The sequence below is a fragment of the Acinonyx jubatus genome, chromosome B1, assembly GCF_027475565.1.
Source record: "Acinonyx jubatus isolate Ajub_Pintada_27869175 chromosome B1, VMU_Ajub_asm_v1.0, whole genome shotgun sequence".
NCBI lineage: Eukaryota > Metazoa > Chordata > Mammalia > Carnivora > Felidae > Acinonyx > Acinonyx jubatus.
In genome coordinates, this window is record NC_069382.1 from 61719772 (window position 1) to 61791860 (window position 72089).

Consider the following 72089-nt stretch of genomic DNA (forward strand, 5'->3'; position numbering starts at 1 on the left):
GTGCATTTTGGAGATCTGCATTCCCCACAGATCTATAATCTCCATGTTATCCCCACGATGACTATATCTGCAAGTATCTCCTAAGTCCTAGGCTAAAGCTGTTGAATGACTAAGCTTGGCCAAGTTTCTGGGCCTCCCTTAAGAACTTAGTGACTTTGGCCAAACCTGCTTATACTCTCTGTGCATCTGTAAGCAGACAGTGAGATTAAGGAAGATCAAGTTTATACAGGACCTGAGTACTAGGGATCCTGGCCCCATAGCTCTCATCCCTCCATTCCCCACCTATTCACAAACCACCCCTCACTAAGATGCTGGAAAGGATTCCACACTGGGCTTCAGATCAGCACCTCTGGAGGCTTTGTCACACAGATATTGGGAACCTCTAGGACTGGCTGGGATCATGGTGTCTGTATTTTTAGCAGTATTTATATGACCTAGGACAAGGGTCATTGAATAAAATAAACCATAATACAAGAATGGTTCTTAACCTGAATCCTGAGGCACCTGGGTGGCTCAGTCAGTTAAGCATTGAGTCTTGGTTTTGGCTCAGGTCATTATCTCCCAGTTCATGAGTTCAAGCCTGGCCTCGGGCTCTGCACTGTCTGTTCAAAGCCTGCTTAGGATTTTCTCTCTCTCCCTCTCTCTGTCTCTGCCCCTCCCCCACCCCCCCACTTGTCTCTCTCTCTCAAAATAAATAAATAAACTTTAAAAAAGAATAACCTGAATCCAAGTTTGCTTTTCCTTAAGGTTTGATCTTAGGCACTATACAGAAGAGGCATCAGGACGCCACCAGTCTTATCATGCTCCAGCCTCCTGTACCTACGTTATACCATCTCTGGGCTTACCTGGAGCAGGTGACTATGGGAGGTCTGTGAGGCCGGTTTCTAAAAGAGTTCTCAGAAGACAGTTTTGCAGGAGATTGCTGGGTCAGTGATGTGACCATTGCATATATGTATATATCCTACTAGCAAGGTGGAGTCATGGAGACCCCACCCACCAAAGAGTGGTGGGTCCTCCCTCCAAGAGGGAGGGCAAGGTCTGGCCCAGGTGCCACCCTGGATAGAGGTAGGGAGATTATTACCTGTGATTAAATCAAGCCAGCAAGGACAATGTTAATTACATAGTCTAATTTGAATGTTTATTTATTTTTGAGAGAGACAAAGACAGAGTGTCAGCGGGGAGGGGCAGAGAGAGAGGGAGACACAGGATCCGAAGCAGGCTCCAGGCTCTGAGCTGTCAGCACAGAGCCTGACATAGGGTTTGAACTCACAAACCATGAGATCATGACCTGAGCTGAAGTTGGCACTCAACCAACTAAGCCAGCCAGGCGTCCCTAATTCTTCAACAAGTAACATTAAGAAATATTAAGAAAGAAAAAAAAAAAAAGAAATATTAAGAAAGAACCTGCTATGCTCCAGGAAGAGCATGTAGGCCAATGTAGATAGAGAGGAGAGATTGTTGAACAGGAAAGTCTGGTAAAGTTACTCTCTCCCACCACCAAAGCTTCTAAGGACTCCCATTTATTTCACAGACTAAAATACCTCAAATGGCCTATGTGACCCTACCAAGGCTGGTTTTTCTCCCTTTTCCCCACAACTCACCTCTCTGACCTCACTTAGACTCTCCTTGCACTCATTCTACTCCACTAACAGGCTTCAGTGTTGGCCCAGGTCCCTTCTGCCAATCCCTTCTCCGTAACATTTGCTCCAGCTGGTCTCTCTGCAATGCTCCACCACTGCTCTTCCCTCATGCAGAGTTCTGCTCTGATTCCATGTTCTCTAAAATGATTACACAGGGGTGCCTGGGTGGCTCAGTCTGTTAGGCGACCAACTTCAGCTCAGGTCATGATCTTGTGGTTTGTGAGTTCGAGTGAAGCATCAGGCCGTGCTGACAGCTCATAGCCTGAGGGCTGTTTCGGATTCTGTGTCTCCCTCTCTCTCCTCCCCTGCTCCTGCTCTTTCTCTTTCCTTCAAAAATAAACATTAAAGAAAAAATTTTAAATACCTACGCCGACCACCCAACTTCAGGTAGCTAACCCTCCCCCACCCACAGTACTCCCATGCTCTGTACCTACCTATCGAGCTTTATTAGCTTCTACCTTGCTTTATCAATGCTTTATATTTATTATTTGATTATCTGTTTCTTCTACTCTAGGAAGTACACTGCTCAAGGATAGGAATCTTAGTTTTTCTCACCTCGTACAATTTCAAATTGAAGATATCCATGATGGTTAATTTTATGTGTCACTTTGCTGGGCCTCAGTGCCGAATATGTGGTCAAACATTATTCTGGATGTTTCTCTGAGGGTGTTTTTGGATGAGATTGACATTTAAATTGGTGGACTTTTTAATGTGAGAGAGTCTCATTCAGTCTATTGAAGGGTGAATAGAGCAAAAGTCTGACCTACCGTGAGCCAAGAAAGAATTCTATCATGGGATGACCTTTGTACTTGAACTGCAGCATAGAATCTTCCCTGATCTCCAGGTTGCTGGTTTTAAAATCTGCCATGCCGGTGGTCATAGATTTGCCAGTCTCCATAATCATTTAAGCCAAGTCCTTAAGATAAATCTTTCTCTAAAAATACACATCTGTTTGGTTATTTCCCTGGAGAATCCTGACCAAGTATCTCACCACTCAGCAAAATAAATGGACAAAGCTCAAAACAGTAGGAATAGGGGTGCCCAGGTGGCTCAGTCAGTCGAGTATCCAACTCTTGATTTCGGCTCAGGTCATGATCTCACGGTTCGTTGAGTTTGAGTCCCACATCAGGCACTGAGCTGGAGGTGCGGAGCCTGCCTGAGATCCTCTCTCTCCTTTGCTCTATGCCCCCCTTAAAATAAATAAATGAACTCAAAAAAAAAAAAAAAAAACTAGGAATAAAAAAGGTCTTTAAAAATCATAAAACAATGGTAGCCAAAGTATCAAGAATCAGATGGTATGAGACTTCTCAAAAACAATAGTATGTTTTGAAAATTAGGTTATATGACTTCAAATGTAGCCATGTATATTTGGCTTAACTGTCACCTCAACATACATAGAATAAAATCGTTTTGAAATGTGCCAAATCACCCAAATTTTAAAACATAGAGAGGATGACACCCCAAATTTAAAGATAAAACAAGCAGGGAGACATGGGATTAAACCAAGGAATTCTAGAACAGAGGGCAATTCCCAGGATAGTGGGGAAAGAGACAGCTATACACATAGGCTACTTTGTTCAGATTGCAACATGAGATGCAGAATCATGTTCACTGGGACATAGATTACCTATGATCTATATAAATATGTGTAGGGAAAGGGTTTTTAAAGAGCAAAATCTCAGTATCTATAGTAATCAGTCATTTGTGTCAACTGGTAACAAACACAGTAAAGACAAGAAGGGAGCCTGGGTGTCCTAGTCAGTTAGGCATCTGACTTTTGATATTGGCTCAGGTCATCATCTCATGGTCTTGGGATTAGGGCTTCTGGGATCAGGGCTCTAAGCTCCGTGCTGGGCATGAAGTCTGCTTGGGATTCTCGCTCTCCTTCTCTCTCTCTGCCCCTCCTCTGCTGGCACTTACTCTCTTACACAAAAATAAATAAGTAAATTTAAAAGAAGAAAGAAAAAGAAAGAAAGAAAGAAAGAAAGAAAGAAAGAAAGAAAGAAAAGAAACAGAGAGAGGAGAATATGATTATTAAGAATTATGGAAGTAGGGACGCTTGGGTGGCTCAGTTGGTTAAGCATCCAACTTAGGCTCAGGTCATGATCTCAGTTTGTGAGCTCAAGCCCTACCTGGGGCTCTGTGCTGACAGCTGAGAGCCTGGAGCCTGCTCCGGATTCCGTGTCTCCTTCTCTCTGCCCCTCCCTCCACTTGTGCTCTGTCTCTAACGAAAATAATAAATGTAAAAAAAAAAAAAAAAAAAGAAACTTATTTAACTGTAAAGGAATGAGTATAATTAAAAGACATGTTGGGGCACCTGAGTGGCTCCGTCTGTTAGGCATCTGACTTCTGCTCAGGTCATGGTCTCACAGTTTGTGGGTTCAAGCCCCACATCAGGCTCTGTGCTGACAGCTCGGAGCCTGGAGCCTGCTTCAGATTCTGTGTCTCCCTCTCTCTCTGCCCCTCCCCTGCTCGCACTCTGTCTCTCTCTCTCTCAAAAATAAACAAACATTAAAAAGTAAAAAATAAAGACATTATAGGTAATTTCAACAGAAATATTTTATTAAATTTGTTAAGTAGCATAATCCTCAAATACTTTATCTTAGAAACTAAAAGCATCTATAAACATCTATAAAATTGGTGTTACTCTCATGTTTTATAGTTGCTTAAAATGAAGGAGAAAAATCTCTTCTGGTTTTCAGCAGTAAACCACAAGAATCCAGAATTGCTGAGACTAAATTTACTACTTATCCCTAGATACTGAAACAGCATTGTTTCTTTCCCAGGTACTTCATCTTTCATCATCTGTTACTGAAGAGATTTTAAGAGGTTCAGAATCTATTCCAACATAGAAATAGGGACAAACAGCTTCTGTAAAAGAATCATTAAAAGTATAGAGAAGAGATCTATCATTCATATTGTAAAAGGAAACCTCACCCAACTCATAGTCCAAAAAAATGCCAACCTTAGTGGGTCTTACTGTGGGCAGAAGCTGGCTTCTCTTAGGACCCAACATAACATAAATGCTTTCAATATATCTCCCAATTGCCCAGAACCCACCCTCAGCTACTGGCTGATTCCTCCAATTCCTAGGAAAACAGTCTTGACACACTCCCAAGGTCCACTTAGGCTTGTTTCCCACTATGACCTCCCAGTAATGCCGGCCAGAACTAAATCTCTTAGAACCCAGGACAGCAGGGCAGAGGTAAAATCTCCTTGGGTTATAACAAAGGTATTTTCTTCTCTTTCCATAATGCACAGTTTTTCTATCCTCAGAGACAATAAGCCGAGGGTGTGCTGTTTCAAGATCTAGAATCACATCTACTTGAAATGGCTTGATAATTTTGCCCAAGCCAGAGTATTGTGGACGAAGGCTAAGTCCGTATTTCTTTAATCGGAATAAAAAGAGCTCAGGACGTTTTAGGTTTTGATACCTGTGGTCGATACCTTTAACATGTGTCAGTAATTCCAGTTCCGATTGCCCACACTTGCACTCTACCTCCTTCAGCAGATGTTTTAAAGTGGAAACATGATCTGAAAATGTTATACGGTTGGCATTTAGTTTCGTTAAAATGTCCATCTCTTCATCTTTCATCTGCCTAAGAAGAGCCTCTTGCTGATTTTGCAGAAACAGTCGAAGTTGCTCAAATTCAGAAATGATTTCTTCTCTCCTATACTCTACCTTCTTTTTCAGTTCCACAATTTTGCTGGCTTGCAGAGAAATCACTTTTTCAACTCGTTCCACATTGTTCTGCAAGGGCTCAATGCTATATTCTAGAATTTTCCGGTGATAAGAGGCAGCTTTCTTAATGGGGCAAATGTAGTGTTTCTGGTGTTGAACAGAGAGGCTGCACTGTGTACATAAAACCTCTAGGTCCTTCCCGCAAAAAAGGGTCAGAAACTGATTGTGTTTCTCACACACGGAATATTCTTCCTGCCTTTTTCTCTTGCTCCTTCTGACCTGCAGTAGTTTAGCAATTTCAGTCAAATTACTGAGCTGGCGGTTGCTCCGTAAATTTTTGTTACGAAAGCAAAAACGGCAGACAGGACAGGGGAAGGTATCTTCTAGATCCTTCCACATCATGTTGATGCAGGAGCGACAGAAGTTGTGCCCACAGTTTATAGTCACTGGGTCTTTCAAGTAGTCCAGACAGATGGGGCAGTTAGACTCTTCCTGGAGGTGTACCAGGGCTGTTACAAACTCCATTGAGCAGAGAATGAAGGTGGTGGGTAAGATGTTCCCCTTGGCAAGTCCTGCCGTAAGCTCAAGACCCAGCGAGTAGATCTCCCCCAGACCTCGAAGCTTTAGGTTCCACTGGCCCAGCTTCTGATGGCAGCCACTGAAGTCTTGCGTAGTGTCCTGTCCTGTAGCTTGAGGGCAAGAAAGATTCAGTTTGCAGCTCTCTCACGGATTAACTCACCTAAATTTAAGATTAATGACTTTCTTCTTCAACAAAGTAGCCACGGGTCCAAGCAAGCAACCATTCATTCCTATGAGTGAGAAAAGTTTTCAATTATAAAATCTCCTAGACGTGCTATTACAATATAATAATTAATTTAGGCAAGAATCATCAATAACTGCAAAAACTATTAAGCGAAATTTCCTGGGTAATGATATATTCACAAAAATCTCAAAATATCACTGTTAACAATTATATGAAAAATAAGTGCCTTTATAATGCAGAATCCTAAAGAATACCTCCTGACCAATGAAGGGATAAACTGATGGCCTGCAATGAGAAAAACATCACTTACAGAGTATTTATGTTCCCCCTGCAAAAAAACAAAAAGCAATTCCTAAATTTAATCACAAAAATACAATCACTAAAATCCAAACCACAGAACGTTCCACAAGTCCATGGTCTTAAACTATACACAATGGCACTGAAGTTTCTTCTACGTTAAGAAACTAAAGTCACAAGTTAAATTTGTGATCTTAGCTTTCTAGAGTCTAGCTAGACATATACATTGCTCTAAAGTGGACAGAGCATGGCAAAAATATGAATATGGACTATTCATTAGACAACAGTAGCAAAAATCAAACTTCCTGAATTCAACAATTGCCTCATAGCTACATAAGAAGATATCCTACTCTTAGCAAATATGTACTTTAGTACTGAAGGAGTTGTGATCTTTGAATGTTACTCTTAAATATGACTTAAAAAAAGTGGTGGGCCTGGGTGGCTCAATCAGTTGAGCATCCAACTCTTCATTTCGGGTCAGGTTATGATCCCAGGGTTGTGGGATCGAGCCCCGTGTCGGGCTCCACTCTGAGTGTGGAGCCTGCTTAAGATTCTCTCTCCTTCAGCCTTTCCCCCCTTGCACTTTCTAAAAAAGAAAAAAAAAATGTGGGTGTCACGGTTTTGGTATCATGTGGGTGATGGGTGTGTCTATAATAAGGCAGCATGAAAGACACTCATTAGTGATGGAATGGGTTCTATAACTTGATTGTGGTGGCCACTATGTGAGTCTACATGTGATAAGTGGCATAAAACTAGACAGTCATTTGACCAAGATCAAATTCCTGGTTTTGATATAGTATGTGGAAACATGGGAATGTGGATGATAGATACATGAAACCTCTCTGTACTGTTTCTCAAAATTCCTGTGAATCTATTATTATTCTAAAGTGTTAAAGTTTTAGAAAAATCACCTTCAGGCTCATCTGGATGTTTAAATCAAAGGGAAGTTGTGTAGTTCATTTTGTAAAGCACTGGGACATATAATAAATCATTTATATCCCTTGCTTTTTATAGTCATTGATTTTCCTGTGTATTATTTGTGCATCATCTGCCACCTTTTAAGATATATGGACCTAGTACAGAAGCTTAACCTAGCCCAAGCTGTGTTCAGCTCAAGAGGATTATGGTACTACCCTTCTATCTGGTCAGCCTGCTTCCATTCTTGCATTCTGCATCCATTCGCAATTCAAGTAATAAGAACTTTCTTTGAATATACAACTCCTAACATCTCTTTCTAGTGCTTAAAATCTTCCAGCTTCTGAATGCACTTTAAATCCTCAACATGGTGGGGGCGCCTGGGTAGTTCAGCTGGTTAAGCATCTGACTTTGGCTCAGGTCATGATTTCACGGTTTGTGAGTTTGAGCCCTGAATCAAGATCTCTACGTTCAGCATAGAGCCTGCTTCAGATCCTCTGTCTCCCTCTCTTTCTGCCCCTTCCTTGCTTGCTCTCTCTCAAAAAAAAAATAAACTTAAAAAAAACTCTAAAAAAAATCCTCAACATGGTATGCAGAGCGCTGTAGGAGACCAAGAACATGGCTTTTTTTTTTTTTATGTTTATTTATTTTTGAGAGACAGAGAAAGAAAGAGCATGAGCATGGGAGGGGCAGAGAGAGGAGGAGACAATTTGAAGCAGGCTTCAGGCTCTGTCAGCACAGAGCCTGATGTGGGGCTCGAACCCACGAACCGCGAGATCATGACCTGAGCCGAAATCATACGGTTAACCGACTGAGCCATCCAGGCGCCCCAAGAACATGCTTGCTATAAAAGTGGATCCCCCAGAGGCACCTGGGTGGCTCAGTCGGTTGGGCGGCCAACTTCGGCTCAGGTCATGATCTCGCGGTCCGTGAGTTCGAGCTCCGCTTCGGGCTCTGTGCTGACAGCTCAGAGCCTGGAGCCTGTTTCGGATTCTGTGTCTCCCTCTCGCTGACCCTCCCCTGTTCATGCTCTGTCTCTCTCTGTCTCAAAAATAAATAAAAAATGTTAAAAAAAAATTTATAAAAGTGGATCCCCCAAACTCAGGGTTCTTTGGCTGTGTCACAAACCCACAGTGTACACAGCATCCAGCTGGCGAGACTTGGGAGAGATGGGAAACTGACACCAACCTGATGCTCATGCTATTGGCTGTGCCAGTAGTAACTGAGTCCTGTCTCTGACCCAGGAGTTGTGTCATCTGGCAGCAACCATGAAACATCAACAGGCTAACTTATTAGTTTCAAGTAGGGTAAAATGCTGAGCCTTGACACTTGAGAGTTAAAATCTTCAATTACAGCTGTGAAACTTAAATTTATGAGAATTGAACAGGCTTATCCAAAGTCATAATATTAAATGCTATCAACTACTAGCATACTAAGCCATTAAGCACACTACACTTTTCTGGGTGACATAAGAAATATATATTTGGCCTTTGTCCCAGGTTCCTGACATAGGGCTCTTAACACCCTTGGACTCACCCCATAGTGATAAGGATGCACTCTGTATGCTAATGAGCTGAGTGATGGTTAAGGACCCCTAGATAGCTGCAGAAGGGGGCAGGCCACCAAAAAGATCCAGGGATGATTAGTGGGTCAGAACCATCAGCCCTATCCTGTATCCTCCTGAGGAGAGGCACAGATGAGATCGAGGTAATCACCCAAGGCCAGTGATTTAATCAACCTTGTAAATGTAATGAGACCTAGATAAAAACCGGGTTGGAGAACTTTCGGGTTGGTGAATACATCTAAGCGCATGGGGGTGGCAGGCACTGCCTGACCAGAACACATGCTCAGTAAGTGCTATTGCGTAGAAAAGAGTGACCATAATGGGCCTAAGACTGCTTGCTGTCCTTAGAAAGGCCCTTGGCTTCTGTCTGAGAACTTGGATTTTGGAAGGGTTCCCATCCTTCTCTGATAACAATGGCTCACCAAGCCTAAAGTATCGGTGCAACTCATGTGGTTTATGCTAGCTACCAGCATTCCTTCTGATAATCTGGAAATTTGATACATCCTAAGAAGAGGCTGACCTCATGACCTGTTCCCAAAGAAAAAATAAGCATCTAAGAGCTTCCCTGATAGACAATTCACACGTTATCATAACTTGTTGCTAAAGGAATTAAATGAGTCCTATGTGACTTAACTGGGTAGGAACTGTTGGCTGTTTGCCATGGTCTCCTCCAGACTTCAACTCATGCACCTTTTCCTTTCGCTGATTTTGCTTTGTATCCATTCACTATAATCAGTCATAGCTGTGAGTACATTTTACTCTGAGCCTGAAGTCCTTGTAGCAATGTCTGAATGTAGGGTAGTCTTGGGAACCCATAGACATAAGTATTATTAGAAAATCTTATAAAGTTTCAAAGTGAAGAAAGCTCTTAGAAATCTGACCCAACTGCCTAGATATTTATTATATCATGTAATCTATTAAAGTATATACTGTAACACTGTCTTAGTCTAAAAACCACTATATATCTTATTGTTATTGTTAATATATCTTATTATTGTTTCCCCTTTAATGAGTAAAAAAGATGCTAACTGCTCATGGTGGTTTGGCAGAGAAAGTTTGAATAGATTCTAATTGTTTTAAATGTTTATTTATTTATTTTGAGAGAGAGAGCAAGTGCATGAGTGAGTGGGGGAGAGGTAGACAGAGAGGGAGAGAGAGAATCCCAAGCAGGCTCCATGCTGTCAGAAAAGAACCCGATGCAGGGCTTGATCTCATGACCAAGAAATCTTGACTTGAGCTGAAATCAAGAGTGAGATGCTTAACCAGGTGATCCATCCAGGCGCCCCAGATTTTAATTTTGAAGCAGCAAGGTATTATTACATTAAAAAAAATTTTTTTTATTATATTGCGATTGGAGGATAGCATGATATGCCATTCAAAAATATGCCTCTTTGGCATAAGGATGCCAAATCACAAGGATGATTTTGAGCTGATTATTTGGAGAAATAGCAGACACAGAAGCTCTGAAAACAGACCAGAAGCTACCCTTTTGAAAGGGCAATTTACAATAGAATGGGGGCCTGTGCCAAGAAGAGAACTATTACTAGACAACTTTTTCACCTGGGCGGGGCAAACTTCATTTACCAGATACTTTCTCTTTTCAGTGTCCTATGAATTGCCTTCCTCCCCTTTGAAGCCTTAGACCTATATCTCTTTCCTTAGTTCAGGATGAGCTGCCCACTTACACTCACGCTACCTTTTTTGAGTCTCATATCTTTGTGAATCTCCCTTATGTACAGATGGAGTACATAATTAAATTATTTTCTCCTGTTAATTTGCCTTTTATTACAGATGGGGTTTCAGCTAAGAACCTAGAGGGGTAGAGGGATAATTACTTTTCCTCTCCCACACAATAAAAAGAAACATAAAGTAGTGATAATGTGTCTTCAAGTTTTTCTGATATTCCAGTCTAACTTTTCATGAATAACACTGTCACGATGAGAATCCCTAATCTTTGTTTAAAATTCTGTATTTTGGGGCACCTGGCTGGCTCAGTCAGTTAAGTGTCAGACTTCGGCCCAAGTTTGGCCCAGGTAATGACCTCATGGTTCGTGAGTTTGAGCCCCACATTGGGTTCTCTACTGTCAGTACAGAGCCTGCTTCGGATCCTTTGCCTCTACGAGCTCTCTGCCCCTTCCTCGCTTTCTCTCTCTCTCCCTCTCAAAAATAATAAATATTAAAAAATAAATAAAATAAATAAGAGTATTTCAGGGGTGCCTGGGTGGCTCAGTTAATTAAGTGTTCAAACTCTTGATTTTGGCTCAGGTCATAATCGCAGGGTCGTGGGATCCCAGAGCCCTGTGTCAGGCTCTGCACTGAGCATCATTAAGACAGCCTGGGATTCTCTATCTCCCTCTCTCTCTCTGCCCCTACCCCACTTACACTCATGCGTCCTCTCTCTCAAAATAAACAAACATTAAAAATAAATAAGTAAATAAATAAAAAGAGTATTTCAGGGGCACCCGGGTGGCTCACTCAGTTGAGAGGCCAACTCTTGATCTTGGCTCAGGTCATGATCTCACAGTTCATGGGACTGAGCCGCGAGTAAGGCTTTACACTGATATGCGAGCCTACTTGGGATTCTCTCTCCCTCTTTCTCTGCCCCTTCCCCACTCATGCTTTCGCTCTCTCAAAAATAAACATGAAAAAAAGGTTTTTTTTCCCCCTGTGAGCACAAGCGGGGAGAAGCAGACAGAGGGAGACACAGAATCTGAAGCAGGCTCCAGGCTCTGAACTGTCAGCACAGAGCCTGACTCGGGGCTGGAACCCACGTACCGTGAGGTCATGACCTGAGCCGAAGTCGAACCCCTAACCCACGGAGCCACCCAGGTGCCCCTGAAAAAAAAAATTTAAGAGTATTTCATTTAACATTTATTTTTGAAGGGGAGAGAGACAGAAGGTGAGTGGAGGAGGGGCAGAGAGAGAGGAAAATACTGAATCGGAAGCAGCCTCCAGGCTCTGAGCTGTCAGTCAGCCCAGAGCCCGGCACAGGGCTCAAACTCATGATCCGTGAGATCATGACCTGAGCTTAAGTCGGTAAGCGGATTTCATTTAAAATAAAAAGGAGGTGGGTGGTGTTCCTGCACAGATCTAGATTCCCAGTGGGTCCTCCCCTTTGCACATACTTATGTACTCTAACTCCCCTTCCAGACTGAAGCCATGAGATGAAATAAACACCTTTGGGGCCATTTTCCTAGTGCAAGCTACAAACAGCCTGCTATTGTGACTGCTGCCTTCTACGCTATCCCTTCAATCAGTTCCATAACTCTACAGCAAGCCTCTTTCATTACTTGTATGAATAATAAGACTTAGAGGGCACCAACATCTGGGGCATACTCTCATTTCCTGGCTCCACACATCTTTCGGTCATAGCACAGATCATACTTGTGGTTTTACACTCTTTTTTTGTTAATGACATGGGAGCCTATGGTTCATGGTCTGAATTCTTCTCTATTTTTTCTCAAAGCTGTATTACCTTCCCTAATTCTTGTGGCTGCTGAAAAATATTGGCTAGTATGAACTCAATAAAAAAAAAAATGTTAGGCTAATAAACTAAATTTGTAGTAGATCCTCAGCTCTCAAGATTCGATCCCTGCGACTTGAAATGATGTTTAACATACCAGAGCCTCACCTTACAGTTAAAAAAAAGGAAAATTCCGTACCTCCAAGGCCTACAAATGAGGAGCAAAGGATGACACTGACTACATCAGGGAGGTGCTGGTACTGTGGGTTGGAGGTTCTTACCTTCACACCCCAACAATCCTTCTTTGGAGATCACTGGCCACTTTGCAACTTGAAAACTGTCGTCCCGATAAAAATCTCATGTAACGCAGTCATACCACCTCCATTACGACTACATGGATTTAAGCTGAGGCAGGCCCAGGATCCTGTATTTCTTTAAAAAAAAAAAAAAATTGGGGGGGGGGGGACAGGGGGCACTTGTAAGGAGATTCCTGTAGTTCTCAAAGAGTCTTGCAAGAATCTGAGAGACCCAGTCGTGCACAAGCACCCCCACATATGGAGCCTAGAAGAGGCCCAGGAAGCCCTTGCTCAGCTAAGCCTCAGGATGAAAGGCCCTTCCTGCTTACCTGCAGCAAGCGGTTCAGCGGCTCAAGCAAGGCGCTGCGCACTCGCACTCGGTTCAAAGACAAGCTGGCCACAGATTAACGACCCCAACATCCCCCCCGCAGAGCGCGGTTTCCTGGGTCAGAGACTCACATTTGTTCCGTGCTGTGATTGGCCTGTTCTCCCGGAAGTGGTGGCAGCTATGGGCCTGCGCATGTGCATGCTCAATGGCCCTGCTGGAGGGGGAGAATGGGAAGAGATCCTGAGGGTAGCTGGGGGTTGTAAGGCTAAGTGATTAAAGGCATTAGTCCCAATTTAACTCGAGTTGCTAATATTTATATTCCTGTGACAAACTTGAGAGCCAAAATAAGGCCAAACCATACAGCAGGCGGTTTTTAAAATCTTCGATACCCCACCCTCCTCCCAGACTGTGAAGGAGTGAGGAGTTCTGCTGTAACCACTTCATCTAGTGTGGGATTACTGAGATTACTTGTCGTAGGTGAGGGTGTAGTTAGTGTTGAAAAAACAATCCTCTTTGGATCAATTTGCATCTCAGTGAGTGCTTGGGTGGGTCTGTCCCACCCTGTAGGAGGATTATGCCCCACCAACTCAGGCTCACCCAGGTCCCTCCTTGAAGTTCGTCTTAAGGTGAATTAGTTGGACAACTTGATAAAGTCTTCAAGGCTGAAGGATCAGTAACTAAGTACTTCTGAACTCATAAATTAGCACCCAAGTGGGACCGAAAGAGGTATTTGCAGAAGAAATAATAAAGTTAAGGTATTACTTTCAATTGAAATCAGGCGGCTGGATTCTCAGACGAATAGCCTACTGTCATGTGGTCATCATCCAGATGTCCCACATATACTTCTCATATATATTTTTGGTCTTTGTGCATGGTTTCTGTCTCACAGCCCCTAAAACACTTGTACCTTTGCGGGTGATAAGAGTAATGGAAGTATCTTCTGTTGTAATGCTTAGTCTCTTGTCTTCAGTTCCTTCAGTGTGTAAAGGTGAAATGGGTGTTTTGTTATTCATAACAAGCTCAACCATAACTGATTTTATGGCAGCGAGGTGACTTTTAGAAATTCCCTAAAGATCTTGGGGTGGGAGGGCTGGTTGCCAGAGGAACTGACCAAGAATGGAGGGTTGGAATATACAGTCCCACCCCTGATTTCTGGCGATGGGGGGAGAGGCTGGAGGGTGAATCAGTCACCAATGACCAATAATCGCGAAGCAGTGAAGCTTCCACAAAAACCCAAAAAAGGAGGGGAGTTTGGAAAGCTTGCAGGTTGGTAAGCCAGAGGTTCACCAGCCACCATGCTGGGCCCCAAACTCTGAAAGGACAGAAGCTCTTTTGGAATCTTGCCCTATTCATCCCTTCATTGGCTGTTGATTTGTATCTTTCAGTAGCCTTTAGATATAAACCAGTGAGTAAATACATATAAACCAGTGAGTATTTTTAGCTAACAAGTTGAAGAAAACATATTGGGGGCATAGCAATGGAGGGGAAAGCACACCCTAAAGCTCTCCAAAGAACATTTATTACATTTTTAATATTTCCCATTTAGACATTTACCCAAGTGTGCAACACATTTTAAAACAGAATGAACTATATGTGAGGACATGGACTACCTCCTAGATAAAATATTCAAAGAAAAATTTACAGAATACACAGGATGCTCCCATTTCTTAAATACATATACCCAAACTCATGCAATATATATTCTCATATGAGTAGGTTATTTGGAAGGTTTGCACAAGAAGCTGTTCCAGGTAATGTCCAGATTCTAGGGAATGGACTAGAACACATGAAGTCACTGTGTAGCCATTTTCACACATGAATTATTTTCATGACATTCAGTAGACAATTTTAATTTTAAAGAAGTTTCACAGCAATATTTTTGGGTGCAGGTATTTGTGTTCCTGATTAAAGGAAAATCTTTTCACTCTGTTATGTGCTTTCTTCATGAGGTCAATAATGCTTGTTTTGTTCTTAGTTTTTTCCTCACTTTTTGTGATGTTAGTAGGCATACTGGTCATTGCCTAAACTTTTTAATAAATTTGCGATTGTAAAATAATAATGGTTTCTGCTTTTTTATTTATTTTTATCTTATCTTATTTTATTTTATTTTACTTTACTTTATTTTATTTTATTTTATTTTATTTTATTTTATTTTATTTTATTTTATTTTATTTTATTTTATTTTATTTTATTATTTTTAGGTTGGCTCCATGCCCAATATGGGGCTTGAATTGATCACAACCCTGAGATCAAGAGTCAGATGTTCTACCAACTGAGCCAGCCAGGTGCTCCTGCCTTATTTTATTTTACTAAATGTTTATTTATGTATTTTGAGAGAGAGAGAGAGAGAGCACATGAGCAGGGGATGGGCAGAGAGAGGGAGACAGAAAATCCCAAGCAGACTCCACGCTGTCAGCACACAGCCCAGCCCGGGGCTCAAACTCACACACTCTGAGATCATGACCTGAGCCAAAATCAAGAGTTGGAGACTTAATCGACTGAGTTACCCAGGTGCCCTGCCCCTACCTTATTTTAAAAACTAGTGGAATATATCTTTGGTAGTAACTTTCCTTATTATTTGACCAACATGAAGTGCTGTTCATGTCACGAAGGAAGAATAAATGTTTCACTGGACATCCTTTAAAATTTTTTTTTAATGTTTATTTATTTTTGACAGAGAGAGAGAGTGAGAGACAGATCATGGGGGGGGGGGGGTGCGTTGGGCAGAGAGAGTCAGAGACACAGAATCCAAAACAGGCTCCAGGCTCTGAGCTGTCAGCACAGAGCCTGACATGGGGCTCGAACTCACAGACAGTGAGATCCTGATCTGAGCTGAAGTCAGACGCTCAACTGACTGAGCCACCCAGGTGCCCATGAGCATCCTTTTAAAAAGGGAATATCTTGAAGACATCCAGGTGGCCAACCGACACATGAAAAAATGCTCAACATCACTCATCATCAGGGAAATACAAATCAAAACCACAATGAGATACCACCTTACACCTCTCAGAATGGCTCACATTAACAACTCAGACAACAACAGATGTGGATGTGGACAACAGCAGGGATGTGGAGAAAGAGGCTCTCTTACACTGCTGATGGGAATGCAAGCTGGTGTAGCCACTCTGGAAAACAGTATGCAGGTTCCTCAAAAAATTAAAAACAGAACTACCTTAGCAATTGCACTATTAGGTATTTATCCAAGGGATACAGGCATGCTGTTTTGAAGGGGCACATGCACCCAATGTTTATAGTAGCACTATCCACAATAGCCAAAGTATGGAAAGGGCACAAATGTCCATCAATGGATGAATGGATAAAGAGGTAGTATATACATACCATGGAGTATTACTCGGCAATCAAAAAGAATGAAATCTTGCCATTTGCAACTACGTGGATGGAACCAGAGGGTATTATGCTAAGCGAAATTAGAGAAAGACAAATATATGACTTCACTCATATGAGGACTTTAAGACACAGAATAGATAAACACAAGGGAAGGGAAGCAAAAGTAATATAAAAACAGGGAGGGGGACAAAAACATAAGAGAGTCTCACATATGGAGAACAAACAGAGGGTTACTAGAGGGACTGTGGGAAGGGGGATGGGCTAAATGGGTAAGGGACATTAAGGAATCTACCCTTGAAATCATTGTTGCACTATATGCTAACTAACTTGGATGTACATTTAAAAAATAAAATAAAAATAAATAAATAAAAGTAAAAAGGGAATATCTTGTCCCTAGGAACAATATAGTACTTGCAATTTGGGTTCTTTTCTGACCAACAGGACTCCATAGTGACCTTCAATTCATGTGGGCCAGTGAATACAGGAAGATTAGTTATCTGGAGATCTGTGGCTTTTCTTGGGAAGATTCCTCTGGAAATAAAGGAAAAGAGCAGAACCAAACTTCAGGGACTATAGCTTACTATGTACTGATTTCAAAAGGAGAAGTTGAGGATTCACCAGCTTCTCGTTTTTCCTTAGCTCCTGGAGAACCAGCCCCACCCCACCAGCCCCTGACGTTTTTGAAAATGTTTTCCAGTTTGTTGTGAAATAATTGACATACATCACTGTGTAAGTTTAAAGTATACAGCATGAGGTTTGATTCACATATATTGTGAAATCAGTCCTTTTTTAAGATGGAAACCTCAGAAAGAAACCCACTCTGCACAATGACCTATAAAGCCAACCCGCGCAGCTCCAAGCAGAGGCCAGCTGCCCCATCTGCCTGGATTATCTGAGAGACCCAATGACCCTTGACCACAGGCACGACTTCTGTGGCTCCTGCATCCACTGGTGCTGGGAAGACCTATAAGACATGTCCCCTGTTTCATCTGTCTCCACCACTGCCCTGACAGGGACTTAAAGAGGAACACCCACTTTTGTCCCATGTATGACATTGTTAAGCAGCTTCCCATCACAAGGAACAAAAGGGAAGAGAGACTAAGCGGAAAGAGTTAGGGGTCCCTGGAAAAAGAAAGAGGAGACTTGGCTTTGAGACCTAAGAAAGGACATTTTAGGTCCCCGGCCATTGTATGATCTTTGCCTGACTTGCTCTAGCACACTTCTTGCAGAACTTCCTAGGAGGTGTCGGAATTACAAAGAAATGCAAAAACCTCAGTAGTTAAGGATTTTAAGGGAACAAAGAAAATGCAAAAACAGTCTCTACCTAGCTGGGAAATAACCTAACCGTAACAGAGATGATAAATCAATGGTAAAAACTCCCAGTGCAGTTTCAAAAGCAAAGACTTATCTAACACATGTTCTTGGGTCGTTTTTTGCAGGACTTAACCCCCTTTGAACACTCAAATACCAGACTAACTGGAGCAGAGAATTGATGACGCTGACCCTCGCTGGCCCTTGTAACTTCAATCAGCTAGGACCTGGACTCTGTCAATTTAGGATGTCTTTTGCCCCAATCCTTTCTTTCTTTTTTTTTTTTTTTAAGCTTATTTTTATTTATTTTGAGAGAGAGATAGAGAGCAACAGGGGGAAGACTTTTGCCCAACTTCTATACGGAACTCTCCTTTGCCCAGCCCCTTCATGAATATGCATGCACCCCTAACTTAAAACTTCCCTAATTTTGTTGTTTGGGGAAACACGGCTTTGGGAAACATCCCTGGTGTTCCCTTGTTGCAAGTAAAACCCTTTCTTTTCCTTATCCTTTGGCTTGTTTGTGTCTTTTGGCTCAATACCCACCAAGAGGCAAACCCAGTTTCCACTAACAAAACCCTTGTGTGAGAAGTGCAGATTCTGGCTCTGTTCTGTGAGAAGGATCTGGAGCTATTGTGTCCCCAGTGCAGGGTCTCCTCTGACCTCCAGGACCACACCCTGACACCCACTGAGCAAGCTGCAGCTGGTTACAAGGCAGCAGTTCAAAGGCTACAGTGAGCCCTTGAAGAAGCAGGTTGAAAATGTTGAAAGGCAGTTAGAAATCCAAGTCTCAAAAGTACTTGCCTTAAGGTGGAAGGTGAAAAAGTAGAGGGGGGAATTACACTCTGAATATGAAGAACTACAGCATTTTACTGGAAGAGGAATAGGATGCCCTTTTTTAAAAATTATTTTTGATGGAACAGAAGGATCTTGAAGAATAACTAATTGAAAACAAAGGCCATTATTCAGATCATAGTTCCAATCCTAAAAGAAAAACAAAACAAAACAAAACAACAACTGCCAGAGTCCAGCTCCAGCAGGTCCAGGGGTTCCCAAAGGATGAATGGCGTCGGCGAAAATAACAAATAACAAAATAACAAAAATAACAAAATAACAGCTTGTTAGACTGGCCGCTTTATTGTGGCAAACGTGGCATTATATTTGTTAGCAATTTCCTTGTAGCGTGCGTCATCTATGTTTCTCGGCTTTACCTAATTCTAAAAATGTTCCTTTGTGCAATCACCCATTAAGGAACATCATGGTTATTTTCTTGTAACGTTCTCTCCTGCGCTTTGCTTATTGATTAATTTCTTCATATTACTTTCATTATGTGTCTACATTTATTTATAGTTTATAAAGCATTTGCTTCACTATTTTCATGAAAGGTCATCTAACTCTTAACACCTCAAGTGGAACATTTACAGAGACATGACTTCTTAATTGTTCCTTTGAGCCATTTGCGGTACAAGGACCAAAAGTATTCCCTTTGGTCCGGGGTGCTGGGAGGGAGCCAAGAGGGCCCTGGGAACCCAGCCTTATGCGCTCCCAGAGAGACAATGTATACCTAGGAACTAATGAACCATTCTGTACCCTAACCCACCAGGTCCAGTTACCATCTTGAAAGCCTCCTGGGAGCCAAGTGGGCCTAGGGGTTGGAGTAACTTTTATCCATAGATACATTCCTTTGTTGCCAGAATGGGGATTTTGAACCCATTAGACCCCCTCCTTGGCTGGGAAATATATGGGGCTATCCTTCCTTTAGGTAGGGGACGGGCAGGCAGGGGTGGCACCAGTTGGATATAAGGTTTCTTTTTTGTCCTGGGGGTCATCCCCAGAAAATATCCCCGAGTTTGCCCCCATGGGTTTATTTTGAATCATCAATGCCAATTGGACCACGGGGATGGCCATGATAAGTAAGAGAAGGGATACCAGTAGCTTCCCATTCGGAGGGTTGCTCTGCGTTGCCTTTCCGCCAACCACTCAGGCTGTGCCATCAGGAAGTCTGGATGGATCGGCTCCTGGCAAACAACAATGCTATGTGAAACAGCAAAGAAGTGTGTCCAGGCAGACTTATATTTACTGATAGGTATTGGACATATACATACATAACAGACATAAAAACCTAAAAACTCCAGAAGTTTTTTTATATTAATTAAAGAGAGTTATTATCTCTTTCACATTTTTGTCCTGCAAAAAAATTATCAACACATTAAGGTGGTTTTAACACTAGATCCTAAAACTGCCCATCCAGACTTATGTCAGAAGACAAAACAAGTACGAAATATGGAAAGACACAAACTTTCCATATAATCCCAACACATCTACTTTTTACCCTATTGTCCTGAATTTTGGAGGGTTTGATGCTGACGGGCAGATAGAAAGAGGCCCTATGGATTTTCCGTAGGTTTGTTCAGACTCTTCTTCGGAAATGCTTTTGCAGAAGTGCCTGGGTGCTTAAGTGAGTTAAGCATCTGACTTTGATTCAGCTCATGATCTCACGGTTTGTGAGTTGGAGCCCTGCATCAGTCTCTGTTCTGACAGCTCAGAGCCTGGAGCCCACTTCAGATTCTGTGTCTCCCTCTCTCTCTGCCCCTCCCCCACTCATGCTCTGTCTCTCTCTCTCTCTCTCAAAAATAAATAAATGAACATTTAAAAAAAATGCTTTTACATCCTTATCACCAAAGAGATACTGCTGGCAAACTCAGGATTTAAGTGGGTGATGGGGTCCAAAACACATGGACTGGCTTTTTCTGGATCATGAGTTGGAGAGGTCTCATTTTTTAATATGAGTAATATAGGTCTTATATTTATACCTTCACCGATACTTTCACACAAAAACTTTGGCCTGACATCTCTATTGGACCTACTTCAAACTCTCTTACTATCTGTCAAATCACAGATGAGTTGTGAACTCATTGGAACCCTGTATGTTGTTATATTTTCTTTCTGTACTATGGAATATCCTTAAGATAATGTATAATCTCTGTTATGTTTTGGGTAACATGATTTCAAGAGTTAGTGTTTTATGTTTTCAACATCAAGAGAGTCACTTTTTATTCTTCTATATCAATAACTAATGAGAATATAGAATTTGTGTTGTTTCATGGAAATGACAAGGGAATCAACTAGAAATTGCAATTTTGCAGTTCTAAAAGCAAAGACTTCAAACTGAGCATGTTTTATTTACCATTCACGTTTTATCAATGCCAGTAAATGTACTTTATGACTTCACCTCATGTTATATATACACGTGTCCTGTAAATTCAACAGTTTGTTAAGTGTCTTAGAAGTCCATGTTGACAATGGTTGGAAGACACACATTTAGGCAGAAGTCTTCAGCCTTCTGCTTTGTTGGAGAAGTGGAAATCAGGAGGAACTTGGAAGTGTTTAGACCATTATTTAAAAACTCATTTCGTATAGAAGAATTCCAGAAAGAGATGAAGAGGGTGTATTTCACGAAATGGAAATTGAATCAGTCGTATGGGATCCTCCAAAAAGGGCTGACAAAATTCTCTTTTCACACAATAAACCAAGACAGAACTGAGTAGCTAAGTTTAATAACTAAGACATTTGCAGAGTTGGGTGACTAATCTTCCTAACTAATTCATAGGTGTCAAATTTACACTCTAGCAAAATTTATAAAATTTGAGTAAAAGAAAAATTATAATGCTGTTTTTCTCCTGAAATTTACTCATTTAAATTGCATACATTTTTATATCATATTATATTTATTATATTATATTATATTATATTATATTATATTATATTATATTATATTTATTATGAGAGTGAGAGCAAGGAAGCAAGGAAGAGGGGCAGAGGGAGAGAGAGAGAGAGAGAGAGAGAGAATCTTAAGCAGTTCCCATACCCAGCATGGAGCCCAATGCAAGGTTTGATCCCACAATCCTGGGATCATGACCTGAGCCAAAATCAAGAGTTGGATGCTCAACCTACTGAGCCACCCAGATACCCCAAAATGGCATATATTTTAGTGTTCAGTCTACTTGTCTCATATTTCATACTACATGAACCAGTGATTAACTCATAATAATTATATCTTAAATTATGGAATAGATGTGTGTGCTGTTTTACTACTCTTAACTCTGTTATTTTAGGAAAGCAAAGGATAAAGGTTTTGAGAACTCATTTTATAAAAATATAATTAATTTCTCTAGTAGTCAGCATTTTAATCATATTTTCCCCCAGTTTTTAAGATATAATTGATTTATAGTCTATATAAGTTTAAGGTATTCAACATAATTTACATATATTATGTAAATATATTACATATATTATGAACTGATTACCATGGTAAGTTTAGTTAATATCTATCATCTCATAGACACCAAAAAAAAAAACCCAACATTTTTTTTCTTGTGATGAGAGCTCTTAGCATCAACTCTCTCTTAACTCTCAAATATATCATACAGCCGTGTCAGCTATAGTCATCAGGATGCACATTTCATCTCCAGCACTTATGTATCTTATAAGTTTGTACCTTTGACCACCTTCCTCCACCTTCCTCCCTCCCTGCCACCCCCTCTCTGGTAACTACAAGTCTGATCTTGTTTTCTATGTGTTTGGATTTTTTTTTTTTTTTGGTTAAGATTTCACTTGTAAATGAGATCCTATAGTATTTGCCTTTCTCCATCTGATTTATTTCAGACACAGCGTAATGCTCTCAAGTTTCATCCATGTTGTCACAAATGTGTCACATGTGATACAAATGTCACTAAATCTTTTTTTAGTGACTGGATAATATTCCGTTGTGTGTGTGTGTGTGTGTGTGTGTGTGTGTGTGTGTGTATCCAGGAAGGGACTGCCTCTCCTTTGGTTACTTAATCCCTAGAGAGAACAAACAATTTGCCTGAGACTCTGGCTTTGATATGTAAACCAACCACTTCTGAGACCAGTCCAGCATCAAGCCTGCTTTTATTAGGGCTCTTGAAGCTCTGAACACTGCCCCTGAAATCACCCCAGGTACTGGACAAAGAGAAACCACCCCTATCCGAAGGCACCAATCCTAAACCTGTTCATCTGCCTCACCCATTCATTCCCTTGAAAACTCCAATAAAGGCTCAAGCCTAGGCTTTTTCTATTGCCTCCTGACTAACCCTGGTAATTCCTGCATGACTCTGCATGATGTGGTATGCCCTCTCCTCTTGACAAATGTAAATAATAAACTATCTTTTCAATGGTAGCTGTTTCCTGATGGAAACAACAGTTGGCCTCATGTGTTGGCCATACGTGAGTAAAGTCAAAGCTTTCCATTTTTCTCAATGTAACAGCCCTGGCCAGAGTCAGATGTACCCAGAATATACTGGGGTAGGGTGGGGGCAGTCATTTCACTGATGAATGCGAATATCTCTTTAACTCTGACTGGGAATAATATATTCAATAGAAAAGAAGAAGTAATCTCTAAGGGAAAGAATGGACACATTCTACCAAATTAATTTTTTTTCATAAAAAATATATGTATGAAGACTAAACAGGGAAGCTATAAATCAAAGATGATATCAGCAGTGTATATGATTAAAGATTCATTTCTAGAACTTTTTTTTAATGTTTTATTTATTTTTGAGACAGAGAGAGACAGAGCATGAGCGGGGGAAGGGCAGAGAGAGAGGGAGACACAGAATCCGAAGCAGGCTCCAGGCTCTGAGCTGTCAGCACAGAGCCCGACGCGGGGCTTGAACCCATGAACCGTGAGATCATGACTTGAGCCGAAGTCGGACGCTCAACCGACTGAGCCACCCAGGCGCCCCAATTTCTAGAACATTTCAAAATTTTTTATTGGTCTATGAGAAAAAGAAAACCTATTATAGATTGAACATGTGTTTCTCCCCAAAATTCAAATGTTGAGTCCTTACTTGGAATATGATGGTACTTGGAGGTGGGGCTTTTGGAAGTTAATTAGGTTTAGATAAGGTCATGATGGTGAAGCCCTCACAATGGGATTAGTCCTCCAATAAGAGGAGGGAAACCTGTTGCACTTGGAAAGGCCATTTGCACAGAGAGTGAGAAGGTGGCCATCACCAAGCCAGGAAGAGGGCCCTCCCTAAAACCAGAGCATGTTAGCACCCTGATCTCAGATTTCTAGCTTCCAGAACTATGAGAAGTAAATGCGTAAGCCATCTGGCATATGGTATTTTGTTATAGCAGCTGGAGCTAAGACAAAACCTGATATAAAAATGGGCATATTATAGAAGGTATATCAGAGTAGAGAAATCATTAATACTTCACACACAAAAAAAGACAATGAAGTTTATTAGTAATCAGGAGATTATAATTTAAAACTGCAGTGTGACAGAGGACGTGCGGGGCACCCACTTTGGCCGCCTCTCTGGCTCCCTCGGTGTCTGACCGTGTGTTTAGTCCTGCACCCTGGGGAAGCGGGACAATTGGGTGGCCTGTATGAACCCGATAGCAGTGGCCAGATCAGGGATCCAATCCAGTCTTCAGGGCCAACAATCCAAGATTATCTGAATCGATCAAGGCCTACCTGGGAAGAAGTAAAAGAACAGCTGGAGGGATACCTGGGTGGCTCAGTCAGTTAAGCATCTGACTTCGGCTCGGGTCATGATCTCACAGTTCGTGAGTTCAGGTTCCGCATCCAGTTCTCTGCTGACAGCTTAGAGCCTGGAGCCTGCTTCAGACTCTGTGTCTTCCTCTCTCTCTGCCTCTCCCCGATTTGTGTGTGTGCGCGTGTGCTCTGTCTGTCTCTCTCTTTCTCAAAAATAAATATTAAAAAAATGAAAAGAAAAGAACAGCTAGAGAGGAAAAAGAAAGGCCCTAAGGCATTGGCTGAATTTGAAGAAAAAATGAATGAGAACTTGAAGAAAGAACTAGAAAAACACAGGGAAAAATTATTAAGTGGCAGTGAGAGCTCATCCAAAAACAGAAAAAGAAAAAAGAAAAGAAGAAATCTGGCAGGTACTCGTCGTCTTCTTCACCAAGCTCTGATTCTTCCAGCAGTTCTTCAGATGCTGAAGATGAGGATGAAAAACAAGGAGAAAGAAAAAAGAAGAACCATTCCCGTAAATCTTCTGAAAGCTCCGTGTCAGAAATGGAATCGGACAGTAAGGATAGTTTAAACAAAGCAAAAGAAGTCAAAGGATCCAACTGAGAAAGGAAAGGACATTAAAGGAGTCAGCAGTAAACGAAAGATGTATCCTGGAGATACACCTTTATCATCTGAGTCCTTATCAGAATCAGATCATACTGAAGAAGTACTAGCATGGGAGGGTGGGGGAGAAGGTAATATGGGTGCTGGACATCGAGGAGGGCACTTGTTGGGACGAACACTGGGTGTTGTATGTAAGTGATGAACCATGGGAATCTACACCAAAAACCAAGAGCACACTGTACACACTATATGTTAGCCAATTTGACAATAAATTATATTTAAAAATAAATAAATAAAATAAAATATGCCAGCAATAAATAAATAAATAAATAAATAAATAAATAAATAAAATATCCCGGCAAAAAAATAAATAAATAAATAAGAAGAAGTATGAGCAAAAAAGAAGAAACGCAGTGAAGAATGAGAAAAAGAAAAAACAAAAAAGAAAAAGAACCATAAGACACACAGTGAGAAGGGGCGTCTGGGTGGCTCAGTCGGTTTAGCATCCAGCTTCAGCTCAGGTCATGATCTCGCGGTCCATGAGTTCGAGCCCCGCGTCGGGCTCCGTGCTGACAGCTCAGAGCCTGGAGCCTTCTTCGGATTCTGTAACTCCTTCTCTCTCTGCCCCTCTGCCTCTCGCTCTCTGTCTCTCTCTCTCAAAAATAAATAAACATTAAAGAAACACAGTGAGAAGAAAAAGAAGGCTCCTAGTTCAAGTCCTGACTCACCATAACATTAAGAAAAATCAGGATTCCCTTACAAAGTGCAGTGTCTAAGAAAATTTCAACTGTGAAAATTATGACATAATTACTAAAATGCATGAGTTTTCTTGTTTTTACAATTATTCCTGGACTGTTGCTACCTAAAATCCATACTGTGTTTAATGGCATGCTTCAGATGCCGTTGTGTGAAAGGGCCGTAACTGTTGCCTCTGTTTGAACATCTGTTTTTTTTTTCTTTTCCAGTGCTTAACGACTCTGGGAGATAATACATTGCAGTTGCACTACTGGCTAAGATATTTGGGGATAAAGTTAATATTTTTGACTAGAAGTATCTAAGATAAATCAACAGAAATCGAATCTGGATGTATCATTAAGATATAATCAGAAATGATCAGATGACTCTAGTTAACATTTTGAAATAGGGATTACATTGATGTTTCAAAATCCTTACTCTGTAGATAAGCATATTTTAGTTTTCCTCCTCTTAAATACTTTTTTACCTGGGAAGGAGCTTTTAGGGTGGGGAGGGGTGGTTCGCAATCTCTCTCTTTAGCTAGCAGAATAGCGTGCCTTTTCTCTTCATACATCCTATGTTTGTGGACACAGTAGCCATGCTTCATGGGGAGGTCAGAACTGTGGGTACAGCAGTCTTGCCCTTAGACATCCTTGGACTCTTGTCATTTGCTGCTTTCAATGAACCAGAGTGACAGTCCTTTGCAGCACGAGGAAGCCCCAAAAGCTCTGGGATTTATCTCCGCTTCAATGATACTGTATTTTTTTTTTTTTAACGTTTATTTATTTTTGAGACAGAGAGAGACAGAGCACGAACAGGGGAGGGTCAGAGAGAGGGAGACACAGAATCTGAAACAGGCTCCAGGCTCTGAACTGTCAGCACAGAGCCCGACGCGGGGCTCAAACTCACGGACCACGAGATCGTGACCTGAGCCAAAGTCGGCCGCTTAACCGACCGAGCCACCCAGGCGCCCCGATACTGTATTTTTTTTTAGCATTAGAATGTGTTACAGCATTTGAATTAATTTTGACTACGCTCTGGCTTTGGAGAGGAATCATTGCAAACAGACACTGGTACTTTTTGCACTTGACAGCGAAAGGTTCTAAAATGCATGTTTTATGCTGTTAGTTTTAACCAGTCAGGAAAATTTTACGCACCCAGTGATCGTTATTTTATTTCTGTATGCCTTTTGTTTAGGCTGCCGGGTTTAGCTTTTATTAACTCCGTATTCTTGCTACCTAAAATCCATACTGTGTTTAATGGCATGCTTCCCGAGATACTTAGCATGTAAAAAAAGCAGGCTTTTGACTTTTTTTTTTTCTTTAGACAGCTTCGTATTGAAGCTGAGACTTACCATAAACAAGATGAGTGGCAGGCCTGGGATGCTGTGTCTTGTTACATGAAGCTATTGCCAGAATCTTAGTGAATATAACATTTGAGAAATTTGTCTTTGTATATTCATAACAAATAATGACAATTTAAATGAGAATTACATTATTGCTCTTCCTGTGTCATATTTTCTTTATTTTTAAAAACAAATTTTTAACGTTTATTTATTTTTGAGACAGAGAGAGACAGATCATGAATGGGGTAGGGTCAGAGAGAGGGAGACACAGAATCTGAAACAGGCTCCAGGCTCTGAGCTGTCGGCACAGAGCCCGACACGGGGCTGGAACTCACGGACCGTGAGATCATGACCTGAGCTGAAGTCAGCCACTTAACCGACTGAGCCACCCAGGCACCCCTCTCCCTGTGTCATCTTTTACTAAGATTTTGTGCTTCATTTCCACTCCTGAATTGTTTACTAGTAACGTTAAAAGGAATTGATAAATCATTTTCGCTTTATATTTTTTATATAATCAGGTAACATGAAATATAATTTGATGTTCAATTTTACCTGTTATACAGAGGACATGCTAATTATAGTGGTATATGCACAAAACATTTTGGCATGACAAGGGGCCGAATAAATAGCTATTTTACATAAAAAATAATAAATAAAAATAAGATAAAATTACAGTGTGATAGCATTCACACCATTCAGCTAAGCAGTATTCAAAAGAGTGGTGATACCTGTATTAATCATCAAGGCGGCCAAACAAAATACCACAGACCTTTACTTTCTCCCAGTTCTGGAGGCCAGGAGTCCAAATCAAGGTGTCGTGGGTTCGTTTGCTTCAGAGGCCTCTCTCTTTGGCTTGCCAATGGCCTGCTTATGCCTGTGTCTTCACATGGCTTCTTCTATTTACCCATGCATCCACAATGCCTCTTCCTGTTCTTATAAGAACACAATCATATTGGACTTTGCCTAAGTTACCCATTGTAAGCTCATTTCTCAGTTCTGTATATTGAAGATAATAATAGTCGCTGCTTCAGAAGTTAGCTACAGAGATTCAATTAGATATTTATTTATTTATTTATTTTTCAATTAGATTTTTAGACAAACACTTGAAACAGCGCATACAACGTGGTTAGTCAGTAAAATGTAGCTATGTCACCCAAGTCCAAGCTTCCTCTGCTCACACTACATGACAAGCCAATAAGTCAAGAGGCAAGATGCTGGGGGCAAAGCAAGTGACTTTATCTGGAAAGCCAGCAAACCTGTGAGATGGCAGACTATTGTCCCAAAGAACCATCTCCCTCCCGCATGAAATTTGAGCTTCTTTTATGTTAGGAAAAGTGGGAAGGGGAGGGAGCCAAAAGATGACTGACCTCTGATTATATCTGAGGAAGGTGTGTAAGTTCTTTATCTCTAGTCAATTGACCTTATTGTAGAGGAATCTAGTCATATCATTTCTGTGAATCTTAAATATAGCATAGTCATTTCTACATGTACTCCCTTATCTCCTTGGGCGAGATATATTTCAGGTGAAAAGCAGAAGTTTGCAAATCTTAGCTGCAACATGTCTATGTGCAGGGCCAAATAGAAGTTTCTAAGCTCCAGGGCACAGTAGCAGGGAAACAGAAGCAACGTGGAGTTAGTCATGCTAAGTTATAATTCCCCAACATCAACGTTCCGTTCCATAATCTTGTAGGATCAGGACAAGGGGACATCATCTCTCATCTGACTGCTTCTTGTTGGACAGGGTCAAAGAGAGGCAATTGTGGAATAGAACAATTTGACCAGACTTATGAAATATTCCGGAACTCTCTTTTTGCCATTGGGGTCTTAGAAGCAACCCTAGGCATTTGTCCCCCTAAAATTGAGTGAATTCTCTTTTTTTAAGTTCATTTATTAATTTTATAAGTTTATTGATTTATTTTGAGAGAGAGAGAGAGAGAGAGCACAAGGAAGAGGGGCAGAGAGAGAGGGAGAGAGAGAATCCCAAGCAGGCTCTGTGCTGATGGTTTGAACTCCCAAACCATGAGATCATGACCTGAGTCAAAATCAAGAATCAGATGCTTAACCAACTGAGCCACTCAGGCACCCCTAAAATCAAATAAATTCTTTTAGGAATCCAGGGAAAGGGCCTTGAGAACCAGTTTCCTATTCTGCTTCACATTCCAAGGTTTGTTGGATGCAAGTAGTCTGTTGTCTAATTTTGTCAATATGGGTTCTTCTGAGGAAAAAACGTAAGTGGAGCAGGTGGTGTTTAACTATCGTATAGACTCTGCCTTGTTCAGCAAGCACCTGGGTAATTAATAAGAGGCATTTCTAAGGAAACAATAGAAAAACACAGCGTGGAGCAAATTATAGATCTAGTGTCTGAGTCTAAATGCTGCCAATAAGAGGATTTTTAGGTGCTGCACTCAAAGCATCCTCAGATGGAGTGAGTGCAGGGCAGACATAATCTGATGGATTTTTCTGGTTCATAGTGCCAATGACTCTGGTGATCCTTCTGAGTGGCCCACAGAGTGATGGGAGCTATTGCAACAATTTCTCTGATATTTCTCTCACATTGTCCAGCTTCAGTTTGCAGGGATGTAGGAAAGACAGCAGTTTTAGTTCTCAGTGATTTCAAGTCAAGAGAAGGGAGAAAATTGGAAACCTTAGTTTGGAGAGTCATAGCTAGATAAGTAGGAAGAAGAATTCAGGTTCTAACCCAGTTTAATAGGCAAACAACCAACACTCAAAGACAACCAGAACTAGAATCTAACATCCTCTAACATCCACAAAGGTGTGTTTTCGAAACATAATTTTTCTCTCTGAAATCACCCTCATATTTATCAGATAGCCAGATTAAGACTAATTTATTTGTAAAATAAATTTAATTTTAACACACCTGGCCTAATTATTTACATAAGTGTGGCAAGAATACCACATAGGTCTTTTCATTCTGCTTTGCTGGAATGTTTTCTGTTTTTTTGTTTTGCTTTGTTTTTTGTTTTTGAGAGAAAAAGTGGGCACACATGTGCCACTGGGGGAAGGGCAGAGGAAGAGGGAGAGAGAATACTGAGCAGGCTCCACATTCATTGTGGAGCCAGACACAGGGCTCCTATCCCACGACTGTGAGATCAAGACCAGAGCTGAAATCAAGAGCCTGATGCTTAATCAACTGAGCCACCCAGACACCCCTGCCGGAACATTTGAATAAGGAATTTCAGACTGAACTTTTTAATAGCCTCCCAAGGCCAGAAGCCAAGCCAAATACTTGCCATACCTATAGCTTTGGGTGAACTCCTCCCTTCTAGAGGTCTCCAAAATATCCTGAGATTCCTACATTTGCCAAGGAGTTACCTTCTTTACTCACTTGGTAAGGCTGCTGGGAGCTCTGTAAGCAATGTATCAAGCCAAAATTTCCGAGGGGTTCTATTGGCTCCCAAACTCAACTTTATTTCTTTAAAGGTGTCTTGTCATATCTGAGTCTCTGCATGCCTCTCAAATATGACATTCCAGTCAAAGCCTTGGTAATCTAACCAATGTTTTCAATGGTGTTCTTTTACAAGGAGAAGATTTTCATTGAACTTAAGCAAAAAACTATAATTGCCATGAAAGAATACTCACTGAGAGTTTCTGAATTCTGGATGGTTCAGGTAGGGAGAAATCATCAACATGTCAATGTGTTTACTTTCCAGTTTCCCTAAACTGGAAAAGCAAACATTAGAGAGCTGTCAGTGTTTCAGACAAGAGTAATAAAAACCATAATCATCTTTCTCAATTCTTGTTCCTGTTACTAATTCTTGTTACTAATTCTTGTTCTAATGTTACTAATTCGTGTTCTTCTTTAAAAAAATTTTTTTTTATGTTTATTTATTTTTGAGAGAGAGAGGGTGTGAACAGGCGAGAGGCAGACACAGAATCCAAAGCAGGCTCCAGGCTCCGAGCTGTCAGCACAGAGCCCGACGCGGGGCTTGAACCCACAAACTGTGAGATCATGACCTGAGCAGAAGTCGGATGCTCAACTGACTGAGCCACCCAGGTGCCCCTCTTGTTCTGTTTGAATGCAGTTTTTCCATTAGTTCTGGAAATTCTTAGTTTAGTTTTATGATCTTAAAGATATGAGAATCTTGTGTTTGTCAAAAGTCCTTTTTCATGAATCTCCTTAAAATTGAAACACATTTGTAAGTGTATCAGCGTGAAATAATAATTGTAAATGACAAAAGCTTCAAAATGGCCATGGCTAAAAATCTGATGGGATTTCATTACATTGTAGTTGATACGGAAATTTGGTTATTTTTGTGACACACAGCATTTTAACAATTAGGAGTACATGTGATTACCTTATATCAGGGCACATTAAAACTTGAGGAATTTTATATAATTTTTGGAATAGTTATGGCATTTACTCACACAATATAAGCTAAGAGGATTTATCATCATTTCTTTGACAATGCTTCCCATGTAACTTAACATACAAAATAAACAAGCCTAATTGCTTAAAAAGACTTTATTTAGAATTTGAATTTTTTCATAAGTTTGTTAAAAATATCAGAAAGTTTAGGGGCACTTGGGTGGCTCAGTTGGTTAAGTGACTGTCCGACTCTAGATTTTGGCTGAAGTCATGATCTCAAGGTTCACAAGATCGAGCCCTGTGTTGGGCTCTATGCTGACAGCATAGAGCCTGCTTGGGATTCTCTCTCTGTTTCTCTCTCTCTCTGTCCCCCTCCCCTGTTTGTGCATGTGTGTGTGCTCTCTCTCTTGAAAAATAAATAAATAAACATTTAATTAAAAAACTATGAGAAAGTGGGGCACCTGGGTCGGTTAAATGTCCTACTTTGGCTCAGGACATGATCTCACAGTTTGTGGGTTCGAGCCCTGCATCAGGCTCTGTGCTGACAGCTCAGAGCCTGGAGCCTGCTTCGGATTCTGTCTCCCTCTCTCTCTGCCTCTCCCCCATTGCACTCGGTCTCTTTCTCTCTCCCTCAAAAATAAATAAACATTAAAAAAAAACAAAACTATGAGAAAGTTTTTAAAAAATCAGATTAAAACACATACCTAAGTAGGATTATAGCTCATTATGAAACTTAATGTTTAATTATCTATTTAGCCCAGGTGGCAATAAGAGATTCTACAGAAGGATACCTAGTTGTTAGCAAAACTTAGGTCCTTTAATATTGAGAAGATTTAGTTTTCTTAAGTAATCAAAGACCTGATGAAGACAAAACATAGACATTTTGTTCTGGGGTAGATAAAAAAACAAAAACAAAAACAAAATTACCCTTTGTTCATAATTTCTTATTAAGAGTAAACCAACAGTCCAAGAAAACGTTGTCATCTTAACAGAGAGAAAAACCAAATTCCAATCTCTTACTAGTGTACTGTTAATACTCATTTACTCCAATTTTATTCAGTCCTGACCATGCACACATACCATTCTTTTCCAAAGATTCTCCTTCACAAACTTTCTACAGCTTTCTTTTTCATTAGATTTTGTCATAAGGCTTCCCTCTCTAAACAATCAGTCTCAATTTAGGACAAAATCACTTTTTTCCCCCTTCAATAAAAATGTATTCTCACATTCTTATAGCTTTCTTACAAACCTCCTATTTTCCCTGCATACAAAGTTGCATTCCTTGTCATTTCTCACAGTCTCAATTACATTTAACGGAATTTTAACTTTTAAAACCTTAATCTCCAGTGAAAACTAAATAGTAACCAATTTTGAACCATTACACCAGAATTCTTTAGAACTCTGGAAAATTTATGGAGATATTTCTTGATTTCTAGAAATGTGTTTTTTCATGGTACAACTTTCAATAAAGCATAAAACATGTTCACCAGCAGACCTAAATTTATCTTTAGTTTCTCTGTAATAAGAAGCCAAAAAGCAGATAAACCTATGTTCAGGAATGAATGTTTCAGTATTTTATTTTATTTGGAAAAGACTTATATATCCAATGAATTCAACTGAATTTACCATTTAACCTAGCAAAACTTCAAAGTTTCAGGTCACCAAAGATTTTGGAAGCTATTAAAAAGTCTACCTATAAACCTTTTTATTTATTTAACATATTTGCTCTTAACAATTACCCATGAAGGGGAACCTTGGTGGCTCAGTGGGTTAAGCATCCAAATCTTTTTTTTTTTTTTTTTAGTGTTTATTTTTGAGAGAGAGAGAGAGAGCACACGCGCACACACACAAGTGGGGGAGGGGCAAAGAACGAGGGAGACACAGATTCCTTAGCAGGCTCCAAGCTGTCTGCAGAGACAGACTCAGGGCTCTAACTCACAAACTGTGATATCATGACCTGAGCCGCTTAACCAACTGAGCCACCCAGGTGACTCTTGATTTCAGCTCAGGTCATGATCTCACGGTTCCTGAGATGGAGCCTTGAGTCAGGTTGTGCACTGACAGTGCACAACCTACTTGGGGTTCTCTGTTTCCCTCTCTGTCTCTGCAACCCGCCCCCCCCCCCCATTTGTGCTCCTGCTTGGGCTCTCTCTCTCAAAATAAATAAATAAACAGTGAAAAAACGTAATTACCCATGAAAACTTTGTGAGGCAGAAAAAATTAACCACCATTTGAAGTCATTTTTGCTGACAAATTACAACAAAGATAACATGAGTTTATTTGACATTTAGTCAACTTTGGTAAAATGAAAGTTTTATATTTAATGCTGATAACTCTAAAGACATGTCTATTTTAATTAAATCAACACCTTTGAATTTTAGTTCTCCAAACATCATCCCAGATTATGTGAACTTGAAAAACATTTGGGTTAGTTTCTGTCTTTCTGAGTTTTAAAATGCCCAATTTTTATAAGCACTTGCTTTTAAAACAATTAAATAGAGCTCCTTTCAAAATTAATTTTGAGCAATAGAGAAAATATCTCATATTTAAAACTCTTACAGACACATATACACAAACAAGATATAAACCAAATCTAGCCTTTATTTCATTAATATTTTTGGAGAGGACATTAAAGACCCAATTTCCAAATATCTCTTTTTTACAAAACAAACCTAATTGCAAGATAGCATTACAATTTATGGATCCATTAATTAGTCATTTCCCATTTTCCAATTAGAACATAGCTGGTTTTAGGGGCACCTGGGTGGCTTAGTTGGTTTGACTTCAGCTTGGGTCATGATCTCTCTCTTCGTGAGTTTGAGCCCACACCGGGCTCACTGCTGTCAGCCGATCAGCACAGAGCCCCTTCAGATTCTGTTCCCCTCTCTCTTCCTCTCCCCCATTGTTCTCTCCCCATAAATAAATAAATATTAAAAAAAAAAAAGAACATGGTTGGTTTTGTCCAAAGTACCACAAGCTGCATCAACAAACAAAATGAAGCCCAGAGTACCTCTGTGAGTATTCATTCTTCGCCAAAAGTCGGATTTTCACCAACTGAACTAAATGGCTCTCTAAACCAGCTAAGAGACCCAAACCAAACCCCTCTATTTGGAGAAAACAGAAGGGGAGGAAGAAAGCTAAGAGTCACTAATATTGTAGAGATCATTAAAGTCCAATTTCCAAATATCTCCCTTTTATGAAACAAATCTAACATGGGTAAAACTCCAACGATGATTCCCCTCTCCAGCAGGGTGCCCAGGACAAATGCAAACAAACATCTTTTGTTCCCCAAGGAAAAGCCAGTACAGAAGGGAAGGGAGTTCCTGGTTGTACATGCAGGAATGACTTACCCTACTTTAGGGTCCATCAGCTCACAGTTTGTTGAATTCTTGTCCCAGCAGCCTAGTGCAGGGGCAAGTCAAAGAAGTCAAGTCCAAGAGGAAGCCCCTGGAACAAATTGTCCTGACAGTTGCTAGGGAATCCCTGATGCAGGCCAGCTGGCTGTGTGGCTGTGACCTGGCTGGCTTGCTAAGTCTGTAAAAGGGTCCAAGCTAGTCCTGCTCACCTCGGGACAGGCCAATAAATTGAGAAGCAAGGAAAGCAAAGCAAACCAAGGAGATACAGACTACTGTTCCAAAAAACCATCTTCCCCAGCCCCCCAGCATGAAATTCAAGCTTCTTTCATGTTAGGAAAATGGGGAAGGAAGGGGTTCTTTTTGGGGGGGAAAGGGGTTCTTCAGAAAACACTCATCATATTTATAATATTTCCCATTGAGGCTTTTCCTTTAAAATGCCAACACATTTTATTTGTATTTTATTTGTATTTCTTATTTTTGTTTTGTTTTGTTTTCTGGTTTGTTTTTTTTGGGGGGGGGTGGAGAGAATCTTAAGCAGGCTCCACACTCAGTGCAGAACCTGACTTGGGGTTTGATCCTATGACATTGGGATCATGACCTGATCTGAAATCAAGAGCCAGACGTTCAACTGACTGAGCCACCCAGGTGCCCCCAAAAGTTTATTTTATTTTTATTTAAAAATGCAAACACATTTTAGGGTACCTGGGTGGCTCAGTCCGTTAAGTTACTGACTTCAGCTCAGATCATGATCTTGCAGTCTGTGGGTTCGAGCCCCATGTCAGGTTCTGTGCTGAGAGCTCAGAGCCTGGAGCCTGCTTCTGATTCTGTGTCTCTCGCTCTCTCGCTGCCCCTCCCCTGCTTGCTTTCTGTTCCTCTATCTCTCAAAAATAATAAACATTAAAAAAAATTTTTTTAATGTCAACACATTTTAAAATGAAGTATATGTGGGGTGACTGGATGGCTCAGAAAAGCAAGCAACTCTTGATCTTGGGGTCATGAGTTCAAGCCCCATGTTTGGTGTAGAGATTACTTAAATAAATGTTTTTTAAAAATGAAATATATGTGCTCATACAGGACAAAAACAGATGAAACATAGCCTTTGAATATATAGGTTGCTCTCATTTGGAGATACACAAAGAAGAATGTTCTATACAAAAACACATATAAAGCATATAAATATTTGCTTTTATTATGTATAGACTATTTGGAAAGATTCATCAAACTCCTTAAAAAGCCTCTACCTCCTGAATGAGCACAAAAAAAGAAGCTGCTACTGAAGGCTTGTCTGTTGCTTATGAGCCTGTGGAGGTTGAGAATTACAGAATGAGTTTGTGAATTAGAAAACAGAGAAAGGACAGTTTCTGGAAACACCTCCTTTAAAGGGCTGAAGATATTAGAATAGGCTGACAAAGAAGAAGCCACATCTGCTCAGCAAATCATGCATCTAATTGAGAGAAACGACACGAGGATTTTTCAAAGCATTCAGTGGATTCAGAAACCTGATCACTGATGGAATTAGAGGGGAGTTTAAGTACAGGAGTAGAAGGAGGTGGGAACAAAGGACAATCAAATCTAGCTTTTGCCCAGAAGATGCAATCGGAGAGGAAGATGGGAAGTGTCAGGAGCCTGTCATTTCCCCGAGGTTGATTGCACCTGGGATCTTTCCAAACGGACAAAGGATGGGAAACTCCCTACAAGATTATAAAGCTAAACTGAGTCAGATTCTTAACACAACAGTTAACAGAGAACATGGACTATGTTGCATCCTCCCACGCAGAGCAGGCAAGACTAAGTGCTAGGCCAGGAAGGGAGGAGCCTGCAGTCCCGGGTGGGTGGAGCCTACAGCAGCCTCTGAGGCCTTAAGAACTCAGCACAGCTCCCGACCCAGCACAGAGCAAAGACCTGATCCTACAGTGGGCACGCAAGTGTGTCCCGGGCCACAGGTGAGCAGGCACTCAGGGAAGGGAGCAGAAGGAGAGGCGAAGCAGAGCAGGAGCAAGGGCCGGGGCGAGCAAGCTGCAGACCAGGGACTGGGGTGGCCCGCGCAGCCGCCTCACCCAGGTGGATGAGGGCGGGAATGTGGAAACCGACCGAGTTGCAGTGATCTGGAAGGCTTCAGACAGGTCCGGACGGGCTCCGTTGGGTTCATTTACAAGAGATTTTGTAGCCGGCAGAGTGGATAATTTAGTGGGTTCAGAGAAGGAGTCAGTAGGGGAAGGGGGCAGCTGTGGGTGTGCATGTGACTCGACATTGGCTGCTCACCTGGACCCCACCTGAGGGAGGTGTGGGAAAGTCCCAGGAGCTTCTGCTGAGCACCTGCTGTGTGCCAGACGCCGTGCTCATTGCGGTTCTATTTTCTTCTTTTTTTAAAAAAATTTTTTAATGTTTATTTATTTTTGAGAGGAAGAGACAGACAGACAGGGTGGGAGCAGGAAAGGAGCAGAAAGAGGGAGACACAGAATCTGAAGCAGTCTCCAGGCTCTGAGCTATCAGCACAGAGCCTGATGCTGGGCTCAAACCCACGGACCATGAGATCATGACCTGAGCTGAAGTCAGACGCCTAACCGTCTGAGCCACCCAGGTGCCCCTGCGGTTCTATTTTCTTAACCAGTGAACTTTGGTGAAGTGTTTATATATGTGTGTGATTACTTAACTGAAGATCAATTAAGTATTTGCTGATACTTTCATATGGACACGTATACACCCAATTTCTTTTTATGTTGTGATCAACTATACGGAATTTCTTGGGTGATAATCACAAGATTTATTAGGTGTTCCAGGGATTTTAACATGATTTTATCCAATATTAATCTAATTTTGAGGACCATGTTAAGAATAATCAGGAAATCTATAATGAAGCAAGCCAACTAAGGGAAGAGCGTTACAAACAGTGGAATTCTGTGTCACGCCAAGTTCCTATTATTTAAAACCAAAACATCTAAAAGGTTGTTCTCGGTTTGTATTTATACTTACACGTAAATAAAAAGGGAAGATGAGGATAGTTACCCTTGTTTCAGGTGTCCCTGAAAGGGTTGGGGATCAAGCAACTAGCCCCGGATGACACAGGTGAAATCAGACCCTCCAACATCCAGGCAGTGAGACCTTTCCTCAGCCTCAATCCGGAGATTTCTGTGGGGTTAGAGGAGTGTGGCCAGGGAAGGTGGGGGTGGGGCGGAGGTGGCTGGATGGAAAGAGCATGTGGGCGGATTAGGATCACAGAGGAGAGGACTGCAGGGACCAGGGGGCTTTGAGATGGAGAGAAAGCTCAAAGGAGGTAGTAGAAGTTGCCTAGGTTAGAAAGGGAAGATTAGCCTTTAGGAAAAAAAGCTTTAATTACAGAACAGTTCACTTACCTATAATAGTAGGAAAAATTATAATGAACTCCCATGTACCAGGACACCTCCGTGTACAATTATAAATTAATTTCCAATCTATGTATGGTCCCAGCAATTCTCCTGTGCTATCAGTTTGAGGCAAATCCCTAGGCATCTTCAGATTTCATCTGCAGACAGTTCCTTGTATATCACCTAGAAGATCTTTTTTAAGTGATGTCTAATACCATTATTGCCGCTTAAAATAATTAGCAGGTTTTTATGAGATATTCACCTTGCCAAATTGAATTCTATTTTTATCCTGTGTTTTTTAATATTTATTTTTGAGAGACAGAGAGAGAGCAAGCGGGGGGGAGAGGGGAGGGATAGAAAGAGAGGGAGACACAGAATCTGAAGCAGGCTACAGGCTCTGAGCTTGAACTCAAGAATCGAAAGATCATGACCTGAGTCAAAGTCGGACACTTAACCGACCGAGCCACCCAGGCGCCCCTTTATCCTGTGTTTTATTTAAAAAAAAAAAAATTTTTTTTAACATTTATTTATTTTTGAGACAGAGAGAGACAGAGCACGAACGGGGGAGGGTCAGAGAGAGGGAGACACAGAATCTGAAGCAGGCTCCAGGCTCTGAGCTGTCAGCACAGAGCCCGACACGGGGCTTGAACTCACGGACCGCGAGATCATGACCCAAGCGGAAGTTGGCCGCTTAACCGACTGAGCCACCCAGGCGCCCCTAAGTCTGCCTGAATCTCTTAAGTTTCCCTGGGAGACAGGCTGAAGGGATCTGACACTTTGGGATGGAGGGGAGAGTTATAAGGGTTACAGCTGAAAGAAGGAAGAGAAAGACTGGCTTGGCTAGGAGGGGGCAGTGCACACTGAAAACAATTGTTAGCCTTTTAAAAAATGTTTTTATATAGAACATGCTAAACTTATAGAATCGAAAAATAGTATAATGAACCCAATGTGTCAGTTTCCTGGGGCTCCATAGCCAAATACCACACGCCAGTTGATGTAAACAACAAAAATGTGTTCTGTCACAATTCAGAGGCTGGAGGTTGAAGATCAAAGTGGCATGGGTTCAGTTTCTCCTGAGGCCTCACTGGCTTACAGATGGCCTCCTACTCACCTGGCTTTTCCTGTACGCCTGCCCATACCTGTATCTCTTCCTTGTGTAAGGACACCAGTCATATTGTATTAGGCTTCACCTGACCAGCCTCATGGTTAACTTAATCGTTGCTTTATAGACCTTACCACAAAATAGGGTTATGGGGGTGCCTGCCTGGCTTAGTAAGAAGAGCGTGTGATTCTTAATCTCAGGGTCATGAGTTCAAGCCCCACGTTGGGTGTAGAGATTACTTATAAATAAATAAGCTTAAAAGAAAGAAGACATTATTTTAAAAAATAGGGTCACAGTCTGAGGTACTGGGAGTTAGGGCTTAACCATGAATTGGGGAGGGCACAGTTCAGCCAACATCTCATGTATGCACCCAGTAATTATGCCCCCACTCTTCCCTACCCCTCATTATTGTCAAACAAATCCTAGATATCATAGGGTTTATAAGTAAATATTAAACTATGTCTCTTTCAAGTATATGTAGAGTCTCTTCGTTAACAAAACCACATTATTCCCCTTTTTTAAAATCATCGAATATCCACTATTAGTTACGCAAATAACTACAATTATCTTTTTTTAATTTTTATATATTCGAGTACTGGAAATAAACCTCATAAAACATTGCCAATGATATATGTGCTCCTTATCTCTTTAATATATATTCTTTTTTTCCTCATTATTCTCTTGAAGGAACCTGGTGAATTGTCCCACAGACTTGCTCGCATCTGGATTTTGCTAACTGTGTCCCCACGTCATTGATTTCCATCGCCACCTGGAGTTGTGGCTCTTTCCTTAGAAGAGGATTACGTAGCAAGCTTCGATTCCCAGCCATTGAGTAAAGGTTACAAAAATGCCAGAAGCAGAGACTGATTGGGGGCTGTAACTCCTGGCAGCTGCTGCAGAGCTGAAGGGAAAGGAGCGGAAACAGGCTCGAGTGGCTACAGTGTGTTGCACATCCGGGAAACCTGCACCTCCTGGCAGCTTTTGAAGGAACAGAGAGAAGGCCGAAGAGTCATCGGCTGCTGACTTTTCTAGCTCCCAGAGATCCAGGCCTTTCTGAAGGGAGTTTCCTCAGACACACACCCTGACCACGCAATGGCCTTTGCAGCCTCCCTGGCTGAGCTCCACGCAGAGGCCAGCTGCCCCCTCTGCCTGGATTACCTGAGAGACCCAGTGACCATTGCCTGCGGGCACAACTTCTGTCTCCAATGCATCCAGCAGTGCTGGGAGCATCTCCAGCACATCCTCCCCTGTCCTGTCTGCCTCCACCACTGCCCCGACAGGAACTTCAGGAGGAACACGCAGTTATGTCACGTGACTGGTTTTGTCCGGCAGCTTCCCGGCGCCAGGGGCAAGAGGAAACTGCAGGACGAGAGACCCCTGTGTGAGAAGCACAATCAGGTCCTGGCCCTGTTCTGTGAGAAGGACCTGGAGCTGCTGTGTCCCCAGTGCAAAGCCTCCTCCGACCACCAGGACCACCCCCTGACGCCCATTGAGCAAGCTGCGGCCCGCCACAGGAAGAAGCTCAAAAGCTACATTGAGCCCCTGAAGAAGCAGGTTGAAGATGCCGAAAAGGGGTTAAAAATGCAAGTCTCAAAATTATTTCAGTTGAGACGGAAGGTCGAAAACCGAAGATACAAACTGCACTCTGAATTTGAACAATTTAGGCATTTCTTGGGAAAGGAGCAGGGTGCAATTCATATTAGGTTATTAATTGAAGAGAACCGTGTTCAAGAAAAAGTAATTGAAGGCAAAAACCAGATGTCAGACTACCATTCCACACTCAGGAGTCTGCTTAGTGCAATAACCGAGAAGTGTTTGCAGACAGACCTAGATTTACTGACCGGCATTGAAAGTATCCACAACATGTACGAACACCTAGAGACCCCAGCAGCCTTTTCATATAAATTAAGGAAGGAGATTTGCAGTCTCCCCCCACAGTATTTTGGGCTGCAGAAAATGATCAGCACATTTCAGGTCGATTTGACCCTCGATCCCGAAACTGCCCATCACAACCTTCTTATCTCGCAAGATAGGAAGACGGCAACGTTTCAAAAGATGAAACCGAGTGGTGCTCGTAATCCCCAAACATTCACTTCTTACCCAGCTGTCCTGAGTTGTGAGGGATTTGATGCTGGCAGGCATTTTTGGCAGGTAGAAATAAGAGGCCTAGGCGAATGGTCCTTGGGTGTGTGTAAGGAGTCTTTCCCCAGAAGGGCTCTTATAGCACCAGTGCCAAACAATGGCTGCTGGCAAATCCAGTTCTGGACCAGTACAGATGGCACAGAGGATTCAGTAAACCTCAAGCACATTGGCATTTTTCTGGACTATGAGTTAGGAGAAATTTCGTTTTACAATTTGAGTAATAATTCACATTTATATACGTTCAGTGAATTTTTTTCAGAAAAACTTATGCCTTATTTTTCCGTTGGGCCTTCTTCAAAATCGCTTACGATAAGTCTAGTCAAAGATGAATCCTGAACCACCTTGTAAATCATTCTGTCTGTTCCATCTTCTCCCTATGTTAGTGGAAAATGCTTGCATTAAAGAGTCTGAGTTCATTTTTGATGTTTGAAGCTGATGTCTTTTAACCCTTACCCCTCTGGCTCCACCCCCTGCCCCGCACCTTGATAAGCTGTTAGGACAGACTGGATGTTCCTTCACTGGACTTGGTGAGGTGGTTCTAATTAAGAAAGTCCCTGCTGCAGAGGCTCTTACCCCCAGTGCCTCTCCTCAACCACCAAAAGAACCCCCAGCGGGTCATCTTTGTCCCTTCTCTCAAGCCATTTTGGATTGGTAGCCACAATGCTCTCCACAAAGAGTCTCACTATGTGAGTAATAAACCATTTGATACTCACTTGGTGTGTTTGTGGTATAGGAGCCAGGGCAAGCCACCCCAAAATATATCAAATGGCATATTAGTTATTTCACATTAAAGCTACTTAGGGGCGCCTGGGTGGCTCAGTTGGACTGTCAAGTTTGGTTCAGGTCATGATCCCAGGGCCATCATGGGATTGAGCCCCATGTTGGGCTCCGAGCTGATTGTGGAGCCTGCTTAAGAGTCTCACTCTCTGTCTCTGTCTCTGTCTCTGTCTCTCTCTCTCCCTCTCCCTCCCTCTCTCTCTCCCTGCCCCTTTCCCCTCTCCCCGCCCAACCCCACTCGCATTCTGTCTCTAAAATAAAAAAAAAATAAAAAAAAGAGGGGGCACCTGGGTGACTCAGTCAGTTAAGCATCTGACTTGGCTCAGGTCATGATCTCACATCTTGTAAACTCAGGCCCTGCTCTGGGTGAGCACAAGTCCCACTCCAGGCTCTGCACCTCACTCGCTTGCTCACACGCACACACACTCTCTCTCTCTCTCTCTCTCAGAAATAAATAAAGAAATAGTCAATTAAAACACAGCCATGCAAGAAGGACACTCACACCTTCCTGTGCCCCTGAAAGCAGGAAATTAATCTCCCATGTAAAAGATTCCCTCCCATCCCTGTACCAGGAGATACAGAGCCATACTTATCACCAGAGATGGGAAATTTAGAGCCAAAAAGGCTGTATAAAGTACCCTTGTTACTTTTCACTAATTTACTACCTTAGCCCAAATTCTGTTTAGAATTTCTTACTAATTGAAACTCTCAAATATAAGTTTTCTTTGTCCTGTCAACTCCTCAAAAAGTTATTTATTTATCTTAAATGTTTATTTATTTTTGAGAGAGAGAGAGAGAGAGAGCACAGCAGGGGAGGGACAGAGAGAGAGGGAGTGGGCTCTGTGCTGACCGCAGAGAGCCTGATTTGGGGCTGGAACTGGCAAACCATGAGATCATGATGAGCAGAAGTCGGATGCCCAACCAACTGAGCCACCAAGGTGCCCCTTTATTTTTTTAATTTTAATTTTTTTTTTTAAATTAAAGAGAGTGAGCAGGGGAAGGGAAGAGAGAGAGAGAGAGAGGGAGAGAATCCCAAGCTTCACTGTCAGTATAGAGTCCGATGAGGGGCTCAAACTCACAAACTATGAGATCATGACCTGAGCCGAAATCAGGAGTTGGATGCTTAACCAACTGAGCCACCTAGGTGCCCCCAACTCCTCACAAATTTACTGCCTCTTTGTCTAAAATGTATAAAAAGTGCCTGCTTTTGCCATTTCTTTAGGTTTCATTTTTAATATTGGGTCTCTGTGTGCACGCTTTTTTCTCCTCCTGTTAATCTGTCTCATGTTAAGTTTAATTCTTAGTCCAGCTGAAGGACCTTGAGGGTAGAGAAGAATTTCTTGCTTCCCTTTAGTGGCATTAGCAGTCTTGAAGCCAAAGCTAAGTTTTGACAGATGGAGTGGGGTTCTGCCTATGTGCAGTGACTGTAACTTCATTTAGAATATTATATAATCCCGGGTTAGTTCTTGGGATACTCTGATCCCAAGAACCATGGTATATTTATTTTTGTTTTCCAACTACCATAAGACATTTACCCTTGTTTTCTAAAATTATAATATTGTATTTGTCGTTCCCCATTTCTCCTGGAAAAGTTGCAGAAGGTATTGTAATTGTTTTTGCATTTCTAATATTTATAAATAACAATATTACATGACTGGTTCTTCGAAAAAAAAAAAAACAAAAACCAAAACACCGCTACCACAAGTACATCCCATTTGTCTTTATATCAAGGAGGCAGTGAATGTTTTAAAATTATAGAAGAAATATGGGGTGCCTGGGTGGCTCAGTTGGTTGAGCGTCTGACTTCAAGTCAGGTCATGATCTCTCTGTTCATGAGTTCGAGTCCAGTGTCAGGCTCTGTGCTGACAGCTCAGAGCCTGGAGCCTGCTTCACATTCTGTGTCTCCCTCTCTCTCTCTCTGCCCCTCCCCCCCCACTGTCTTTCAAAAATAAACATTAAAAAAGTTAAATAAATTAATGAAATGATAGGAGAAATAGATCTACATATGCAAATATCAAAACTATTTCTAGATATACTTAAGTGTTAAAGCAAAGGACATAGCATGTTTGTATTGTAACATAAATGAAAAAACCAAAAAATTCCTAGGCTTACATATTTGTATATTAATAGTATGTTCCTGGGAAGATAAAGAAAAAACTTAAGAATCATAATTCTTAGGAGCCTGATGACCTAGGTTGAGGAAGCAATTTGCTTTATCTTATTCCTTGAATGGACAGCCATCCACATTGAGGAAGTCCTTAAATTATATAGCTTATGTTTCTCCATTCTCTGGACTGTCAGTTCTCTGATGATGGGGGCTCCAAATGCGATCTCTGTACTCCAGGCTTCTGGCTTAGGGCCTTACATGTAGTGAGAGCCATAAAAATCTCATGCATGAGTTGTGAAAAATGAGACGCCTAGCTGGTGTTTATGAGATCAGGAAAAAGACCAGCCAGGGTTAGCAATACACCTCTGATAGTTTTCAGCTTCTGTGTGAATAAAGTCACCAAAAGTGACTGGGTAGAACATATCAGAGCTTCCTGTCTATCCTAACCAAGAGGTTTTGCTGTTAAGCATATTGGGAAGCCTGGGTAAGCTTTCACACGTTGCTCCCAAGAATATCCATGCAGTGCGACAGGATGTAACTGTCTGTTGGAGCCTGTTCTGGGATAAGGAGACTTGGGATAAGGAAACAAAAGTGTCAACAGAGAAAAGAGCTGGGGAAAGAAATCTGGGAATCACCCACTTCTCAGAGGGGAAAAGTTAACCTGTCAGACTGAAAGGTGATTTCTGAGAACAGTCGGCAAGATCAACTTCACAAAAGATCAAAAAAAACCTAAAGTTTTGTATAGAAACTACTTCACTGTTGAACACCAGATTACTGATAACATTTGGAAATAGTTTTGGAGCAGTGAAAGAGGTAATGACAAATGGCTTCTTGTTAAGAAAGGAAGAGACAGGGCGCCAGGGTGCTTTAGTTGGTTAAGCATCCGACTTTGGCTCAGGTCATGATCTCATGGTTCATGAATTCAAGCCTTGCATCAGGCTCTGTGCTGACAGCTCAGAGCCTGGAACCTGCTTCAGATTCTGTGTCTCCTTCTCTCTCTGCCTCTCCCCCACTCATGCTCTGTCTCTCTCTCTTTCTCAAAAATAAACATTAAAAAAATTTTTTAAAAAAGAAAGGAAGAGACCAAAAAACATGATTCTTTAAGTCTTTGGTCCAGAAAATATATTTGATATGGAAATAATAATATTTTTTAAGACAGTGTCATGAGTAATATGTTCAGCCTTCTGCATATCAAGATAGAACCATTGCATCTAGTTTCTCTACCGTATCACAGATGAAGGAATTTACCACTCAAAATAGTAAGAGCTGATATGTCATTTGTGCATTCCAAGTGCCAGGCAGTATTTTAAGCACCTGGTTTGTATTAAGTTACTTAGTTTTCACCACATTAATATTATAGCCATTCTACAGCCAGACCTGAACCCAATCTTGTAAGTGGTGGATCTAACCCCAACAATCTGGTTAAAGAGCTTAGGTCTTTTCCCACCAACTTATGTAGCTTCTTGATTGTTACTCCCTTCAGAGTGAACCAGAAATAGCGTCTGTGCCTGTGTGAGGGTGTCCACGTGTGGGTGTATTTATACTGTTTTGGAAAGCAACAGGAATAGATTCACGTATAATGCATTGGTTTATTTTTCCGGTTGAAGGATAAGCAAAGACCCTTTGGCAATTGTGCAGCGTCAGAATATTTAAAAGGGCCATGTGCCTTTCTCTGTTCCTTTGTCAAAATCTTATCGGGATTTCATCTAGTCCAATCGCTTTACTTTGTATCGCGATGGCTACTCACTACCTCTAGCTAAGACCTATCCCATAAATGTCAGGATTTCCAACTGCATACTGAACTTCTCTGCTGTGGTTTCTCAATGAAATCCAGTATAATAGCCCAATGTGACCAATATTTAACTTCAATTTCTCCCCAAACCTACTCTTCTGTAGTGTTTTCCTACCTCCAGATGGCAACTCAAATCACCCAAATGTCCAAATCATGAACCTGGAGCCTCCTTGCACTCCCTCATTCTCCACAGGCAATCAGTCGCCAGGGTATATATCTCCATTTTGTAATCCACTGGTGTCAGTCTGGATCAGGTCTATAGCATTCTTCACCTGCAATACAACAGTAGCCTCCATCTGGCCTCCCCACATCCTCATTTCACCAACCCCCTAGGAAAAATGTCAACAGAAATGCTAAGAAGGCCAGTCTCTCAGGTTTGGAATCGGACCCCTTGATTTCGACTCAGGTCATGATCCCAGGGTGGTGGGATAGGGGCCACATCAGGCTCTGCACTGAGCACAGAGCCTGCCTGGGATTCACTGTTTCTCTCTCTCTGCCTCCCTTTCCCCCTCACTCTTTTTCCCTAAAATAAAAAGAAGTACACAAATTGCAAAAAAACAAATAAATAAACAAATAAAATCCAGTCATTGAAACTGGCCCAGGAATTCTGGTGGATATTGTAATGTTATCACTTAAAAATCAGAAACTGATCTCTGTCTTATATAAAAGAATGTTAATAATGCTTAATGTACAAAAATGTTATGATAATTAAGTAGAAATTGAAAAAATTCTTAGGCAACAGAATTATTTCTTTCTTACCAACCATTTTTCTCATCTCCAAAGATGAATTTTTATATATTTATCAGTGTCAAATTTAGGTAGGTATATTGGGAATTGGGCAGCCAGTTCTCCAAACTGATTGATGAAGGTTAATTTTGCCTGTCCAGAGAATATGTCTTATGAGTCAAGTGCATATTGTAATCTCATTTGTAGTCTCTGCACATCTACAAGGGTTGACACAGGAATTAAGTAGAGAAAGTGTAATTTTACAGGTACTTTGAGAATATATGCAATAAAATAAATTATCACCAGAGGGCACACCTCAGTGGAATTTACCCCTTCAGTTTTCTTTGAGACATTTTCATCTACATCACTTTAGTTTTTCCTGAATTGACCTCCTCCCTAAAGTGTACAGTCATTTGTCCCTAGGGTGCTACCTTATGCAGGCTTTAAGTAGGACACAGAGGACTTAATAATTATATAAGTATCACATTTATACTTTAAGGACAAGAATATAAGAAGCAGCTACAAGAGAATACTTGGGCAATTATTAACTATTTTTATTCAGAATGCTCTACTTATCTGTTAACACATTCAGTAAACCCTTTTCTGTGATGTAGGCTTTCAAAGCATTTTACAGATTGGGGCACTTGGGTGGTTCAGTCGGTTAAGCGTCCAACTTCACCTTAGGTCATGATCTCAGGGTTTGTGAGTTTGAGCCCTGTGTCCGCTCTGTGCTGACAATGCGGAGCCTGAAGCCTGCCTTGGATTCTGTGTCTCCATCTCTCTGCCCCTCTCCCGGTCATGCTCTGTCTCTCTCCCTCTCAAAAATAAACATTAAAAAAAGGTTTTTTAACAAAAACATTGAAAACATTTTACAGATAAAGAAGCTGAGGTATACAGGTATATAGAAGGCAGGAAAGCAACTTGGCTGATAAAAAGTCAATGTCTCTGATCTGACAGCACAGCTGTCTTCCTTCCTCCCTTCCTTCTCTTTCTTTCTTTCTTTCTTTCTTTCTTTCTTTCTTTCTTTTCTTTTCATTCTCCTTTCTTCCTTATCCTTTCTTCCTTTTTCTGCTCCTCCCTTTCCTCCTTCCTTCCTTCCTTCCTTCCTTCCTTCCTTCCTTCCTTTGTTCCTTCCAGTTTAGAATCCAAATATCATGCTAATAGTGTTACCTATGCATATTGAGTTTGATGCATTATCTGTTAACATCCTACTTGGAAAAATGAGGATTTTGGACAGTCCTAAATTAGTTTTTTCTTTAAAAAATTATTTTTCTACCTTTCTACTACTTTTATATTTTGTATTAGTTTGCTAGGGCTGACATAACAAAAACCACCTCACGGTGGCTTAAAAACAAATTTTTTTCTCTCACTTTTCTCAAGGCTAAAATTCCAAGATCAAGGTATATGACAGGTTTGGTTTCTCCTAAGAACTCTCTTCTTAGGTTACAGATGGCTGCCTTCTTACTGTGCCCACATTTGGCCTTTTCTTGTATGTGTACTCTCACCCTAGTGTCTCCTTCTCTTCTTCTGAGGACACAAGTCATACTTGATTAAGTTTCCATCGTTATGACCCTATTTTACCTGAATTACTTCTTTCAAGGCCCTCTTTCCAAAATACAGTTGCATTCTAAGGTACTAGGGGGTCAAGGCTTCAAAATATGAATTGGGGAGGAGCATATAATTCAGTCCATAACATATTTCAATACCATTCAAATGTGAGCCATGTAAGATGTACTGATTATTTTTCTGTTCTACGCACACAGTATTTTCCCATAATCTCGCATATTTTCCATTGTCTCATTTATTTGTTTTTTCCTCCACTTCCTTGTGCTTATTTTATTTCCAAACTATATTCAAAATTGTCTAAATATGCCCTCCATTCATTCCAATGCACCTGGCTTTCCAGCATGTCGATCTTGCGGAAGCCCCTTGGGGAGCCTCTGACCTGCTCAGATCCAGAGAAACTGTCACAGGCTGCCTCCCAGACGTCACCCGGAGGATTCCTTTGGCGGCTCCCTGGAGGCGATTTCCCTTTCCCAGCTTCCCAAGTGCTTCTCCTTTGGAGGTTAGTCCGTTGTCCTGCAAGATTATATTCTTCTGCAGCTTTCTGAGGAAGAAGGCCTGGGAGAGAAATGTTTGGAGTTTTTGCATGGATGAGAGGCTTTAGTCCATCCCCATGTTTAATGAAAACTTTGTCAAGATTAATTTGGAAGAATAACAGTACTTTTTCAGTGGAGAATCCTCTGGCAGGCACCAGCTCAGCCACAGTGACCTCAGCTTTTATTTCCAGTGATGATGGTGACAGCAGCCTGTGCCTTCTGATACGATGCACCGAGTGTTTACATCAGTTCTCTGCTGGTTCTGCTCAGAGGCACGCCTGAACCAAATTGGGAGGGAACATTAGACAAACCCATCTGAAGGACAATTCACAAAATGACTACCCTGCACTTCTCAAAGATATCAATATCATGAAATAGACAGACAGGGGTGCCTAGGTGTCTCAGTCGGTTAATCGTCTGCCTTTGGTTCAGGTCATGATCTTGTGGTTCATGGGTTTGAGCCCTGCGTTGAGCTCTGTGCTGAGAGCTCACAGTCTGGAGCCTTCTTCTGATTCTGTATCTCCCTCTTTTCTGCGCCCCCCCCCCCCACCATGCTCTTTCTCTCTCTCAAAAATAAATAAAAATTTAAAAAAGATTTTAAATGAAGTAGAAAGACTCAAAACTCTTCTAGATCAAAGGAGACTGAGAAGACATGAAATACATTATTCCCTCTGGCTTCTCTCTAGCATTACAATTCAAGTCTTTTAGGGGCAGCTGGCCGGCTCAGTTGGTGGAACATGCAACTCTTGACTTCAGGGTCATGAGTTCAAGCCCCATGTTGGGTGTAGAGCTTACTTTATATATATATATATTTTTTTTTACATTTTTACATTTTTTTAAGAAATTCCTTCAAAGGGTTAATATCCAAAATCCATAAAGAACTTATCAAACTCAACACTCAAAAAACAAATAATCCAGTGAAGAAATGGGCAAAAGACACGAATAGACACTTCTCCAAAGAAGACATCCAGATGGTCATGAAAAAATGCTCAATATCACTCATCATCAGGAAAATACAAATGAAAACCACAATGAGATACGACCTCACACCTGTCAGAATGGCTCACGTTAACAACTCAGGCAACAACAGATGTTGGCAAGGATGCGGGGAGAGAGGATCTCTTTTGCACTGCTGGTGGGAATGCAAACTGGTGTAGGCACTCTGGAAAACAGTATGGAGTTTCCTCAAAAAATTAAAAATAAAACTACCCTACGACCCAGCAATTGCACTACTAGATATTTATCCAAGAGATATAGGTATGCTATTTCGAAGGGGCACATGCATGTTTATAGCAGCATGTTTATGCATGTTTATAGAAGTACTATTAACAACAGCCAAAGTATGGGAAAAGCCCAAATGTCCACTGATAGATGAATGGGATGAATGGATGAAGAAGAAGTGGTATATATATATATATATATATATATATATGCACACATACAGTGGAGTATTACTTGGCAATCCAAAAGAATGAAATCTTGCCATCTGCAACTATGTGGATGGAACCAGAGGGTATTATGCTAAGCAAAATTAGTCAGTCAGAGAAAGACAAATATCATATGACTTCACTCATATGAGGACTTTAAGATACAAAACAGATGAACATAAGGGAAGGGAAGCAAAAATAGTATAAAAACAGGGAGGGGACAAAACATAAAAGATTCTTAAATATAGAGAACAAACAGAGGGTTACTGGACGGGTTGTGGGAGGGGGGATGGGCTAAATGGGTAAAGGACATTAAGGAATTTACTCCTGAAATCATTGTTACACTATATGCTAACTAACTTGGTTGTAAATTAAACAATAAGTAAATAAATTTTAAAAAGCTTCTTCAGTATTCCTCCACCAATGTCTTATGCATACACCAATATACAAACAAAGAGACACTCTTTAGTTTGTATTTACATCAATGGGAGCAAGTTTGTGCAGTTTTCTGCATGTTGCTTTTTTCACTGAAATATATCTGGAGTTTAAAAATGTTTTTTTAATGTTTATTTTTGAGAGAGAGAGAGAGACAGAGTGTGAGTAGGGGAGGGGCAGAGAGAGAGGGAAACACAGAATCAGAAGAAGACTCCAGGCTCTGAATTGTCAGCACAGAGCCCGATGAGGGATTCGAACCCACAAACCACAAGATCATGACCTGACCTGAAGTCAGATGCTTAACTGACTGAGCCACCCAGGCACCCATATCTGGAATTTTGTGGGCTTTTTTTTTTTTTTTTTTTTTGGTGGGGGAGAGTGCAGGCAAGGGAAGGGGCAGACAGAGGAGGACAGAGGATTTGAAGTAGGCTATGCACTGACAGGCTGGCAGCAGTGAGCCCGATGTGGGGCTCAAACTCATGAACCGCAAGATCATGACCTTAGCCAAAGTCTGATGCCCAACCAACTGAGCCATGCAGGTGCCCCAATATCTGAAGTTTTTAAATATCCATCTGTGTAGATCGATCTCATCCATTTTTTAAGCTTTTACTGCCTCTTCCATCAAAAGCCTGAATGAGATTTTTTGTGGTAGGTGTTTCTTGAGGTCTGATTAATTAGTTTAGAACTGCAAAATAATTTATATTGATTTCCACATATTCCTCATGAACAGGCATGGTAAATGCCATATTACAGGTAATTTTCTGGAAACAGAGTGACAAGACTGTCTTCTGGTAGTAGGACACAAATAACAAAAATTCCTTAGTTTTTAAAAAGAGATTGTACAGTATCCTAAGTATTGATATGACCATCCCTCTCAAAATTTGGTCCAAATGTCAAAACCAATGATGTTACACAGACCAGGAGATTTGAAAAGGTTCATTATTCACAAGACTTTATGGGAGCAAGATGGCTACCCATTGAAGGTTCAAAAATGGTTTTAGAAAACAGGGAAAGAAGACAAGTTTGGGGTCTGTGTGTCGAGAGGGTGGGGCTGCAGTGCCAGTTCTAGAAGGACATATTATGTTTGTTTTGAACATCTCACCTGTGCCGAAGGAGGGAGAACCAGGCGTTACTTAAACAGTTCACCCAGATGTCAGTCAGAAGAGGAAGAGAATGGGGTGAGGCTTAAAATTAGCAGCACTGAAATATCAAAAATGGAGTTGCACTTTTTTTTTTAAGTTTGCTTAGTGATTTTGAGAGAGAGAGAGAGAGCATGAGCAGGGGAGGAGAGAGAGAGAGAGAGAGAGAGAGAGAGAGAGAGAATCCCAACCCAAGCAGGCTCCTCACTGCCAGCACAGAGCCCGACATGGGACTTGAACCAATGAACCTCGAGATCATGACCTGAGCCAAAATCAGAGTCAGATGCTCAACCGACTGTCTTCCACAGGCACCCCTGGAGTCGCAATACTTTTTATTAGAAGTATCTTCCAAGAACATAGGACTCATCTCTGACTACATGGATTGCAAGAGACTTTTCAAGGAGCTCCAATACAGAAATAAGGCATAAGTTTCCTTGTAAACATATCCGTAAGTGTAAACAAATATAATCTATCATTCAAGTTATAAAATGAAACCCCTCCCTACTCATAATCCAGAAAAAGGCCAATCCAATGGCCTGGTGGTAGATCCTATATACAGCCTGAATTAGTTGATGATGCAACTGCCAACATCCATTCCTTGCAAATAGTGCTATAGTAGCATTTCCAGGCAGATTCTTTGCATATACCAACGGTCCACACATCTGTGCCTCTCACATCTATCTACCAAAAATGCCTGCCAGCATCATATCCCTCAGAACCTAGGACTTTACAGAGAATAAAATGAAGGGGGTGCCTGGGTGGCTCAGTGGGTTAAGCATCCAACTTTTTTGGCTCAGGTCATGATCTCCAGGTTTGTGACTTTAAGCCCCACATTGGGCTTTCTGTTGTCAGCGCAGAGCCCGCTTCGGTTCCTCTGTCCCCGGCTCTCTCTGCCCCTCCACTGCTGGTTCTCTCTCTCTCTCTCTCAATAAATAAGAACGCTTAAAAAAAAAAAGAAAGAAAATTAAATGGACTGAAATTAAGGAGGACAGTTGGGTTTCCTCATATCAAATATGACACTTTTTCTACTTCTGGCATAGTAAGTTTGTGGTGAGCAGTTTTAGGATCTAGTGTCAAAATGCCTGAAATGTGTTAACCTTTTTTGGTTGGCATAAATACTGCAGAGGGAGACTGTAGCTGTCTTTAACTCACATGGAAAAGACTAGTGGGGTTTTCAGATTATCATAAACTCTACTAGAAAATCAACCATGTTTCTTTAACACAAAAGTAAAACAAAAAAAAAAACATAGAGGAATTTAGGAATTAAAGTAGATTTGAGGCAACTGGGTGGTTCATCGGTTAAGCATTAGACTCTTAATTTCCGCTCAGATCATGACCTTGTGGTTTGGTTCAAGAGGTGGAGCCGTGCATTAGGCTCTGTGCTCACAGCAGGGAGCCTGCTTGAGATTCTTGATCTCTCTGCCCCTCTCCTCTCCCCTCAAAATAAACAAACATGTAAAGTAGATTTGAAAGACATCCTAAACCATTGTTGTGTATTGACCTAATTCGGTACTATTTCAAAATACATTGTAATTCAATTTCAGATGTTGGATGTTTAATGATTAAAAAACATTAATGATAGGGGTGCCTGGGTGGCTCAGTCGGTTGAGCGGCTCAAGTCATGATCTTGCCGTCTGTGAGTTCAAGCCCCGAGTTGGGCTTTGTGCAGACAGCTTGTAGCCTAGAGCCTGCTTCTAATTCTGTGTCTCCCTCTCTCTCTGCCCCTCTTCTGCTCATGCTCTGTCTCTCTCACTCTCAAAAATGAATACATGTTAAGAAAAATTTTAAAAAGCATTAATGATAAATTATACTTGAAATAAAACATACATTTGAAAAATAATAAAAATAGACATTATTAAAATTAGTGATAATTATTTTAATTAGAGATAATTAACGATATTAAAGGTATAAAAATGAAGTATTTTTTTAATTTTTAGTTTTTAATTTTTTTTAATGTTTATTTCTGAGACAGAGAGAGACAGAGTATGAGTGGGGGAGGGGCAGAGAGAGAGGGAGACACAGAATCCCAAGCAGGCTCCAGGCTCTGAGCTGTCAGCACAGAGCCCTAAGTGGGGTGAGATCATGACCTGAGCCGAAGTCGTTCAATGGACTGAGCCACCCAGGCGCCCCAAGAGTCTTTTTTTAAAAAAATGCATAATGAAATGCTTACAAGGGAAACCATATCATGTCTGAAGACTTCCTTCAAAATAATGGCAAAAGAATGACAGCACCACAGATAAAGACCGACAAAAAGTTTGCAATTACAGTGGTTGGGTGCTTGGTAGATCAGGTCATTATAATATTCTGTCTATAATTATGGCTAAAATATTTTATAATTTAAATTTTTTTGGAAGAGACTTTTTTTCCTTCTAAGCCTTTTATTTATTTATTTTTACTAACTTTATTATTGTTTAATTTACATCCAAGTTAGTTAGCATATAGTACAACAATGATTTCAGGAGTAGATTCCTTAGTGCCCCTGACCCATTTAGCCCATCCCCCCTCCCACAACCCGTCCAATAACCCTCTGTTTGTTCTCTATATGTAAGAGTCTTTTATGTTTTGTCCCCTCCCTGTTTTTATATTATTTTTGCTTCCCTTCCCTTATGTTCATCTGGTTTGTATCTTAAAGTTCTCATGAGTGAAGTCATATATTTGGGAAGAGACTTTTTAAATTCTGTTTCAGCGTCTCTGCTGCATGCTAACCAAGCCAGTTTCTTACTCTCTTCCTTAACATTCCTTTCTTTTCCTTTCATTTCAAAGCTCTCCCATCCTCTCAGTCCCTTCTCTCTTCCTCACAATTATTCCAAACCTGTCCCCATTCTCCCCCATCTCAAGCCCTTTGTCTTCTTCCCTGGCCCCACTCTCTACTCAACTCCTCCATCTCCCACACTGAGATAAGCTGAAATTGAGGGAAGACCAAGCAGGCATTTGGGTCCTATCTGCTTGTATGCTATGTGGCTTGGATTTCAGCTCTGATCTCAGAAAATCTGAACCATTTGGGACTGGTTCCTTGATCCCCAACTCTTTCAGGGACACAGGGAACAAGGACAATTACACTCACCTTCCCTTTTAGTTTGATGTGAGTATAAACACAAATAGAGATACACCTCTTGGAAAATTTGGTTGTAAACAGGAATTTGGTGGTAGGGATTTTAAGATTTTCTAGAGTATTTGCATTTCTCTTCTGTGGAATAAGAAACATATTTGGTCTTAGTCTCTTATTACTGGAACGGAGCTCCTAAATCTTCGGAATGTCCTGAGCGATAGGTGTGTCTGTGGGTAGTTGAAAAAAAAAAACCAACAACACCCTATTGGGCACACTTGAGTTTATGCCAATGAGGCAACTTAGGGTGGGTCTAGTCACCAAAAAGATCAAGTGATTTTAGAGTGTTGGAACTTTCTCTTGACCTCTAGGAAGGGTGGGGGCTGGCTATAATTATAAAATCTTCAACAAGACTTGATGAGTTTCTGGTTTGGTGAATACATCCACACGCTGGGAGGGTGGTACACCCCAGTTCCACAGGCACTAATGACCCACTCAGGGACCTCCCCCTAGATGCCCTTTCATCCGGACATTCATCTGTATCCTTTATAATAAGTACATGTTTCTGAGTTCTGTAGGCTGCTCTAGCAACTTAATGGAACCAGAAGAGGGAGTCATAGGAACCTCAAATTTATAGCCAACGTGCCTAGAAGGACTAGACTTGTGCATGGCATCTGATGTGAGGCCAGTCTTGTGGATTGAGCGCTTAACCTACGGAATTGGATATGATCTCCAGGTGGAGAGGGTCAGAACTGAGTCAGATATGTAGGATACCCAGACAGTGTCCACTGAGAATTGGAAAATTGCTTGGTGGCATTGGAAAATTCTTCATCATCCTTATTTGGACCATTTAGTTGTAGACTTGCTGATCATTCTTAACACTGTCAAAATGTGGTTCATATTGGACAAATTCACTTTCAATTCTTGGAACACTTCATGATTTTCAGCAAAATAAACTCCATAGTTTGCTCCAGGGTAAAAAGGGAACGTGTGCACATATGAAAATATCAGCAAATATTTATCTTCAATTAAGTAATCACACATACACATATATTAAACCCTAAATAGGGATTATATTAAGAAAGAAAATGGAACAGCCATGAACACGGCGCCGGGCACACAGCAGGTGCTCAGCAGAAGCTCCTGGGCCTTTCCCACATCTCCCTCAGGTGGGGTCCAGGTGAGCAGCAGATGTCGGGTCACATGCACACCCACAGCTGCCCCCTTCCCCTACTGACTCCTTCTCTGAACCCACTAAATTATCCACTCTCCAAGCTAGACGATATTTGACAAATAACCCCAACCGAGCCCTTCCGGACCTGTCTGAAGCCTCCCAGATCACGGCAACTAGGTCAGTTTCCGCATTACCGCCCTCATCCACCTCGGTGAGGCTCCCGCGCGGGCCACCCCAGTCCCTGGTCTGCAGCTTGCTCGCCCCGGCCCTTGCTCCTGCTCTGCTTCGCCTCTCCTTCTGGTCCCTTCCCTGAGTCCCCGCTCACCTGTGGCCCGCGAAGCGCTCAGGCCTTGGCTCTGTGCTGGGTCGGGAGCCGCCTCGGGGAGGTGGGGGGTGGGGGGTAGGGGTGCTGTCGGTTCCACCCACCCGGGACTTCAGGCTCCTTCCTCCCTTCAAAGAGCACTTAGTCTTGCCTGATGCACGACCGGAACACAACATGGTCCACATTCTTCGTTCACTGTTACGCTCAGAATCTGACGTGATTTGGTTTTACAATGCAACTTGTCTCCTTTCCCTGCTCCTTGTGGAGGTGGGGGTCTCGAAGGGATGTTGGAGAAGGCTGTGACAGGCCAGTGCCAGGACAGGTATAGGAGGCAGCTTCCCCGGAGGGAATGCCCAGAATTTTGCCTTTGAGTCCGGGTGTATGCTTCTCTATTCATTTCAACTGAACTAAGCTCTCCCTGCATGGTAACTTCACACGCTGCAAGGAGGCACATTCCTTCACCACCTGCCCAGAATTCTTAACCTTGTCCTTTCGTTCTTTACCCTGATGTTAATTACAGAGACCGAGGGTGGGATGCCGGCTGCAAAAGTTTATCTTGCAGAACTGATATCAGACATGAGGTTAACATATAAGGAACCAGGACATTACCCCCGTCCCCCGACATGGCACCAGGATACTGAGGACAGCACATAACCTTGAGAAGTTTCAAGACCACCCGGAGAAGTTTGAAGACTCCCTTGAGAAGCTTTGAGGTGCATTCTGTTCCTGCCCTAACCTCCACATACTTTGGTGGTCTTATATAAACTGTTCCCAGGGGCGATAAAACAAGGCAGACTTGAGACAGTTACCCAGCCTCCTAGTTGAGCTGCCTTTCCAGTAATAAAGCTTTCTCAGCCTCAAACCCAGTGACCCAGAGATTGGCTTACAGGTCATGGGGCATACAAATCGGGACTTTGGGGTTTGTTTATAGCTTTGGGAGGCTTTGAATGCAATTTATTTATTTATTTTTAAAGTTTATGTATTTGGGGCACGTGGGTGACTCAGTCGGTTAAGCCTCTGACTTCTGCTCAGGTCATGAACTGGTGTTGATGAGTTCCAGCCCCAAGTGCAGCTCTGTGCTGACAATTCGGAGCCTGGAGCCTGCTTTGGATTCTGTGTCTCCCTCTCTCTCTGCCTTTCCCCTGCTCGTGCTCTGTCTCTCTCTCCTTCAAAAATAAATAAACATTTTTAAAAAATTAAAGTTTATGTATTTATTTAGAGAGATCAAGTGGTGGCGGGGGGGGGGGGGGAGGTGGGCAGAGAGAGAGGGAGAGAGAGAATCCCAAGCAGCGCGGAGCTACCTGGGACTCTCTCACAATGGTTATGACCAGAGCCCAAATCAAGAGCCTGTGCCTGGGGTGCCTGAGTGGCTCAGTCGGTTAAGCCTCTGACTTTGGCTCAGGTCATGATCTCGCGCCTCATGTGTTCAAGCCCCGTGTCGGGCTCTGCACTCACAGCTCAGACCCCGGAACCTGCTTCAGATTCTGTGTCTCCCTTTCTATCTGCCCCTCCCTTGCTTCCACTCTGTCTCTCACTCTCTCTTCACTCTTTCAAAAGTAAATAAACTTAAAAAAATCAATAAATAAATGAAAGAGTCCGTGCTTAATGGACTGAGCCACCCAGGTGCCCCTTGAAAGCTACTTAAATAAATCTTCCTGGTGCTCCTGACCTCTTAGGAGTACAGTAACCCCGAATCTCCACCTCCAGATGTGATCTTTTGCAGGATCCTTATGTTAATATGCATAACACCTGCATGACATCCCCTTCACTTACAACTCCATCATTCATATATTCATCCATCAAACCTGTAGGGTGCTCACTGTCCGTGGACTCTGACTAGCAGCCTGGAACACAAGGATAATAGCCCTTTTCCCACCTATGGCAGCTGCAATGCAGACTGGAGAAAGATGAGCCACAGAATGAAGGTTTGGGCCCTTACGTGAGGATAGGGCCCCTTTAAGGACCCCTAACACGTATGGATTATAGCCCATATTCAGTCAGATCATATGCAAGCATGGAGCAAACAAAAAGGGACCAGACAACACTGATAATCCTCAAGTTTCTAGTGAAGATTTAGATGCAAATGAATAGTTTGGGACCCCACACATTCTGATTTCTCGAGCAAACCACCTGCTTGCTAGTTCTGTTTTGAGACACAAGACATAGTACAGCCTGGAGAGGATACTTTTTACATGGAACCATGGAACAAACTGAATTATCGATTTCCAGCGTTAATCCTTCCATCTGATACATTTGCCATGATTCTTGCGAATAGAAGAATGATCTGAGACAAGGGTCCTCCTTAGCCTTGCTTCTTTTATTTCATGTTCAGTACATGGGATGAGGAAGACTTGAGTAGGGAGTTGCGTGATGATGAGAATATAAATCACGAGTGAGCCCCAAAACAGAGAAGTTCTAAGGATGAATTTGGGGGAAAATGATCCAGAAGTATCTGATCCACTTAAAATATATATGTTCACATGAGTGTAGAATTACCTGAAGTATATACAAAGTTAGTTGCAGTAGTATTCTTAGAAGTTCTATGAATAATTTAGATTTCCTTTATATATTTCCCTATTTTCCAAATTTTCTTAAATAAACAAAACAAAAAAGGTTAAAAAAAAAAAAGGTAGTCATCTACTCTGAGAACATAAAGATTTTCTTGAATCAAAAGCACAAATGCCTGCACTCCAGAACTATCTTCCATAAAAGTTTTTAAAGGTAAAATGATAACATTGTATTTTATAGAAAGTCTCTCCTGGTAGAAATGTTACACAGTGACTCCTCTCCTCTATTCGCCTTTCTACAGGAATCCTACTTAATGGCTTTTTGATAAACCTTCCCAAATAGCCTATACATATAAAAGCAAATGTGTATATAATTTATATATTAGGTGTATAAAACATTCCCCTTTTATATCTTCAAATGAGAGCAATCTATGGGTTCTACAACTGCCTATTTTTCATTTACTTTTGTTCTATATCAGCACATATACCTCAGTGTTTTTTGTTTTTTGTGTTTTTTTGTTTGTTTGTTTTTTGTTTTTTTTATCTCAGTGTTTTTAAATGTGTTGCCAACATTAAGGGAAAGACTGTATGGAAATAGTTTAAATATAATAGATATTTTCTGAAGAGCCTATGAACTATCCACTGCTCTAGATTAATGCTTTCCACAATGATTTGTCCCTCTAGCTTACTCCCTTGAACATAGTTAAACAACAACAAAAAATAAATAAAATCATATTATTATTTTAATAACGTTCTTGTGGGTTTTATTGGGGATTTCACTGTGGCTGTAATCCAAATTGGAAAGAATTGACATCTTTACTATGTTAAGTCGTCCAAATCATGAATGTTTATACTTTTGCATTTATAATGGTCTTCTTTAATCTCTTTCACCAAATGTTTTATGATTTTATTCACAAAACTTTTGCATTTAATGGCTTAATGATTTTGTTCATGAAACCTTTGCACTTAGTGGGTAGATTCATTCCTAGTTATTTTACATTTTGGTGCAATTATAAAAGGTTTGCTTTTTTTTTGTTGTTAAATGTTTATTTATTTTTGACAGAGAGAGAGACAGACAGAGCATGAGTGGGGAGGGGCAGAGAGAGAGAGAGAGAGAGAGAGAGAATCAGAAACAGGCTCCAGGCTCTGAGCTGCCAGCACAGAGCCCGAGGCAGGGCTTGAACTCACAGACCACGAGATCATGACCTGAGCCAAAGTCAGACGCTCAACCGACTGAGCCACCCAGGCGCCCCATAAAAGGTTTGCTTTAAATATTATATTTTTCGGGGCACCTGGGTGTCTCAGTCGGTTAAACATCTGACTTCGGCTTAGGTCATGATCTCACAGTTTGTGAGTTCGAGCCCCGCATTGGGCTCTGTGCTGCTCTGTGCTGTCGGTTCAGAGCCTGGAGCCTGCTTCGGATTCTGTGTCTCCTTCTCTCTCTGCCCCTCCCCCGCTCACACTCTGTCTCTCTCTCAAAAAACGAGTAAACGTTAAAAAAAATGTAAACATTATATTTTTCTGTCTGTTGCTCACATATGGGTTTACTTAAAATATATGTAATGGGTTGATTTTTTTTAAATAAAGTAATTTTATTAAAATCCCCTTAAGTCTTTATAATTTCTCTTTAGATTCCAAGTTTCCTAAAAGACAGTCATAGTATTTGCAAATAATGACAATTTCCTTTCTTCTTTTCAGTACTTCAAACTTTTAGCACTTTTTAAAAATGTGTATTTATTTATTTTGAGAGAGAGTGAGAAAGCGTGAGTGAGGGAGGGGCAGACAGAGGGGGAGAGAAAGAATGCCACGCAGGCTCCTTGTTGTCAGCACAGGACCCAACACGGGGCTCCATCCCACAACCCCGAGATCATGACCTGAGCTGAAACCAAGAGTCAGATGCTTAATTGACTGAGACACCCAGGTGCCCCAGGACACCTAATAGTGTCTAAAGTGTCACCTTTCTGAGCTGGCTTGCACCTCCACTGAGGACTTTATGATTGAGCTCTCGGCTGGTCACCATCCTAATGCACTGAGCAATTCTAGTGTCACTAGAGCAACTAGACATTATGTGCAGGCTTTTTTTTATTCTAATGCCTTATGAACTATCCTGCATCAACCATAAAGTATCCTGCTGCAAAAAAGTTGACTCTGAATTCAACAAGCCTTTGTAGCTACCTTTCAGTTTACGGTAAATATCAGGAGTAGAGGAGGAACAGGTTAACGGCTCTAGGAAAAAACAACATATCAATGTGAATCTACAAGACAGTGACCTAATGTCTTCAACAAGTCAATAGGATTTCAGGGCCAGAAAGAAACAAAAAACTTTGAAAATGAAAAAATCTGTACACGGAGAAGTTTGGCATCTTTCTGTAGATATATTGAACTCCAGGAGACAAGACATGCACCAGTATCAGATTCCTGTTACCCCTCCATATTGTCTGCTTGGATAAAGACAAGGAATGTATATTTTTGTGTCATTAGATCATGAGAAAGCCCTACCTCTCACCAGCAGCTGGAAACCACTATAGTCCCCAATAAGGCAAACTGGAGTTCAGATTCCTGGCCTATTCACTTACGTGGCTTAATCACAGTTGCGTGGATGTGGGCCTGGCACACAGTAGGGGCACAGCTGGCAAATGGTGAAGCCAGTTTCAGAATCCACCGTCACGGTAACCACACAATTTAGATCTGAGAGAGTAGGCTACACCATCATCTCATTTCACAGTGGAGGAAACTGAGGCACAGGGCACCTAGCTAACCCATGCTGCCAAGCTTACAGCCAATCTGGCAGGGCCAGGATTCAAACCCAGAGTCTTGTTCCAGAATCCACTCTCATGATGACCACACTCTATGGTCATCTGAGGTAGAGAAAGGGCAAGGGAGGTTTTGCCACATGGTTTGGCGGGAAGGACAGCTTAGTAGGGCGCTACCTTGTGGCAGGTCAATAGTCATGCAGCTAGTTGATGAGTGACCAGGCATCTGAACTCAGTTTTGTCTTACTGTGCACTGAGGCCCGTCCTTTTTTACCAAGGGGCTTTATCACGATCACCAAAATCTTGTTGCAAATACGGATTCCCTAGCAGATCTAGGGAGACAAAAAAGAAGCAGTTGTTGTTTGGTTGTTTTTTAAATAAGCTTTTTTTAAAAAAATTTTTTTTCTTAACGTTTATTTTTGAGACAGAGAGAGACAGAGCATGAACAGGGGAGGGCAGAGAGAGAGGGAGACACAGAATCTGAAACAGGCTCCAGGCTCTGAGCTGTCAGCACAGAGCCCGATGCGAGTCTTGAACCCATGAACCGTGAGATGATGACCTGAGCTGATGTCGGACGCTTAACCGACTGAGCCACCCAGGTGCCCCTAAATAAGCTTTTATTTACATAGACCACACATACATAAAAACACTAACATGCTTCATTTTGCGTGGTTTGACGAAAGATTACAAAGAGAACAAAGCCTTGTAACCAATACCCAGATCCCAAAATAAAAACATTACTTGCTCCCTTTTGCCCCCTGCTGGCCATTCTCCATCATTACCTCGACTCTCCAAAAATAACCCCTACCCACCACTAAAACCACAGACTGTGCATGGTTTATCTTCATAAAAAGAAAATCATATATTGTCTTTCATTTTCTTTCTAGGCTCTTTAGCTCAATGTGATGTGTGAGAAATAAATCCACTTTTTCCTATTTTTCAGAACCTTTTTACTGGTGGATACTATTTCTTTTTATGAATGTAGTATGGTTGTATTAATCAATTCTATTGTTGAAAAACAATAGCTATTAGGAATAGTGCTGCTATGAGCATTCTTGTACGTATGTACATGATTCTGAAAAGCAACTAACAGGAATGGAATTGCTGAGTCATAGGTAATGTGCACACTTACCTCAAGCAGAACGAGGCCTGCAGGTTTTGAAGGTAGTTGCACCAATTTCCATTCTTATTCTTCTTTATCTCCGCTACCCTATCTGACACTTTAGGGTTGTAATGTCAGATGTTAGAAGCCTTGTTAAAATGTTTTGTTAAAGGGGTACACGGGTGGCTCAGCCGGTTGAACGTCCCACTCTTGGTTTTGGCTCAGGTCATAATCTCACATTTTGTGTGTTTAAGCCCCATATCAGGCTCTGTGTTGACAGTGCAAAGCCTGCTTGAGATTCTCTCTCTCCCCCTCTCTCTGTCCCTCCCACGCTTGCACTGTCGTTGTCTCTCTCAAAATAAATAAATACACTTAAAAATAAATAAATAAATAGAGAGATAGATAAATAACTAATAAATAAAAGGTGCTTTAAAAAATGTTAAAATAGGGGCGCCTGGGTGGCTCAGTTCGTTAAGTGACTTCAGCTCAGGTCATGATCTCACAGTTCGTGGGTCTGAGGCCTGTGTCGAGGTCTGTGCTGACACCTCAAGGCCTGGAGCCTGCTTCTGATTCTGTATCTCCCTCTCTCTGTGCCCCTCCCCTGCTAGCACTCTGTCTCTCAAAAATAAAAAACATTAGACAAATGTTTTTAATTAAAAAATGAAAACTAAATAAAACATTTGTTAAAATACCCATAGGTAGGAGTTTTATGTTTATTTTCTGTCTTGCCGTTCCAGGGGAGCAGGGACTTCTTGTCATTCCCTGTAGTTTCCCCAACACTGGGACTAATGCCTGACACTTAGTTGCTATACAATTCTCATGTGCTTTATATGGAAATACATATTATTAATCAATGTTAATTATTAATAATTAATTAATAATTAACACTAATAATTATTAATAACAATTAGTAATTATATTGTGGGTAGATGGTAGATATAGTACAAAAAGTTTTCAATTAAATCATTAACAATGATTATTAGGGGGTATTGGTAGACTTGTCTTTTTGTCCTTTCCATATGTTCTGTTGTTTGTTTTATAACCAATATATATATTACTTTTTCAACAAAAATAGAGTTTCCATTTAAAGAAACAATGTTATGGGGCTCCTGGGTGGCTCAGTCCGTTGAGCGTCTGACTCTTCATTTTTGGCTTAGGTCATGATCCTGGGTTTGTGGGATCACGCCCCACATCAGGCTCCACTGGGATTCTCTCTCTCCTTCTGCCCCTCTCCCCCACTTGCATGCTCTCTTTCTCTCTAAAATAAATACAAATTAATGTGGATGGAACTAGAGTGTATTATACTAAGTGAAATAAGTCAGTCAGAGAAAGATAAATATATGATTTCACTCATATGTAAAATTTAAGAAACAAAATGGATGTACATAGGGAAGGGAAAGAAAAATGAGATAAAAACAGAGAAGGAATTGAACCATAAGAGACTCTTAAATACAGAGAACAAACTGAGGGTTGCTGGAGAGGTGTTGGGTGGGGGATGGGCTAGATGGGTGATGGGCATTAAGGAGGACACTTCTTGGGATGAGCCCTGGGTGTTATATGTAAGTGATGATTCACTAAATTCTAATCCTGAACTTATTGTTACACTCTATGTTAATTAACTTGGATGTAAACAAAATTTAAAAATTTTTTTAAATAAAATAAATAAAATTTTTAAAAATTAAAAAAAAGAAACAACATTATGATATTAAAGGACACCACATTATATATTATTAAGCGGAGGGAATCAGGTTAAGGAAATGTGTGTAGAATATGCTACCATTTATGTTAAACAATCCCTCACATACAAAAACATAAATATATAGATATACAAAATTTCTGAAAGTCTACTGTTGAGAATATGACTACTGATTATATCTAGGTGGTGAGATTAAGGCTGATTATTTGACTCACCGGTATTTTTATGTTTTTAAATATTTCTTCTCTGGTCATATGACAATTCTAATAATATTAATCAAACAAAAATTGAGTACTTCATGCAGCAGTATGCACTTTACATTAATTCTTAATTAATTAATTAATTTTTTGAGAGAGAGAAAGAGCATGAGTGGGGAAGAAGGCCAGAGGAAAAGAGAGTGAATCCAAAGCAGGCTCTACACTCAGCATGGAGCCCAACCTGGAGCTCAGTCCCACAACGGTGAGATCATGAGTGAGGCTGAGATCAAGAGTCAGGTACTTAACCAACTGAGGTACCAAATGCCCCTAAATTCAGTTTTTTTAAAAAAAGGTTCTGTGGGGCACCTGCATGGCTGAGTCAGTTAAGCATCCGACTCCGGCTCAGGTAATGATCTCGCAGTTCATGGGTTCAAGCCCTGCATCGGGCTCTGTGCTGACGTCTCAGAGCCTGGAGCTTGCTTTGGATTCTGGGTCTCCTTCTGTCTCTACCCCTCTCCTTCTCGTGCTCTTTCTCTGTCTCTCAAAAATAAATAACTTTTCAAAAATAAATAAATAATTAATTTAAAAGGTTCTGGATGTCATTTGCAAATTGTTCCCTAATATTTTTAAGTATGTTCAGTACAATCATGAAAAACACTGGGTTGTTGTGAAGATTAAATAACTTTACTAAAGTTGCCACTGGGGTGCCCACGATAGCTATTTAAAAAAAACAATTTTTTCTAAAACATTTATTCATTTTTGAGAGACAGAGCATGAGCGGGGAAGGGGCAGAGAGAGGGGGAGACACAGGATCTGAAGCAGGCTCCAGGCTCTGAGCTTTCAGCGCAGAGCCCGACGTGGGGCTCGAACCCACGAACTGTGAGATCACGACCTGAGCTGAAGTTGGATGTGCAACTGACTGAGCCACCCAGGCGCCTCCACAATAGCTATTTTTATCCTTCTACTTGCCTGCCACCATTATGCCAGTCACAAATAATCATCTTTACTGAGGCATGTGGCCAGGGAACCCCACATGTGTCTTCAGATTCGAATGTACCTATACTGGAAAATTTTGTCAAAGGCGGCTTCACTGTACACGGCCCAGACTCTGATCTTTGCAGCAACCAGTTATTAGATGCAGCTATACCCAAGAGAGTTCCAACTGTGGGCATGGCAGCTTCCAACACGCATAGCAGTTGGGAGAATGAGTGAACAGCATCCACTACAACTGGCCAATAGAAAATACAGGAAGGGGAAGGAAAAAACAAACAAACAACACTGAGGGCAAATCATGCAGCACAACCAAAATAAAAATAAAACAGGAGCAGGGTGCCTGGGTGGCTCAGTCTGTTAAGCATCTGACTCTTGGTTTCGAGTCAGGTTGTGATCTCACAGTTCCTGAGATCCAGCCCTGCGTTGGGCTCTGCACTAACAGTGTGCAGACTGCTTGGGATTCTCTCTCTCTCCCATTGCCTCTCTACCCCCCACCCCCCAAATTAATAAATAAACTTAAAAAATAAATAAAACAGAAGCATCAGGTAGATAACTTAACTAAGAAATCCCTCTACTTTGGAGCCCCTGTTGAAACCATGCCCATAGGGCTAATGAAAGTAAAGCTAGCAGAAAATTTAAAACTTGTTTTTCAGAGAACTGTTTCTCCCTAAGGATCGATTGTTTCTTTTCAGGCCCCACCAATAAATACATTAGCTGTCTAGGCGGAAGCCTGGATTCAAGGTCAACTGACAAGGTTACAGCCTATAGACAAGCAAGGCCCAGAATTCCTTTGCCCAAATGGTTTTAGACCACAGAATAACCCTAGACCACTTACTAGGTGGTCTAGACCACCTAACTATTCTGGCTTTGTTAAGAACTAGCCAGCCTAAGCCAGCTTAAACCAACTTGACCTCAGCCACCAAGTCAATGCCCTGCACTGAGGAGCCAAGAAATGTCCAACAGTTACCTCTGCTTCATTATAATATTAAACTCTCCACCTTATGAAACACAAGCTTCATTAAAATAGCATATGATGCATGTGTAGACATCTTTTCTAAGTATGCCTCCACAAGTTTATGCCCATCTTTACAAAACTTCCTTTTCTAAATATTCATCCTAAGCCCTAAATAAAAAGAACCCATTCACTGCTGTTTGGGGAGTCGTGGCTTTGGAAATTATTCTCCATGATCTCATTTGCTGCAAATAAAGATTGATTTGTGTGACAACTCTACTGTCGTAGTCTCTCTTGGTAACTCACCAAGGAGCAGACTCGCATCAGTCCAGTTGCACCGGCGACTTCCTCTCTTAACCCAGTAGATTAAGGTTAGAAGTGAATTCAGAGATGAGAAATATACCTTCAAAAGCCCATGTACTTTGGTAAACTGAGAAGTTATGGGCAGTGTTTCATTCTGGAATGGGGGCATAGAGAGTTAGCTTCCATAAAGCAAGTGTGTGAGGCAAAGGACAGCTAACATAAAGCCATGTTAAGAATTGGGGTTTTGGGGGGCGCCTGGGTGGCTCAGTCCGCTGAGCGTCCGACTTCGACCCAGGTCATGATCTCGCGGTCCATGAGTTCGAGCCCCGTATCAGGCTCTGTGCTGACAGCTCGGAGCCTGGAGCCTGTTTCAGATTCTGTGTCTCCCTCTCTCTCTGACCCTACCCCGTTGATGCTCTGTCTCTGTCGCAAAAATAAATAAACATTAAAAATAAATAAATAAGTAAATAAAAATAAAATATAATAAAAAATAAAAAAAAGAATTGGGGTTTTGGGGCACCTGGGTAGCTTAGTTGGTTAAGCATCTGACTTCGGCTCAGTTCATGATCATGTGGGTTTGAGCCCCACATAGGGCTCTCTGCTGTCAGCACAGAGTCGGCTTCGGATCTTCTGCACCCCTTTCCTGCTTGTGCTCTTACTCTCTCTGTGAAATAAATAAACGTTGAAGAAAAATTAAAAAAAAAAAGAATTTGGGATTTTGACCCAAGAGCAATGGAAACTTGCCAGCACATTTTAGGCCTAGGGACATCATAAGCAGAAGATGGTTTTAAAATGATCTCTCTGCATTTTAGAGATTAGATTATGGAGTTGGTTGGATGAGGTGGGGTAAAATACAGTCGCCAGTGTAATGCCCCCGATTTCGAATCCGAGAGACCGCCAAGGAGCCAATACCGATGCAAATGCACGAGGGTTTATTTGCAAGCTCAAGCTTGGGCCCAAGTATACCCGACACAGCGGAGCAGGGAATTGGACCCCTAGGTTAAGAGGCGTAGCAGTTTTATAGGTGCCAATGGCCAATGAGATTGTAACACACACAAAAAGTTGCATAGTCATGTCAGTCCACACGCAGGTGGCCAATTGAATTACAATTTACCCTATAGTAACTGTTTGAACTAGCCTATCACTCTGGTCAGAATTGGCACGCAAATTTGGCAGGCAAAAGGCGGGGTTTAAGAATTGGCGCGCAAGTTTGGTGGGCAAAAGGTGGGGTTTACATTCTTTGGCGGTTAGGGGTTCCGCATTCCTGTTTGAGCCGGTTTCCAGTAAGGGTGTGCTCAGCCGCTTGACTAGGGTGGGGGAGTGTCTTAAGCAATAAGTAGATCATGTGGGGTTATACAGGAGATGGTGGGTGCAGCACAAAATGGAGTCAGTCTTGCTCTACTTGTCTAGGGGTAGGGGATTTTTGTTAAATTCCTTGGGTCCCACACCAAATTGGATTGGTAGGAGGCTTTTGGTAGAAATCATGGTGTCCTGAAGCAGGTGGTGGAATGAGATTAGAAGTGGACATACAGACATTGGGAAATGATGGGATCTGGAGGGGAAGAGAAAGAGCTCCCGTCCACAGTCACTGAAATAACAAGCACTGGGTAAGGACAGGATTGAATGGCGAGGGAACTTCAGTCTTGAACACAATGAGTGTCTGGTACCATTAAGACAGGGAAATGTCTACTTTCCAATTGAACTTACTGATTTGACATATAGGGAAGAAATTTATTTTTTTTAATGTTTTTATTTATTTTTGAAGGATAGAGAGACCGAGCGTGAGCAGGGGAGGAGCAGAGAGAGAGGGAGACACAGAATTTGAAGCAGGCTCCAGGCTCCGAGCTGTCAGCCCAGAGCCCGACGCGGGGCTCGAACTCACTAACTGGGAGATCATGACCTGAGCCGAAGTCGGACTCTTAGCCGACTGAGCCACACAGGCGCCCCGTAGGGAAGAAATTTAAAGTAAAAGCACTGGCTTGAGACTCTGTACAAGAGACAAAATAGTTGAAGTCTTTAGGAGTGGTTGACATTGACGGAGCACATTGAGAATAAGGCCTTTGAGTTCTCCGATGTTCGTTTATTTCCTGGCTCTTAACTCTGAAAGGTAACTCCATTAGAAAATATTCAATCTTCAGTCAGAGAGTGTTACCTCTCAGTGTGCATCCAGGGTAGGGGGTGGGTGGGATTTAGTTTCTCTTTTAACACAGGTTTCCCCTCCCTCTTCTGTGACATAATCATTTCCTTTGTCATGGTAAGGAGCTTCATTCAGAGGAAATCTTTCAATAGGGTGGGGACTGAACTGTTTGCTTTGAATGTGTAGGGGGCGGCAAAACTTATCCTCCACCCAACTGGGTTTTCTGCTGGGAGTCTTAAACAAAAAGACATCTTAGAAGGAGAAAGATAGTTCATTTGGTCATGCTGCCCTTCCTTCTAGCTGGAGAAACCTTAAGGAAAATTAACGACACATGGCGGCTTAATCCCAGTTTATATAGTGTCTTCAATTAGAACAATACATTTATAAACAAAGGAGAGGACAAAGAAAAATCATTTTAGGTTTCCTAGGGTTGCACAATGTGGGAAGTAAATATATGGAAGGGAGTTAACAGAATAGAGATTGCTTACAGATTCCTTTGGTGTCCTCTCTGAGCTGATAAGCTTCTGCCTCCAGTAAAACAATTTATATACCACCTGTAGGCAGAAAAGAAAAAAAAAAAAGAGCCTCTCTGGGTTTGTGGCTTCTTCTTTTTTTTTTAATGTTTATTTTATTATTTTTTTTAATTTTTTTTTTAACGTTTATTTATTTTTGAGACAGAGAGAGACAGAGCATGAACGGGGGAGGGTCAGAGAGAGGGAGACACAGAATCTGAAAGAGGCTCCAGGCTCTGAGAGGTCAGCACAGAGCCCGACACGGGGCTCGAACTCACAAACCGCGAGATCATGACTTGAGCCGAAGTCAGCCGCTTAACTGACTGAGCCACCCAGGCGCCCCTTTAATGTTTATTTTTGAGAGAGAGAGAGAGTGACAGAGTGAGAGCAGGGGGAGGGGCAGAGAGAGAGGGAGACACAGAATTCGAAGCAGGCTCCAGGCTCTGAACTGTCAGCACAGAGCTAGACGAAGGGCTTGAATGCTTGAACTCACAAACCTCGAGACCATGACCTGAACCGAAGTCATGCTTAGCTGACTGAGCCACCAAGGTGCCCCAGTTTGTGGCTTCTTAATTGCTTTCAGCTCAAAATAACTTTTATGTCAAAGAAGCATCTTTTGGGAGGACATTCTAAGCTTCCTTCAAATGCAATTTCCAGATGAAAGGTTCTCAAACTTTAGGATGCACCAGAAGCATCTGATAGGCTTTAAAAAAAAATGTTTATTTATTTATTTTGAGAGAGAGAAAGAGAGCAACTGGGGGAGGGACAGAGAGACTGGAAGAGAGAATTCCAAGGAGGATCTGCACTGTCAGAGCAGAGCCAGCTCTCACAAACTGTGAGATCACGATTTGGGCTGAAATCAAGAGTCAGAAACTTAACCAAAGGAGCCACCCAGGAGCCCTCCTGAGAGGCTTTTAATAACAGATTGATTTCTGTTCTCCACCACCCATATCCCCTGACTTTCTGATTCCTTAGGTTTTCAGTGGGACTCAAGAATTTGTATATATTTTTTTAAATTTATTTATTGTTTATTTAATTTACAGAGAGACAGAGTGCGAATGGGGGAGGGGCAGAGAGAGAGGGAGACACAGAATCCGAAGCAGGCTCCAGGCTCAGAGCTGTCAGCACAGAGCCCGACGAAGGGCTCGAACTCACAGACCATGAGATCATGACCTGAGCCAAAGCTGGACACTTAACTGACAGAGCCACCCAGGCGCCCCAAGAATTTGTATTTTTAATAAATTCCTAGGTGGTCCTGGTGCTGTTGTTCTAGAGAGGACACTTTGAGAACCACTGCTGAAGACCATTGCTTGAAGTATCCTCAATTCTGTCTTCACATCTTCATCCCCCACACCACTAGGATTGTTCTTTTTTTTGTTTTGTTTTTTGTTTTTTGAAAGAGAGCACTTGAGTGAGCATGAAGGGAGGAGGACCAGAGGGAGAGAGAGAATCTTAGGGCTTGATCGTGCAGCCATGAGATCATGACCTGAGCCAAAATCAAGAGTCAGACGCTTAACCAACTGAGCCACCCAGGCATCTCAGGATCGTTCTTAATACTTTCATCAAAGATCCAGGCTTCCAAGCCCACAGAAGTCTCAATTCCTATTTTACTGCTTCTTCTTGATCTGTTTAAGGTTAGAAGAAAACTCTATGGGTCTCTTGGGTTTTTGCATATCTTGTGAGCAGAGGCACTAACTGCCTTTTGGTTCTAGACTAGAGAACCTAACAAGATATTAGAGGAAGTGCTTAGGAAGACAGAGATAGAATTGCTCTCCAGCAAGGGAGGTACAGTGGCCATACGCTATGATAAGGATGATACTTCCCTGTGGGGCAAAGTTTGGGCAGGTTTGCTTACAGCCCAGTAGAGAAGATTGGGATATCCCGAACTTGAGGTTCGACTCTGTCATGCCAATTCACTGTGTGCACATCATTCATCTAAGTCTACCCCATGGGATGGGGGGACATGAGGTGTCATTGTTAATATAAAATTTAGCATGAGTAAGAATGTACTCCATGTCTGATCCAAGGTGATGGTATCTTCTGCCAGCATCCATGAAACAGGGACAGGCTAACCCCTTAGCTCAAAAAATCTCAGATCCTTCATAGCTCTTAAAATGTACACCCCCAGGGGTTTTGGTTAAGCATACAAATCTTGGTTTTGGTCATTATCTCACAGTTGGTGGGTTCAAGCCCTGAGTCAGGGTCTGAGCTGATAGCACAAGAGCCTGCTAGAGATTCCCTCTCTCTCTCTCTCTCTCTCCCTGCCCCTCCTCTACTCATGCTCTCTCTCAAAATAAATAAATAAACTTAGAAAAAAATTCTTAATGTACACCCCCAAAAGTTTAATATCAAATATTTATTTAAATTATTTATTTATTTATTTATTTATTTTTGAGAGAGAGAGAGAGAGAGAGAGAGAGAGAAAAGAGCACAAGTGGGGGAGGGGCAGAGGGAGAGGGAGACCCAGAATCCGAAGCAGGCTCCAGGCTCTGAGCTGTCAGCACAGAGCCCGACCTGGGGCTCGAACCCACGAACCATGAAATCATGACCTGAGCCAAAGTCCCACGCTTAACCAACTGAGCCACCCAAGCGCCCCTGTATCAAACATTTAAAAGGTTTCACTCCTGGCTGGCTTGATGTGGAGAACAAAAGCAAAAGAAAAAAAATTTAGGGGCACCTGGGTGGCTCAGTTGGTTAAGTGTTCAACTTCAGCTCAGGTCATAAATTCTCAGTTCATGAGTTCGAGCCTCACATCAAGTTCTGTGCTAACAACTCAGAGCCTGGAGCCTGTTTCAGATTCTGTGTGTGTCTC

At 41.6% G+C, this 72089-nt stretch overlaps 2 protein-coding genes across 4 annotated transcripts; one reads left to right on the forward strand and one right to left on the reverse strand.

Annotated features, from left to right (window-relative positions):
- Positions 1–4181: 4181 nt before the first annotated feature.
- Positions 4182–41303, reverse strand: LOC106967494 (tripartite motif-containing protein 60-like). 3 transcript variants are annotated; one of them, XM_053216749.1, is made up of 5 exons: positions 41040–41303; positions 27580–27737; positions 13080–16827; positions 12606–12756; positions 4182–6131 (listed from the first exon to the last, which is right to left on the reverse strand). In XM_053216749.1, exon 5 carries the CDS (start codon positions 5845–5847, stop codon positions 4432–4434), a length of 1416 nt encoding a protein of 471 aa, XP_053072724.1. In that variant the 5' UTR covers positions 5848–6131; positions 12606–12756; positions 13080–16827; positions 27580–27737; positions 41040–41303; the 3' UTR covers positions 4182–4431. The 3 variants fall into 3 exon arrangements, with proteins under 3 accessions (XP_053072724.1, XP_026924248.1, XP_026924240.1); XM_027068447.2 differs by lacking the exon at positions 41040–41303 and adding an exon at positions 30411–30540; XM_027068439.2 differs by lacking the exons at positions 27580–27737; positions 41040–41303 and having other exon boundaries at positions 12950–13085.
- On the forward strand, positions 39725–41417 carry LOC106967478 (tripartite motif-containing protein 75-like). The gene has a single exon (XM_015063710.2). The coding sequence runs from the start codon at positions 40032–40034 to the stop codon at positions 41415–41417; it is 1386 nt and encodes a 461-aa protein (XP_014919196.1). The 5' UTR covers positions 39725–40031.
- The last annotated feature ends 30672 nt before the right edge of the window (positions 41418–72089 follow it).

Coding starts and splice junctions, on each gene's coding strand:
- LOC106967494 (XM_053216749.1), bottom strand. CDS start 5,847: ATGGAGTTTGTAACAGCCCTGGTACACCTCCAGGAAGAGTCTAACTGC.
- LOC106967478 (XM_015063710.2), top strand. CDS start 40,032: ATGGCCTTTGCAGCCTCCCTGGCTGAGCTCCACGCAGAGGCCAGCTGC.